The sequence below is a fragment of the Nicotiana tabacum genome, chromosome 19 (genome assembly GCF_000715075.1).
Source record: "Nicotiana tabacum cultivar K326 chromosome 19, ASM71507v2, whole genome shotgun sequence".
Classification (NCBI taxonomy): domain Eukaryota; kingdom Viridiplantae; phylum Streptophyta; class Magnoliopsida; order Solanales; family Solanaceae; genus Nicotiana; species Nicotiana tabacum.
The window spans coordinates 78843370-78914354 of record NC_134098.1 but is presented as its reverse complement, the minus strand read 5'-3'; the positions used below and the strand labels follow the sequence as shown (position 1 = coordinate 78914354).

General features: G+C 37.1%; 6 protein-coding genes and 1 non-coding gene across 8 annotated transcripts; 5 read left to right on the top strand and 2 right to left on the bottom strand.

Annotated features, from left to right (window-relative positions):
• Positions 1-9166: 9166 nt before the first annotated feature.
• Positions 9167-11993, top strand: LOC107765473 (protein DETOXIFICATION 33-like). Of its 2 annotated transcripts, none has more exons than XM_016584128.2 (7): positions 9167-9758; positions 9935-10476; positions 10555-10641; positions 10773-10829; positions 10946-11184; positions 11300-11505; positions 11644-11993. In XM_016584128.2, the coding sequence occupies exons 1-7, from the start codon at positions 9495-9497 to the stop codon at positions 11749-11751; spliced, it is 1503 nt and encodes a 500-aa protein (XP_016439614.1). In that variant the 5' UTR covers positions 9167-9494; the 3' UTR covers positions 11752-11993. The 2 variants fall into 2 exon arrangements, with proteins under 2 accessions (XP_016439614.1, XP_075094156.1); XM_075238055.1 differs by having other exon boundaries at positions 9620-9758; positions 9939-10476.
• A 2029-nt stretch (positions 11994-14022) lies between these two features.
• LOC107765483 (protein DETOXIFICATION 33-like) lies at positions 14023-17456 on the top strand. Its single transcript, XM_075238056.1, has 7 exons — positions 14023-14409; positions 14484-15025; positions 15390-15476; positions 15564-15620; positions 15723-15961; positions 16905-17110; positions 17285-17456. The coding sequence occupies exons 1-7, from the start codon at positions 14110-14112 to the stop codon at positions 17348-17350; spliced, it is 1497 nt and encodes a 498-aa protein (XP_075094157.1). The 5' UTR covers positions 14023-14109; the 3' UTR covers positions 17351-17456.
• A 787-nt stretch (positions 17457-18243) lies between these two features.
• On the bottom strand, positions 18244-24237 carry LOC107765472 (4-hydroxy-3-methylbut-2-enyl diphosphate reductase, chloroplastic). The gene is made up of 10 exons (XM_016584127.2): positions 23705-24237; positions 22582-22778; positions 21653-21832; positions 21437-21568; positions 21270-21344; positions 21079-21184; positions 20897-20991; positions 19592-19777; positions 19426-19512; positions 18244-18560 (listed from the first exon to the last, which is right to left on the bottom strand). The coding sequence occupies exons 1-10, from the start codon at positions 23964-23966 to the stop codon at positions 18495-18497; spliced, it is 1386 nt and encodes a 461-aa protein (XP_016439613.1). The 5' UTR covers positions 23967-24237; the 3' UTR covers positions 18244-18494.
• A 6827-nt stretch (positions 24238-31064) lies between these two features.
• Positions 31065-31171, bottom strand: LOC142173980 (small nucleolar RNA R71). Its single transcript, XR_012703344.1, has one exon. It is a non-coding gene; the product is annotated as a small nucleolar RNA R71 (small nucleolar RNA).
• Positions 31172-31824: 653 nt separating this feature from the next.
• Positions 31825-32877, top strand: LOC107765482 (uncharacterized). The gene is made up of 2 exons (XM_016584138.2): positions 31825-32196; positions 32353-32877. Exons 1-2 carry the CDS (start codon positions 31825-31827, stop codon positions 32875-32877), a joined length of 897 nt encoding a protein of 298 aa, XP_016439624.2.
• An 11972-nt stretch (positions 32878-44849) lies between these two features.
• LOC107765471 (uncharacterized) lies at positions 44850-47565 on the top strand. Its single transcript, XM_016584126.2, has 7 exons — positions 44850-45083; positions 45185-45281; positions 45383-45521; positions 46490-46572; positions 46708-46842; positions 47004-47108; positions 47295-47565. Exons 1-7 carry the CDS (start codon positions 45010-45012, stop codon positions 47415-47417), a joined length of 756 nt encoding a protein of 251 aa, XP_016439612.1. The 5' UTR covers positions 44850-45009; the 3' UTR covers positions 47418-47565.
• Positions 47566-50381: 2816 nt separating this feature from the next.
• On the top strand, positions 50382-58740 carry LOC107765470 (putative E3 ubiquitin-protein ligase ARI2). The gene is made up of 7 exons (XM_016584125.2): positions 50382-50807; positions 53384-53416; positions 53519-53801; positions 54162-54642; positions 56051-56599; positions 56672-56838; positions 58400-58740. Exons 1-7 carry the CDS (start codon positions 50694-50696, stop codon positions 58543-58545), a joined length of 1773 nt encoding a protein of 590 aa, XP_016439611.1. The 5' UTR covers positions 50382-50693; the 3' UTR covers positions 58546-58740.
• The last annotated feature ends 12245 nt before the right edge of the window (positions 58741-70985 follow it).

The following is a 70985-nucleotide window of genomic DNA, read 5'->3' as shown; positions in this document are numbered from 1 at the left end:
AATGGGAAATGGAGGATATGCGTAGACTTTACAGATTTGAACAAAGCATGCCCCAAAGATTCATTTCCATTACCTCATATAAACCAACTCATCGACGTAACGGACGGGCATGAACTACTGACCTTCGTGGACGCCTACTCGGGCTATAGTCAAATCCTCATGGAAGTAGAGGATCAATAGAAAACCACTTTCATCACCCACTAGGGGACGCACTGCTATAGAGTCATGCCCTTCGTATTGAAAAATGCAAGGGCAACTTACCAAAGGTTAGTGACGAGGATGTTCAAAGACCAACTCGGCCAAACGATGGAAGTTTATATAGACGACATGCTGGTCAAGACCAAAAGGAAAGAGGATCACATCGACCACCTAAGAGAAACCTTCAACATACTCAAATGGTACAGAATGAAACTGAATCCCGAAAAGTGTGTATTCGGCGTGGCCTCGGTAAAATTTCTAGGTTTCCTGGTGTCACAACGAGGGATCGAGGTCAACCCTGATCAAATTAGATCCATCGAAGGAATACCAGAACACCTAACCACCAAAAAATAGGTTCAGAGGTTAACTGACCGTATCGCCACCCTTTCAAGATTCATTTCGTGATCATCAGATAGGTGTCATAGATTCTTCGGCGTACTCAAGAAGGATAACGACCTCCAATGGACTTCTGAGTGTGTCAAAGCCCTGAAGGAATTAAAATCATATTTGTCATCACCGCCATTACTTTCAAAAGTAGAGGCGAGGGAACGTCTCCTCGTTTACCTTGCCGTATCCGTAGTAGCTGTGAGCGCAGTCCTGGTCCGAGAAAATAAAGGTATGCAGTCTCCCATCTATTACATTAGCAAAACACTAGTCGATGTCGAGACGAGATACCCTCACCTCAAAAAACTAGCTTTTGCCTTAGTCGTAGCTTCACGAAAGTTTAGACCATATGTCCAATGCCACCCCATCTCGGTCGTCACGACATTCCCCCTAAGAAGCATTTTGCATAAACCCGAGCTATCGGGCAGGTTGGCCAAATGGGCCATCGAACTGAGCGAGCACGATATCACATATCAGCCACGAACAACGATAAAGTCACAAGTCCTTTCAGACTTAGTCGCCGACTTCAGTGCAAAAATAATGCCCAAAGTCGAAAAAGAATACGTCCACGCTTCTTCGCAAACACAAAACCTCTAGGTCCTGAACTCTCGGCACGTCCAACGCGTCAGGGTCTGGACCGGTACTCATACTCGAAGTCCCAACCGACGAAGTGATTCGCCAGTCCATAGGTGCCCGGATATGACTAACAATGAGGCTGAGTATGAGGTTGTAATTGCAGCGTTGAGACTAGCACTCAAATACGGGACGAAATGGCTAAGACTACGCTGTGATTCTCCACTCGTTGTCAACCAAGTCACAGGAACTTTCCAAATCAAGGAACAAAGGTTGCAAAAGTACCAGACCAAAATTTGCAAGCTGTTGCCTGAGTTCGATGAATTCCAACTCGACCAAATCCCCTGAGCACAGAATACTGAGGAGGACGGCCTCGCTAAATTAGCTGCAGCCACCAAAAATATTGCAACCGGAGAAAGAAATGTAGTCCACCTTCTTAACTCATCGATATACCTAATCGAGTTAAGAACTATAAACCTGACATGGGACAGGCGCAACCGTATTGTCACATATTTGCAGGACAGCGTACTCCCAAGTGATAAAAAAGAGGCCAAGAAACTAGGAATGTAAGTAGCCAGGTATAGCACCATCCATAATGACCTATATAAAAGAGCGTACAACGACCCTCCTAAATCAGACGCGACGTGTTCTTGAAGAGATCCACGAAGGTCATTGCAGAGCTCATTCCGACAATCGGGATTGGGTGAGATGCCCCATATGGGCAGGTGATAAGTGGGGATTTTGAGCACTTTTTAGCTTTCGTTTTAGTCCAAATGTATTTAATTGTATTCCCAAAAACTGATGAAATATGCTTAATTGCAGGAGTATTGAAAAATAATCCACTAAGAAGAAACCCAATTCAAAAAGGAGTGATATGAACTCAAGGACACAAAAGCTCAAGTGTGGATCGCAGATTTTCATCTGCAGCCGTAGAAGGTGAAGAAAATTTAACAGAGTCCAAGTGCAATGTGCAGCCGCAGAAGCTATGCAATAGCTAAAGTTCAGAGAGTCTCATCTCAAGCTCAAAAAGAAATGTAGACCGCACAATAATTGTGCGGCCGCACTCAGAAATTTGCGGTCCGCAGAAGAGCCTTGTGCGGCCGCACCAAGAATTGTGCGGACCGCAGAATATGAGAGATGCGGCCGCAATCTAGAATTGTGCGGCCGCAAAGTCAACTCCTGTCAAGACTGAAGAGAAGTGCGGACCGCACATGGAATTGTGCGGCCGCAAAACCTCCGAAAGGGCATTGTTATCCGAAAATTTTAGCTTTATATAAATAGACTAGTTTCACAAAATTAGGTTAAGTTTTGAATATTGAAAGTCCTGTAGCCGTTTTTCCTTGCCTCTTTAAGCAACTTTAGCTTACTTTAGTGATTTAACATTGGATTTTTATCTTTTAATCTTGCAATATGAGTTTTATCATCTTTGCTTCTTTATTTTCTTCTATAACCATTATGAGTAGCTAGATTTCTAGCTAGGGCTGTGACCCAACCCTAGTATGTAAACCTAATGGGTGTTTGATTTATGACTTGTTTATGGTTGGGAGTTTATTATTTAGCCTTGTTCTTGCTTTTGATTAAATAATTAATGGTTGCAAACTTTAGTTCATGCCTATTTGACTTGGTCTCTTCTTGAGAAAGAGAGACTCAGTCTAGAAAAAATTGGCTAACAAGAAGTTGGGATAAAATCAAGAGATTGATAGTCCCAATTAAAGGGTTGAACCTAGAGATAGTAAAATCCGACTTGAGCATTTTATCAACTGTTTTGTTCAATACCCATTTGGACTTGAGAAAGCCAAATTGGGCAAAATCACTCTCTTACCGAGAGGTATTGAGTGGGTACTTGAGTGTTGAGAGCTATAATACACCCCGACCAACGAAACAAGCTTTACAGTTTATAACCCATTAGGCAAACACCTAGGTGAAGGTCATAGCCCTAGGCCTTTTACATTATTTGAAAACAACAACAAAAATAATTTCTTAGTTTTAATTATTTATCTTGCAATCTTAGTTTAAACTAGATCTAGAATCAACCAAATCTTGTGGAAGTGTAATTTAAGATAGTTCAAGCTCATTCACCACAATATATACTTCTAAATCCCATTCATATAGCTCCTTGTGGAATTCGACCCCGACTCTCTATTGGGTATTACTATTGCATCGACCGTTTTATAACCTCAAATAGAGGTGTGACTTGGACGAGACCAGCAGGGTATTACTAGCCCACCATGAAAAAAGAGGTCGTAGACTTCGTAAAAAAATGCGAGCAATGCGAAAAGTATGCCCTAATGATTCACCAACCAGGCGAACACCTCCACTCAGTCACTTTCCCTTGGCCGTTCATCAAATGGGGAATGGACATCGCAGGCCCCCTCCCGGCAGGACGAGGTAACATACGATTCCTTTTGGTTTTGACTACTATTTCTCTAAATGGGTAGAAGTAGGAGCATTCGCCCAAATACGTGAACAAGAAGTGATCACCTTCATATGGAAAAACATCGTATGCCGATTCGGCCTCCCCAAAGAGATCAGCTGCAACAATGAACCCCAATTTACAGGAAAGAAGGTTGCTGGAATTTTTACAAAATGGCATATCAAAAGAATACTCTCAACGCCATATCATCCCGCGGGCAACGGACAAGCGGAGTTCTCCAAAAAATCGACACTAAACATTATGAAGAAACAACTTGAAGACGCCAAAGGGGCCCAGAGTATTTGTGTGGTTATAAAAACTTCTCATTAAGAGTAGAATTGTAAGTTTAAGCAAAATTATTTTCAAATTTAGAAAGGGGTCATTCTTTTGGGAACGAATCAAAAAGGAAATAGATTCACATAAAATGGAACGGAGGTAGTAGAAAGAATTGTATATGTACACGTAAATGGTAGTAATAGTTATTTGTACAGGACACCATTAATGTATTTAATTTTGGCACCTATCTCACTTTGTAAGTTACTAATGACCTTTAATTATTTTTTAAGTGATCTGATACTGAAAAAGTTTGTTTACTCATTAGCGTATAATAATTAAATTCTACATGTATCAATTTATATGGCATAATTTGATTGAGCACGACATTTAAGAGAGAGAAAAACTTCTAGAACTTGTGGTCTTAACCATGATGTGAGATTTTTATGGCTATAAAAGTGCCTTATGGATAAAAAAAAAAAGTTTAACTCTAAATTATTTTCAAAATATAGAAATATATCATTTTAAAAATGGACTAATAAGTTAATAGTGCCACTAAAATGAAATGAATTGAGTATTTAATTATCTATTGATTGTCATATGCATAGAAAAGTAATTTTCCTCTCTTATAATATTCTTTAAAGGTAGTGTTTCCAAGTAACGATATAACTGTATAGGTCGAAATCTACCACGGAACATTTATGACAAGGAAGTATTGAAGGAAGAATCAGTCGAGGTCGATCAGGAAATGGTGAAGCTCTTAGCTCAGGGTCGGGACGCTTACAATGGTCGAGTACGAGATCTGCGGAAAGAGTTGTAACGGTTAATTTTCAGAATAGAATAATAGAGAGAATATTTTTCAGAATATTCTCTGCAAATGTACTATTAAGGTTTACTAGGGATATGTCTCATATAAGGAGGACAAAAGATAAGGAAAAGGGATATGTAATATTGATAAGAACATATTTTGGAAAGAGATTCTCTCTCTAGCAAAGATACAAACATTACATTTTCATCAAGATTCTTATTGGTATTATTCCATATTTTTCCATCAGATCCGAGAATAGTTCGAACATTCTAGGATTTATCTGTCACTCATCATTGTCAGGAGGAACAATCATCTACTTCATTCTTCATTGGGTGAATCGCTCCTCCTATTTATTTAAATGTCATTTATTGATATTTATTGCTAGTTACTCCTCCATTGTTGCTCATACTTTTTGGAATATTAATGCTTGTTATTGTCAATCTCCCACTAAATTTGTCCCACATTATCCACACTTTCAAGATCCGTATTTAGAGATATTATCATTAACTAGATTTAACCATTCATTATATATATACAATAGTTTAATCGGAAGTTATATTTTTGGTCAAATAATAATAATGACCATTGTGTTGGTAGGGTTTGATCTATTATTCGTAACAGAGTTTGGTGTGACTTGTTGTTCACAAGAATTGAAGAAACTGAACACGAATTTGTCTCTTTCTACTTTCGTGGAGCTTTGACAACCAGATTTAACTTGCTATTTAAATACCAAACCTGCATCCTTTTGTCTTGGCTTAGCTTTGACCATTTAATAATAAGCATTTCTTTTTCTTTCTTTTGTACATTTAACAATGGAAGATTACTCCGTCTATATGAATTTTGCATAATTAGAAAGGAGGAAAGAATCAGAGAAATTAAGTTGTCGATCAATCTAAAAAAAACGGTTATGAGCAGGGGATGTGCATAATTTGGTAAATATCGAATTACCGTACCAAAATCGAAAATTTTGGTATTTGATATTCGATATTTTGGTATTCGGTATAGTATTTAGTTTAAGTTTAAAAAATATTTGTATTAGGTATGGTATTTGATATTTTAAAATAAAATATCGAAATACCGATACTGTACCAAAATATATATTATATTACACAATACACATATTATTAGTTATAACATAAAGATAAGAAATCTAAAATTTTACTTTCTTTATTATCTAAGTTCATTAATTAATTCTAAGCAAGTAACAAGACATTTCTAATGATCAAATTTATTCTTTTATGTACAGTTTTCTCTCTATGTTGGTATTTGCTGGTTTTGGACAAAACTTTTATCCACAAACGTTTTTAGTTTTGTACTTTCGAATACTTTAATTAAGAATATTACCATCTATGACTCTATGTACTAGTTAGTATTCAAATCGAATAAATCGAAGTTACCGAACCGAATAAACCGAAACCGAAAGCAGAAAAATCGAACCATACCGAATTTAATTAGGTACGTTATTGGTATAGTATTTTAAGAACCGAATACCAAAACTATCGAACCAAAATATCTAAATACCGTATCGTACCGACCGATGAACACCCCTAGTTATGAGGTAAAGGATGAATAAAAGCTGGATAAATTGGTCATGAGTAACATTATTCAAACCCATAACAAGATCAATACTTGGTACACCAAATAATATCAACTTATCATCGTTAAGTGATTTAATAATATTAAAATATATATTAATTATAATACGTAAAATACGTTTATGGTGAAATACATATCATGTATTTATTATTTTACTGTGAATATCTGGTGCCAATAAAATTTTTACTTCCACCGTGCTCTGAATATTATTGAATTATCCCGAGGGACATTTGAGGGCACAACCGACCTCGCTCCCGTTTGAATATAGATTTTTTTTTGTTTTTCTTCCATTTTTTTATTTTTTTTTGAAAACATTATTTTTGATGAAATTTGATCAGTTTTTGAAAAAAATTGAAGACAAATTTTTTAATTCCAAAACTGGTTTGGGCCATTTTTTGGGTGAAAATTTTTCTTTCACTCATAAAACTTCAACTTTTTTTTTTAAGTAAAATGCATGTTCAAGTATAACTTCAACTTTCAAAAACTATTTTTTATCACAACTTCAAAAAGAAATTCAATCAAATTTATGTTCAGACGCTCTAGCTTCTTCTAATGGTTTCTTTTTGTCCTATTTACTTCATTTCCTGGGAAAAAGAGGAAAGTGAAAAATCGCCGACAATATTTCGTCAAATTATACTTCCTCAAAGTCTGCAAAGTAGTGCGAACCACAAAAGTAGTTGTTACAATTGACTTGTTTTTTGGTGGAAAAATCTACTAATTGCTCACTTAATTAGTTCGGTACTATGACTACACGTATGAAAGCAATAATAATAGTTTTAAGACGAATTTGACCCAGGAATTTTACACAAATAGCCGGCCGTATTAATTATTTACTTTTTCTAGCCATATACATAAATTATATATTGATTATATATAATTATATACATATAATACATAAATTATACATATATTATATATTCACCGGCTATTTTTAATTTAAGTAGTAGGGAGGACGGCTATTTGAGTTAATTGTGTATAATCCATAATAAATGTATAATCTATTTATATATCTAAAATAAAATAAAAAGTAAATAATGAATCTATTAGGTAAATATCTCTAATATTTTCAATAAGGGTTGGTAAGACGAACATGTGTGTAGTTTTGCTGTCAAATTACGAGATGGATATCATATGATGAGTCAAAACATTTTAATTTAGGGTTTGGTAAAAGTTGGGGACTTGTACAAAGATTTACTTCAAGTACAACTTGCATGACGCGAACTATTTGTACTTTTACATCATGCACGAGCTTTTTATTTCTTTATTTTCACTGTTTAGCTGACTTAATTTGAATATAATTAGGAATTTTTTGGGTAAGAAAAGTTGGGAATAGAAATTAGAAATTCTTCGACATATATGATAATTCTACTCTAACTGTTAGGTAAGCTATTCTTGAAAAAGGGGATAACTTCGAATTTATAGCTTAAATTTTGGAGTGAAAATAACATGGGCTAACCAATTTTTGGACTGGTAATCGAAAAATAGATAGCGTTTGTAAAGTCATTGAAAAATTACAATTATTTTTTGGGGAGATAAAATCTAGACAAAAGTACACCTAGTTGAAACACGAAAAGTTCCAGCATAATATGTTGGATTATGGAGCTTCTGCGTATAAAATTTTAGCATATTATGTTGGAACTCCAACATATTATGCTAGAATTTTTCTTCATTTTAAGGTTGTTTTTCTTCAAATTTTATTTTTACATGAAAAAAATGATTAAATTTTGATTACTTTTGAAACGGTGACTATTTCAATTATCAATTATAAATCAGGCTATTTCTGATTATTTTTTTCCCCCTATATTGGACTGTCACATTCTTTTATTCTTTAGTCACTATTTTCTTTAGAAATTCATAATCTAATCCACAAGTTTTCCATCATATATATGGTTTCTTTTAGTCTAACATTTTCTTTATAAATACAAGAGAAGGAAAGTCTCATATTCAATATTCGTTCATTATTTCCAAAAAACTCTTATAATAGTCAAAATACTGATAAATCAATACACCAACCGAACGAATATTACAATATAAACAAGAATATTAGCTGTGCCTTTTAATAATTAGTATATCTAGTTGTATGGTGCGAATTCTATATCCGATTAGTTGAAGATTATATCCTGAAATTCGCGTGCAAAGTACAATTATATCTATATAAATTTAATTGCTTTTACTTATATTTTCTGCTTGATATATATGGAAATAGAACGATAGAGAAATGATAACAGAATACGAACAAAGTGGTTGAGTTGGATTAAAAGTCAACTATGGCTTTCACCAAATATTTACATAAATTTGTAGTCACGTCATGCATGATCTAAAAAATAAAGTCGATTCTTGCTCATATTCTGTCATTTTTCAACCAATCAGTTGTCTAATTCATGAATAACTAACATCCCACCTTATCAATAATAATAACAATAATAATAATTAAAAAAAATTAAAGAAAACCGTGCTTCATTCACACGTATAGTTTGAAAAGGTTGCCACTACAAAAGAAAAGCCAAAAAAAGAAAAAGAAAAATGGCTCATAAAACACTGTACCGATTGAAAATTTGTCGACTTCCCCTACAATTTCGCCCGAGTTTCCTTCTACATAACTCGTTACTCGTGTCCCTAAATACTTAGGTTTAATTTTGTTAATGATGGTCAAATTATCAATTGTTTAAGCATTAATCTCTTCTTTCCTATATAAAGTTTATTAATTTATAATTTAAAGAACATTACTAGCCGAAATAACTGTTAGTTGAGTCCTTTCAAGAAACGTTCATACTACTAGTACTTGTTATCATATTGTGAATCGGTTTTCCACACCACAAAGTGAAAGAAAAGGTCAGTTTGTAATTATTTGCATTCTAGTATGACACCCTCTATAATAAAATCCCTATATAACAACTATTTACTATAAAAATCAAGTTTTTCGGAACCGATTTTAAAATTACGTTATAATATATATTCTCTATAACAACACTTCACTATAGCAACAAAAAAACATCGGAACATACGAGACTGTTATAGAGAGGTTTGATAAATATCGGAACAAACGAGGCTGTTATAGAGAGGTTTGACTGTATTAGTATTAGTATTATTACTGACTTTTTATTTGTATGCATGTAGCTATCGAGCTATATATATATATAGTAGTTGAATTTAACTTACAAATAAGCAAGTAAATGTAACAACAGCCAACAGAAGAAGATCAAGAAAGCCGAGAAAAAACAGGGGATTTTGTACACAGGTTAATTTACAATGGCAGTAGAACCAGTGGGAGCTCTTGAAATGGAAAGAAAATTTCAAGCTGATGATTGTGATGATGCAAAGAAAATGAGCAAAAAGAGCTTTAATGAATCTAAGAAGTTATGGGAAATAGCTGCTCCTGCTATTATCACAGCAGTTTCTCAGTTTTCCATTGGCTTTGTCAGCGTTGCATTCGTCGGACATCTTGGTTCTCTAGAGTTAGCTGCTATCTCTGTTGTTCAGAATGTTATTGAAGGTTTTGTCTATGGAGTTATGGTACGTAAAATTTTATGATTGTCGACCAAAACTATGACTTTAGGACTATGTCGCTTAAGTTGTTAGAGAGAATATACTTATAGTTACTTATTAGTGATGTCTTTGACATGTGTTTGAATATGGACTAAATCTTCTTCTTTTTTTCTCTTGTGTGTCAAAAATTTTTGTTATATTAGCTAGGGATGGGAAGTGCACTTGAGACACTTTGTGGACAAGCTGTTGGAGCAGAACGATTCGATATGCTTGGAATTTATTTGCAAAGATCATGTGTGATTACTCTAGTGACATCCTTATTTTTGACACCATTTTATGTATTCACATCACCAATATTGAAGCTCCTACACCAAGATAAGCGTATCGCAGAAATTGCAGGAAAATATGCAATTTGGGTGATTCCTCAACTCTATGCTTATGCATTGAACTTTCCTGTTCAGAAATTCCTTCAAGCACAAAGCAAAATATGGGTTATGACAATAATCAACGTTGTCGTATTGGTATTTCATATTGTATTGAATTGGGTGCTGGTGACAAAGCTCGGGCATGGACTTCTTGGTGCTGCAATGGCAGGGAATATATCGTGGTGGCTCGTGGTTTTAGCTCAGAACATCTATGTTATTTCTGGCTTTTTTCCTGAATCATGGACTGGATTTTCCATATTAGCTTTTAAATCTCTTTGGAATTTTGTCAAATTGTCACTTGCATCAGCTGTCATGTTATGGTAAGATATATTGATTTTACGTGATGCAAGTATTTTCTTATGCAATTGTTATATATTTGATTTGTTTAACTTTGGCAGCCTGGAGCTATGGTATTTTACTGTGGTAATTCTTATGGTTGGCTGGTTAAAAAATCCGGAAATTAAAGTAGATGCTGTATCAACCAGGTTGGTATCTTAATCAAACCCTCTAGTAGTAAACTTTCAATTCTTTTGAAAAATATAATTTGGTTTTGTTTTTGCTAGGTTCTCAACTTTTGTAATTCTTACTATTTTCTAATGTTTCCTCTGTGTCACAGCTTGGACTTGCAACTTTGGGTACTGATGATCACTCTAGGTTTCAATGCTGCAATCAGGTCTGTAAAATTTCCATTTTTTTGCGATCTATTTTTATGAAGAAGGGATTGCCTTAATATTGAATAGATTTAATTCGAGTATACCTCTAATTAATACTTCAAATTACATGATGCAGTGTACGTGTTTCGAATGAACTGGGAGCTGGTCGTCCAAAAGCTGCAAAATTCTCGGTAGTGATTGCTGTAATTACATCAACTATTGTTGGAGTTGTATTTACAGTTGCAGTAATTGCTACTAAAAATTATTACCCGAGAATGTTTTCTGATAAACCCGAAGTCCTACATGAGACATCCAAATTGTCATATTTCTTGGCTGCTACTATTTTCCTAATGAGTATCCAACCAATACTTCATGGTAATCAATGTCTTCCCAAAAAATTGTAAATTCAAAAAAAAAAAGGTGACACTAAAATTGTCATGCTGCTAAGTTATTTGAACGAACGTTGAGTATTTTTGTTGTGGAAATGCAGGTGTAGCAGTTGGAGCTGGATGGCAATATTCAGTTGCGATTATAAACGTTGTTTGTTACTATATAATTGGCCTTCCTTTGGGTGCTTGCCTTGGTTACATTGCAAACATTGGTGTTAATGGAATATGGACAGGAATGCTCGTCGGTACCTTGCTTCAAACATTAGTTTTGATGTATAAAATGTGGAAAGTTAATTGGCGAAAAGAGGTTAGTGTGATTTCTTGTTCTTGAAAAGTTTGATATTGTGACTTTACAATTGTGAACATGTAAAGTAACTTGCTTAGAGTTTAACTTCTATATACTGACACAGTTCACCTAAAAATGTATAAACTTTACGTGGCACAGGCAATATATGCTGAAGAGCGCATCAGAACATATGGTGACCAGCCTTCTCAAGATGGTATTGAACAAACTGGATCGCGTGGTACCTCACCTCTGCCAGTAGTAACATGAGAGAAGAGGAAATGAGATAAAACACAGACCATCAAAATAGAGTATACAAGAATTGTATAGGTATAGTATAGTAAAACTGGTTCACCTCGCGGAAAAATTGTGTTAGATTTGGTCAGGAGTCAGGACTGCAATAAAAGGTCAAAATGGACCTGATTGCAAGCCTTATATGTTCATATCCATTACTGGTGTTTAGTGGCGAAGTCAGAAAATTCTATAAGGGTGTTCAAATTTTAAATATCTTTTGCAAGGGTGTTCAAAGTCTATTTTTTTAATCAATAGCAAGTAATATTTTATCCTATATACAGTATAACTTTTCGGCGAAGGGTGTTAAGTTGATCATTCTTGGTCATACGTAGCTTTGTCCCAGCTAGTGTTTACCAACGCGACGAATGCTGCATTGTCTGGAGATTCTAACCATGAAAAAAAATGCAAAGAAATGTTTTGTTGCTGTTGCCACTCGAGAGAAAATGTTCAAACTGTAGATTTAGACAGTCAAATTGTATTGCTCTTTCTAAATAAACTGTGCTACTGCTGCCAATTTTACACATTTTGTTTGTACACTGAGCTTACTAAGAAGCATTTAGTAAACTTCTTTATAAGTATGGTTACCAAATGGTGATCTGATGCATTTTGTTTTCATCTGAATCTTAGTATAGGTCTCCTCTCTCCCTTGACCTTAGTTTTTAGTCTCTTCAACATAATTTAAGCACTAAATTTTCTAGTTTTCAAATATTTCTTATGGACGCAATCATATGATAGTCAGAGGAGGATGTAGCATGTTTTCTTCGGGTTCATCTGAATGCAGCATTTTAGACACAAAGTATATTTCGGTATGTTGGACACAGAGTGTGTGTGTGTGTGTGTATTTCAGCATAAGTTCAAAGGTAAGATTTTAAAGGTAGAAACCGTTGAGTTTAAATCTTTGATCGACCTCCTATGGTAGTTTTCGATCGACTATGAAACTCGAACTGAAAGCTGATCAACTTTTTTTTTTCTCATTTCATTCCTCGAACTAAAGTTTTGCAATGGATTAGTTTGAGAAAAAACTGCATTTAAATGTAGTCAGCACGCTGGCCTTAGAAAAGAATCTTGAATTATTAAAAGTGATTTTGTAATTATTTAGCATATATCAAATGCCATGTTTTTTTCGTAACGGGAATTAATACAGATTAGATTGTAATCCAGCCAAGATTATATCAATTATTGTCTATTAATTCTTTACCGTTTATGTTTGTGTGTTGGAATTCTATATAACAGCACATAAGAAATAAAATGCCAGTAATGCAAATTTTATCATGAACAGAGTTAGTGGTCCTCTCAACAGATTATAAGGTCAGAAACCTGTTATTTAAAAGCTTTTTTTGGCTCTTTGTTGAGAATTTAATGTTTTAAACTGTCTTTTGTTTGTTCAAATATCCTTTTGATAGTTTAACTTTTGTTTTCTGACTTGAGATCTACTAATGTTAATAATGTTTTCCCCAGTAACATGGCTGAATTGTCCTCTCTGCAGCCCTTCTTTTTTTTTTTTATTATTTTCTGAAACTTTTTAATAGGATTCTTGTTACCCCTCAATTCTTTTTTACCAGAAGGGTATAAGTCGAATTTCTGAATATTTACATCTAATCTTGAGAAATTTTTCTGTTTAATGCACAGAAAATTATATGCCAGCTTAGTTTCTCACTGGAAAATAGTTTGACAGATAAGTTATTAGTCATTGCCTAGATAGAAAATTTTCATCTATTAGGTAAGCCATTAAACAAAATCTGATAAATGCTGTCTTTTTAGGAAAACCATTCAAGAAAAACTGCATCATAACATTGAAGATTTATTTATGTTATTATTTGAGGGTCTTTTTTGAAAAAAGTTAATAAGAGAATAAGATGAAGTCAACATAGGCGTCCACTAGACCAAAATTCTTACCTTACTTAATAATTCAATGAAAAAAAAGACTAGTAAAGCTGCTGTAGGAAAGAGATAGATCTGCTTAGATAGAACAATGGAAATTTCAAATATTTGACAGCTAAATTTGCAGTACGAATCATGTAGTTAATTTGGTTGTTGTGGAGACAGAGTTCAATACAGATGTGACAAAATACATACATTTCACTGCAATAGACTAATAGTCAAAAACTAACAAACTCTGCATTTAAAACTTCATGTCAAAGAACCAGAGAAAATATTATCCCACTCTTCTTATTTATTATTTTAAATTGATAAATGGAGGGATCAATCAAGAACATAGACGAATCCAAAATCTAGAGTCAATGGATTCAGAACGAATATGATCTAATCATATGTGCACATTTTAAAATAATTTTTGCATATATACATAGTTCGAGCCGTAAGACATCTGACACAATGTGTTGCTACAACAGAAGTGACATTGAACTGTCAAGGGAGTCTCTAAAAATGGAAGAAAAGCCTTCAGAAATATGGAAGAAAGTAATATACTTTCCAAAAAAGAAAAATTTAACAAAGAAATGGTGGGCTGAATTCAAGAAAGTGTGGCACATAGCAGGACCAGCTATTATAACTTCAGTGTCTGTATTTTCAATGGACTTAGTCACTGCTTCTTTTGTTGGACAACTTGGAGATATTGAACTTGCTGCAGTCTCTGAAGTTCAAAATGTTCTAATTGGCTTTGTACACGGAATTATGGTACGTTATCAAAATTAATAACATTCTCGTGGCACTTATATATAAACGATTAAAAGTTTTTCTATGGATATTAGTTAGGATTAGGAAGTGCACTCGAAACGCTATGTGGTCAAGCAGTTGGGGCTGGAGAATTCAACATGCTTGGAATTTACTTGCAAAGATCATGGATTATAAGTATAGTTACAGCATTGCTCTTGACACCGGTTTATGTTTTCTCGTCTCAAATACTGAACCTCTTACATCAAGATCCAAACATATCTGATCTTGCTGGTAAATATGCAGTTTGGATAATTCCTGAAATATTTGCAAGTGCATTGAATTATCCTACAGAGAAGTTTCTTCAAGCTCAGAGCAAAGTTTGGTTCATGGCTTTTAGTTCAATGTTGACATTGGCTTTTCATGTGCTGTTGAATTGGATTTTTGTGACAAAGTTTGGTATGGGACTTGTTGGTGCTGCTATAGCTGGGAATATATCTTACTGGATTTTGGTTGTGGCTAAGATTATTTACATTGTTTGTGGTTGGTTTCCTGAGGCATGGACTGGTTTTTCATTTTTGGCTTTCAAATCATTAACCAAATTCTTGAAGCTCTCAATTGCCTCAGCAGTTATGTTATGGTAAGTGGTGAATGACTGCTAATTTAGCTCTAGTACATCTGAGGGTGTGTTTGGTAATGACGGATGTCATTTTTCACGAAAATATTTTCCATCGCTAAGTTATTTTCTAGTGTTTGGTTACCAGAAAATATTTTTGTCATTTTTCTTAAAATTATCTTGACGTTTAACTTCATATTATTTGCTCCAACTAACACGTAATACGCACAAGTTTCATCACAACCACTCTTCCATGTGCTAATATTATTTTAATATATATTTTTCTCCGAAAGTATTTTCCATTTTTCATGGGAAATGACTTCCGTCATACCAAACATACTCTGAATCATATCGTTTTTTTTCTGATGAATGGATCTAATGATGGCAGTTTAGAGGTATGGTACTATACAGCAGTGATCTTAATTGTAGGAGGCTTGAAAAATGCTGCAATTGCTGTTGACTCAATATCAATATGGTAAATATATTCCCTAAATCCACTCAATATCAACCTCGTTGTTTTTTAGCATATTCTGAATCCTTAGTACTTTTCTGGAAATGGCAGCATGAATTTGCAAGTATGGACACTAATGGTTGCCCTTGGTTTCAGTGTATCAGCCAGGTTAGCAGTTTTAAACATGTCTTTTTGGTTATATTTGTAATTGATACTATAGTGGGATTAGTTTGGCTTAATTTTGCAAAATATTATGTTCTAAAATTTCAGTGTGAGAGTTTCAAATGAACTAGGAGCTGGAAATCCAAAAGCTGCAAAATTCACAGTTGCAGTCAATGTCTTGACATCAGCAATACTTGGAGTTGTTTTTTCAGTTATGATATTGGCCACAAAAAATCAGTTCCCAAGAATGTTCTCAAAACAGCAAAATGTTATAAGTGAGACATCTAAGTTGGGTGTTATTCTTGCATTAACCATCTTCATTAGCAGCATCCAACCTGTTCTTCATGGTATGTATTTTTGCACCTCTCTTTTAATTAGTAGAAGACTTGACACCCGATCAAATTTGGTCCAAGCCCAAATGATCCGTCCAACCCACCCAAGGTTGGTCTGGCTATTGACCGCCCATTTATTGAACTCAACTCATCTTGACTCAACTTATTTTAATTCATTTAATGTTGGGCTGATTTTTAGCCCAAATTGATCCACAAGTAACTTTGCCAAAATATCTTAAAATTTATTTTGGTTTATATGTTATATATGACCATAACAAAAGAAAAAAGTTTTATTTAGTAATTATACAATTCATAAAAAAATAATATATATTAAGTAAAGCTTGATAAGATTTGAGCAGATTGGGTTATGACCCACCAAATAACTTTTGGGCGATCAATTATTGATGTAAAATTAGTACGGGCTAGCCAGTTTTCGGACTGGTAATTCAAAAATAGCTACCGTTTGCAAAGTCATTGAAAAATAGCCACTATTTTGTTGCAACATGGACCGGTCCAGCATAATATACTGGAGATTGGTGCATTTGTGTATGAACTTCCAGCATATTATGCTGGAACTCCAACACGCGGAAGTTCCAACATAATATATTGGAGATTGGAACACCTGTGTATGAACTTCCAGCATATTATACCGGACCGGTATATTATACTGGAACTCCAGTATATTATGCTGGAATATTTTCCGGATTTTGAACAGTGTTTTCGTTCAGATTTATCTTTATATGAAAAATGACTAAATTTCGATTACGTTTGAAACTGTGGCTATTTTTCAAATAAAATCCGGCTATTTTTTAATTTCTGCCATTATTGACTCAATCCATTTGGACCCGTCCAAAATCGGCTCAACCCCGTCCATTTGACACCTCTACTTAACCCGTTTGCCTATGATTGGAATCCATAAATCTAAAATCTTGAATCCGTGGAATGAAAATATTTGCAGGGGTTGCTATTGGAGCAGGATGGCAGTTTCTAGTGGCCATAGTAAATTTTGTATGTTATTATGGTTTGGGACTGCCAATAGGAGCAATTCTTGGCTACAAATTTAATCTTGGCGTTCAGGGAGTCTGGTCTGCAATGCTTGGTGGCAGCTTGCTTCAAACCATCATCCTCTTTGCTATTATTGGTCGCACGAATTGGCACAGAGAGGTAAAGTTAAGATTTTTTAAGTATAATCAATAGGTAAAAAGACAGGTGCTTTTTTTGGGATTAAACTTATATACACCGAGTCGTAAAGATTTTACATTAATAGTATAAACATGTTTTAGCAGGGAGTCTAGTTAATTATCCGTAATTAGATCTGATAGTGTAAAAAATTTACAGGCGCATCAAGCTGAGGAAAGGGTGAGGACATTTGGTGGCCAAATGGAGATTCAGCAAGGCTCGTGAGTAGCGGATATTTAATCATATACTCAATTTTTATACTCAATTTTGGGAGAAGTCAGCAGACTTTTCGAGTAAACTAATTAATCATAAACTAGCTTCAATTCTTTCCCCTTCAGTTTTAACTCTCGTTTTCTCTATTTTTTGGGTAAACATAAACATATAGTTTGGATTAGACTTGGTTTCGTTTTATAATTACTCTTTTTCTACTTCAATTTCAAATACTATCTTTTCTCGAATTTAACCCTGTGCACAAAACACCCCACATTCACGCAGAGTTCGGGAAAAGGCCAACCCCTAAGGGTGTGATGTAGTCAACCTATCCTAATGGCTAATGCAAGTATAACCAAATATTGTGCAAACGCCTACTAAATTTTTGTGTCTAGCTAGATCTTTCTTTTTTGCTATACAAAAAGAGAAAACCGAAAACCGGGCAACCTAGTCAGGATTTAAATTTTAAATTAGTCCTTGACAATGTAGGACAATGTACTATGTGAAATCCAGTCAAGATCATAAGTCTGCTGCAAATCAAAGGCTGCCTGTCCATTTAAGAACTGCTGCTATGGATACACCTTCGTACGTTCCATGAATTACTAGGGCAACAACATCCATAACGAACCAAAAGTTATTTAAACTATCTAGGGAAGAAAAAGAACAGTTTTAACTAGGGGTAATTTTAAAAAAACTGAAAATTTTTAGTCCATAGAAAACATGCTGTTATTTTATTTGTTTGTTTTGCTCCTTTTATTTTGTTAAATTTATAATTTATGCTTTCTAACATCAACAAATTATGAAAATGTTACTCTTCTTGCTTTTTAGTACATTTAGCTTTGAGACTAATTTTATCATGTAGAAGATTCTGCTTAGTTTGTTGCTGTTGTTGTTGAAGAAGATTCTGCTTAGTAGTGTATTTTAATCTTCTCATTCCAAGAACTGACTACTACTGTATTTCTAAACGGCCTTACATTACTCCCCGCCAAATTACATGATTCTGCAGGGTTTACATTACTACAGAAAGCTGGGCAGTGGACAGATAGTGTTAAATGGCTTGAGTTATACACATCCAAGAATGCATATAGTTTAGTTTTTTTGAGGGGGTGAGTTTGAACCAAATCCCCGCACCCCTATCGTCTTGGAGTTCCAATCTGGTTTACGCCAATTGTAAGGCTTGTTCGCGCTTGATATCAAACACCTTTATAAGGACATCTTCAACAACCTGCAAAGTCCATTTCTCATGATAAATGTGGTCATGCTAAAGCCAATTATGCTAGCATAAACATCGATATGTCAATGTGTTTACCAACAGCTTCATAAGTTGGAAGTTCATCACTCGGATGCAGCACAAAAATAGAAGGAAAAGGATTAAAAAAAAATAAAAAAAATAAATAAATCGATGATGCAGTAAGAATAAGCTTATGAGCTTATTGTCCTAAATCGTAACAAGCCGTTAGGACCTTTTTTATGGGATGAAAAGCTGAAGTACGAATAAGCTCACGACCTTATTATACTAGGTCGGAACAAGTTGACATGACTCATTTTATTTGTCTCCATGTTTTTCCCCGTGTGGCAACATGGGGATGAAAAAGGAAAAGCGAGGGATGGGGTTCTTCTTCTTATTGTTTAATATTTTCTGAAATTGATTGAAAAATAAAGAAAATTAGAGTTAATTATAACAACAACAACAACAACAACAACAACAACCCAGTATAATCCCACTAGTGGGGTCTGGGGAGGGTAGTGTGTACGCAGACCTTACCCCTACCCTGGGGTAGAGAGATTGTTTCCAAATAGACCCTCGGTATCCTTCCCTCCAAGAACTACCCACCTTTGCTCTGGGGTGACTCGAACTCACAACCTCTTGGTTGGAAGTGGAGGGTGCTTGCCATCAGAGCAACCCACCTTGTCAATAGAGTTAATTATAAATTATTACTAATGAACTAGCTTTCTTTTTGGTTATTGGAGTGGAAGAATATAAAGGTTAATTAAGATCGGGCATATGCAAAACCAAACATTATCGACTCTCCTGATTAGCTTGAAAAGAGAAGGAAGCTCAACCATATTGGCAGCTTCAGTATAATTACCTTATCGGGGGTGGATGCACCAGATGTCACCCCAACTGTAATAGGACCCTCGGGTAAGAAGTTCTCTTTCTCGACCAACTCACCATGCTGTTAAAATAAGCTGTTGTGAGAACCAGAATACTGTATTCAAATTTTTAGTTGCAAATCTGTGTATATGTCAGCTCACCAGCAACTTGTAACTTATTCTGTTTCCAGGACCTATTCTCTGCTCACTGTCAATCCAGTATGAGGGAATTCCACGCTCCTCCGCAATCTCCTGAAGATGTGAAGTGTTGCTTGAGTTCCAACCGCCAACCACTAACATAAGATCAAGCTTTTGATCAACCAGCTTATACATTGCATCTTGCCGCTCCTGATATACGTAAGGATAAGTTAGGTCCACATCATTGAGAAGACTTCGAGAAATAGTGATACTATACAGAAAAATACAGAAGGCCCTGGAGTGGTTTAGTAAGAAAGAATCCATCTAGCACTCGGGCCTTCATGCAACAAACTCTGTTTCTTCTTCCAAAGACAAATAACAATAGACGACTTTTAATGAAATTAATAAATAACAACAGGACTTGTAGAAGGCCTTGCAAAATATTCACCCTTCCAGTGCCAGCAGCAAGAGAAACTTTGACATGTATTATTAATGTCTAATTAATGCTGTCTTGCACGAGCATGTTACGGCATGCGTACCTTGCCACATCCACGTATAGACAAAGCAATCTTAAGTATCAGAGGTACAAACGAGAGGGAAAACATAGATCATGGGAAGAAGAAAAAGAAACCAAAGCAAGTTTTTCTTTCACAACCATAATTTACATTAATTACTCCCATCTAAATGGAAAAGAGCAAACTCCGACTTCTATAGCCACCGTTAGGAAAATGCATTTTCCACCAAAACATTGTGGTCATTTGTTGGCATGAGGTGATAATACCAATTGATAACCACTTTCTAATATCTTAGAAAGAGAAACAACTCCTAAGCAGGAATCGACTCCAGCACTCGCCTCCATTCTCCCAAGGGCCCCCAGTCAAACAAATATGCCTCCTGATGTATCTTTCGTAGACAAAAGACATTGGAGTTTCGGCTAGGAATAGACAAATTACACTAGATAGTAGAGACTGAATTACCCTTCTTCAACATTTTACATCACCTTTAATTATAGTTGGGCAATTTACAGACCTGAAAATGATATCTGAACAGCCATATACTGCTGAAAAAATTAAGGTTGACGCTACGTGAGGAATATACTCCAACATGGATGTGCGCGACACAGAATGATAGATGTAGAAAATCGGTTTGTAACAGACTGTTACAAGATTTTTTTTTAGAGCCAGACTGAAAATAGGCTGTCTAAGGCAAAGAGGAAGAAAGGAACAGATCATTCAATTAAAAAACATATAATAAGATGTCTCTGAATACTTATCGTCTAATATATATTGCACTGGAATTTAGGGGCCACGAGGATGTAAGAAAACTTACTTGAGTTGCATCACATATAGTGTTGAAACTTATGAAGTGGTTGTTAATATTTTCCACCCCATATCTTTGCATCATTGTCCTCTCAACCAACTTCCCTGTACATCAAAAGAAGTTAAATCACTACATGATTGCAGCCCGGAGGCAATTTATATTAGGGAGTGATACGCTGAATAGAATCTAACCAATTTCTTCTGTTTCTCCCTTCAACATTGTAGTTTGGTTTGCAATACCAGTTTTTACAAGATCAACATCCGGATCGAACCCTTTAGAAACTGCGTTTTTGAATTTCTATACAGAAAAATTCACAGAAAATATCAGTACTGATGCAAAGTACTGCAATTGTACCAGGTCAAATAAACAACTCAGACAGCACCTGCATAAATGCCTCTTTGGTTGAGCTAGAACCGTCAAGTTTACCTCCAAGAATATAATCACAGACATAAGTTGCCTGGATCAAGGAAAAATTGCCACAGAATAATCAAGATCAGATCCCAGCTCACTATTTCGAGAGAATTAACACATAATGTGAGATTGAAATACCTCTGCCATGTTCTTCACAATGATGTATTTCCCAGCAAAGGATGCAGTCGCTACAGTCTCCTCATGAGAATATTTACCATGGATAATGGAGGTATAGTCTCCCTTCTTGTGCTTTTCAACGGTGTTCCAGACCTTTACAAAGAATTATGAGGAAATCTAATATAGTCCTAATGAAAAAAAAGGCCATAGATTCATTTGAGCAACTGTATCACAAACCTTTGTTACCCAGGGGCAGGTTGTATCAACGATTTGTACGTTTTTATCACTCAAAACAAGCATTTCATCAACAGCGGCCCCAAAAGCAGGCAAAACCACAACATCATCCTTGTCAACAACATCAAAAATTTTCTTGCCTTCCTCAATAGGGATGTTTTTAACTTCCATCTCCTCTAGTCTCTGATCCACACAAAGAAATCTATCAAAATTTACATGAGATAGATGAAAATACAAACAGACAAACAGCATAAACCAGAACGTAGCCTGAGTAGAAAACTAATAATAGCACAAAACGCAGAGGGTGGTATAAGTGGTTATCAGAAATGTAATTCAAACAAAGAATGTTCACCAACTATACATCAGAATTTGAAATTTCTGCAGATTAATTTTACTATTTTCGATCTTCAGCATCATGAATAACTTACTCCTTTCTTCTCACATATCCCATTCCAATTTTTCATTTCTTTCATGCCGAGAAGAAGGGAAACAGACAAACAAACCTGTCGAAGAGGAATGGAGCACCAGAGAAAATCTACACATGAAATGAGGTAATAATTACATGTGAGAAGGACCTTTTCAAAATCATTTATAGGATCCCAGCATCTGAAAAAGTAGTAGAAGCTGGTACTCGTCTGTGTGTAACCAGTATCTCATGAGAGTGAAAGGCAATGTCTTAAAGCATTGGCTCAAATAATTCTATCCTTAGGTTGCAATCATTTGAGGCAAGCAACTATTATAGATGCAACACCTCTAGAAGCCTAAAAGTCAGGCATATTGAGGTAGTTCCTAAAACTGCCAAGATATAAGCAGAGTAGGGAAGAAGGAGCAAAACGAGATACAATTTCACAGTCTTCCTCCTACAATAAATAAAAACTGAAAATCAGGAACAATGGCATGCACATCTAAGGATTAGCAGAAGAAGCAGAGACCTTATTCACAGTGGGGTTGTGAATAATTTCATTGGTTATCCAAAGCCTCTCTGTTGGAAACTGTTTCCTCGCTTCATAAGCAATCTGAACTGCACGCTCAACCCCCCAACAGAAACCATAGGCCTCTGCAAGTTTTACGGTAACATTTCCCCAGGTGTACTCATATCCATTCTCCTTCAATTTCTTTATGATATCACCTGAAATTCATGAGAATAAATGGGAAAAAAGAACACTGTTATTCGTCATCCAATCTAATATAAGAACTTAACATAGTCTTCTTGAAAATCTTTTGGAAGAATTGTACCCAAACAAGTTTTCTGAGTTTTTTTAATAACGGTGGTGTCCAAGCCAACAACGCACACCTCCACGATTTCCTCGGCTACGTGCTACCTCCCACCGGGCTTAGGCAGAAGAAATCACCAAAAGTGTGTTTTGCTTCCGCTGGGATTTAAACCAAAGACCTCCTGATTCTCCTCCCACTTCATTTACTACTAAGCCACAACGTTCAGAGTAGTCTTCTGAAATTATTTTTTTAGTTATATTTTTTATCTCACGCCCAAACCTTCTAATATCTTTGGTTCACAAATGATTGATGATCGCTAATAGATCCTAAAGTAAGAATTCCCCGCAACTTTGTCCAAATGACTTGTGATAAAGATATTTTTTCATATAGGGTGTTAACCAAGATGAGTTTGAATATGTCTATCATAGAAGTTGCATAATTGTGTATCTCGTGAACCAAAGGCTCTGCGACCAAAACAGAAAAACAAAAAATATACTTTTGTTCCAAATCATTTTACACTATTTGAGGAGTCAACCCATAATTTTTTCAGACGAAACATTATAAGCTACATCGTGATATATAAGTTTCTATATGTAAATTTTACTTCAAAACTCACGAAATTCACATAATTCACGCCGAGAATTACATTCTTCTGAAAGGAATAAGTATATGCATATATCATAAAAAAGAAAAACAAATTACAAATAAAGACAAAATCTCAAGGAACAGAAAGAAAACTGAACTCGGTCCGATTCTAATTTTTGCTAATTTTAAGTTCAGTTCTTAACTTGAGCTCCAAACTGAAGGAATTGAGCTATGAATATGGAGTTAAGAACTTACTAGATTGATACTCCTGATTCAATAGCTCAAGAGTAGCTTCTTTATGTCCAAATCCTTTACGATTGTAATTAGCACTTCTGGTCAAGTTCTTCCGAAAAACCTTAGCATCGAACTCTGAATCCGCAGTAGACGAGGAGGAAGGAGCAGCTTCGCCGGCGGAGCATCTAACGACGGAGAACTTCGGCAATCGGAAAGTTCTAGTCTCCGGCAAGGAGAGTTCTGTACGAATGGAGATACTAGAGAACTGGAGAGGAATAGCCATGGGAGATAGAGAGTGCGCACGTTAGCGAACTGTGTTTGGTGGAGCAAAGTGGGTGATGTTCACCTATGGTGAAGGCCAATTTATCCCTGCCAAGTTCGTGATCTGGTACATTTCATGTCCACATGCTTTTCTCGTTTATATATTTCGATTTCTGTTTTTTTAGTGGAGTACCTAATTTTTATACTTTATATTTTTAGTTTGGCTTTACGCTTTTAAGAGGATCCGTAACCAGACCTGCATTTGATACTGTCGAGCCTAATTCTTACAGCCCGTTTAGACATAATAATTTTTTTCCTTTTTAAAAAAAACAAAAAATTACTTTTTTCGAAATCAACTTTTGTTCATAAAATTTTTAATTTTCACTTGAATATTTATTTTAAAAAATTTCAAAATTTTAAAAAACTCAAAAAATTATTTTTTAAAATTTTTACTCAAATCACTCACAAAACTTCAAAAATAACCCAAAATTATATCCATGTCCAAACACAACTCTAAATTTCAAATATCATTTTCAATTAAAAAAAATTTCCTATTTTAGAATATTACAATTCTTATGTCCAAACGCCGACTTAGTCGCGTTTGGAATTAGGAATAGAATATTAAGATAGCTCATCTTTGTGGAATAGCTCGACATTGATCATTTAATATTTTGGCAGTCTTGTTTCTATGAACTGTTGTCATTCAAGGTGTTTTAAATGTGGTGAATAAAATATCTTCAATAATCAAAACCACAGATGTGTTTCTTTTTTCTTTTTTCTTTTTTGAAATTTTCTATTATATTGAAGGATTAAGGAAAGAAGAAGCCCCTCCATATTGGGAAAATTAACTCTCACAGAAATAATATTCACGGTATACGATTGTAATAAATACGGATTACTAAAATATAGTAACCAACGATAATAATAAGAGAAACGAGGACACCGAGTATTTACGTTGAAAACTCTTCTGAATAAAGGGAAAACCACGGCCCGAGAGGAGCAACTGATTTCACTATAGCAAGGATTTTACAATTTATGGTACCGAGTAAAATATTCCAATACCACTACACACTCGAAAGAAATAACCCTCTTTTGATTTCTCCACCTCACTACAAATACCGCTCAAACTCTCAATATTTTTCCTTACAGAATATTTCCCTTCTTACTCTGTAAATCACTCTCTTTCTCTCCCTTTTTGGTGTATCTTCAACTGAATCAGGAGCTATCAATTTATAGACGTCCAATACTCCCTGCTTGCATTATGGATGACATCATCATAATGTAAATGTAAAAGATTCACCTTGTGAAAGCAATGAAAAATCCGACAACCCAAATCACATTTCCTATAGATTTGGAGCATGTTACTTTATGCCAAATAAAGTTTGTCTTCCTTTCACATTCATGGGATGGACCCCACAATCTCCCCCTCCAGCTCCATGCACCTGAATGAGGTATCTCCAGTTTTTCATATAAAGTTCATGCCGATAAGTTTTTTGCATAGCTTGAACTTGTCTCTTGGTATTACCTTGGTCAACATATCCGCAAGATTTTCACTCGTGTGAATCTTCTTGACCTGCAAAGATTTATTCTCCACTTGCTCACGAATCCAATGATATCTCACATCAATATGCTTTGTTCTTGCATGGTACATGGAGTTATTGCTCAAGTCTATTGTACTTTGATTATTACAATAGACGACATACTCCTTTTGATGCAATTCCATCTCTTGAAGAAACCGCTTGAGCCATACCATCTCCTTGCCAGCTTCTGTAGCGGCAATGTACTCTGCTTCAGTTGTTAAAAGTGCAACGCACTTCTGTAATTTAGACTGCCATGATATAGCTCCCCTGAAAAAGTAAATAGATATCCACTAGTGAATTTTCTATTATCAGTATCACCGGCCATATCAGCATCGGTATAGCCCTTCAAGACTGGATCTGATCTCCCAAAACACAAGCATTCATTTGAGGTTCCTTTTAGATACCTAAGTATCCAATTCACAGCTTCCCAATGTTCTTTTCCGGGATTATCAAGAAACCTGCTAACAATACCGACAGCATTAGCAATATCAGGTCTGGTACATACCATTGCATACATCAGGCTCTCGATGGCAGAAGAATATGGAAATTTATTTATGCTTTCTTTATCTTTCTTCGTTGTAGGATACATTTTCTAGCTCAACTTCATATGACCAGCAAGAGGCGTGCTAACTAGTTTAGTACTCATCATGTTGAAGCGTTTAAGTACACGTTCAATGTACTTCATTGGTCACATCAACAACTTTCGATTTGTCCTATCTCGGACAATCTCCATTCCTATAATTTGTCGTGCTCGACCCAAGTCTTTCATGTCAAATGACTTGGACAAATCTTCCTTCAACTTGGCAATCAACTTTTTGTCTTGTCCTACAATCAGCATATCATCCACATATAACAACAAGATGATAAAGTTATTGTTATAGAATTTCTTATAGTATACACATGGATTTGAAAACGTCTTTGTGTACGTTTGACTTCTCATAAATGAGTTAAACTTCTTGTACCACTGTCTCAGTGCTTGTTTCAGCCCATAAAGACTCTTTTTCAACTTGCACACCATGTGTTTCTTCACCTTTACTTCAAAACCTTATGGATGCTCCATATAGATCTCTTCTTCCAAATCTCCATGCAGAAACACAGTTTTTATGTCCAACTGCTCCACTTCAAGATCTAGGTTAGCTGCCAAGCTCAAGATTGTTCGAATAGAAGTCATTTTGACATCATGTGAGAAAATTTCATCAAAATCAATACCTTTTTTCTGTTCGAAACCTTTTACCACCAATCGAGTTTCGTGTCTGACCAGCTTGCCATTTTCATTTTTCTTGAGCTAAAAGACCCACTTGCACTTAAGCGGTCTTTTGCCTTTTGGAAGGTCAACCTGTTCTTATGTGTCATTCTTCTGTAGAGAATTCATCCCTTCTTACATGACCTCCATCCACTGGATTTTTTCCGGATGAGATAGCACCTCCTTAAAATTCTTTGGCTCCCCCTCATTAGTGATGATGATATACTCTGAAGACGGATACCTCGTGGACTCTACCTTCTCTCTTTCAAATCTTCTCAAAAGTTATTATTTTTCTTGTTGTTGTTGTTGCTCTTCTTCTTCCTCTTGTGGAATAGGATGCTCCCCCTACTCATCAACCTCTTCATCTACACCTTCCATGTGCCATTATTCACTTGTGTAAGGATTACATGCAGGTACAATAGGAGTAGTAACAAAGTTAGTAGTTGTACCATTATCATTTTTGCTCTTTGTTGATTGATCACTATCAATCCCGACCACATCTTCTCTGAAGATCACATATTTGTTTCTCATGATATTTTTCCTTTATGGGTCCCACACTATGTAGTCGAACTCTTCATCTTCATAAGCGATGAAGATACAAGGAATAGCTTTGTCATCCAGCTTCGTTCTCTGCTCCTTCGGCACATGTGCAAAAGTTTTACATCCAAACACTTTCAGATGAGAGTATGACACTTCTTTGTTGGTCCAAACTTTCTTTGGAATGTCAAACTCCAATGGAATTGATGGACTTTTGTTAATCAAGTAACAGGTCGTGCGAGCTGCTTCACCCCAAAATGACTTAGGTAGTTTTGCTATTTTGAGCATACTTCTCACTTTTTCGACAATGGTATGATTCATCCTTTCAGCTACACCATTGTGTTGTGGGATTCCAGGAACTGTCTTCGCATGTCTATCCTGAGACGCTTTAATTTTTGACATGTCTCCTTTTTCACTAGAGCATGGAATTTCTGAAAAACTTAAAATACTTGGTCTTTTGTTGTCAAGAAATAAACCCACAATTTCTGTGAAGCATCATCAATAAATGTGAGAAATACTTGTTACCTCCCATTGATTCTACATCCATTGGACCATAAATATTAAAATATATTAAATCAAGTATATTCGATTTTCTTCCACGAGTTGCTTGAAACAATACCTTGTGTTGTTTTCCAAATAAACAATAATCATAAGAATTCATAGTTGTACTTTTTGTAAATGAGATGAGTGACTTCTTGGATAGGATATGTAGTTCCTTCTCAATCAAATGACCCAATCTCCGGTGCCATAAATCTGTAGGCATATCATCTATAGCCGCATGTAATGCACCTTCATATATCTCAGTGCTTGTCTTGTACAATGTGTAGGGAGCAACTCTTTTAGCAATCACCAATGATCATTTGGCGAATCTCCATTTCCTATTGGTAAAATGATTCTCGTACCCGTCTCGATCTAGAGTGATCCATGAAATCAAATTCATTTGTAGATCTGGTACATACTGCACATCTTTTAAGACTAATGTGCATCCGACATTTGTCTTGATACAAATATCACCAATTCCCACAATCTTTGAGTGACTGTTATTTCCCATCTTGACCATCCCAAAGTCTCCTACTTTGTACCTATAGAAGAATTCTCTTACCGGTGTGGCATGGTAGGATGTTGTTGTGTCAACAACCCATTCTGACTCTTGGCTTGCTAAGTGCATGCATTTCTCCAACCACTAAATTATCGTTATGCACTGCTGCAGTTGTGTTGTCATCATTTTTCTGGCCATTGCTCTCGCCTCGACCTTTCTTTAGGCACTCTCTTTTGAAGTGATCGGGTTGACCGCAACCGTAGCAATTCCTACCCTTTGATCGGTTCCTGGACTTTACACGAGCTTTGGATTTATCACGGCTACTCGATGCTCTATAAAAACTTCTTTCTCTGTTTTCCATGATAAAAGCATGGCCCTGCTTTTCGGGCTTTTTCCTCATCTTATCAATGATTAGGATGGTTGATATGGCCTCTTTTAAATCGATGGTATCTCTACCATGAAGGATGGTTGTTGCCAAATTATCATAGAAAGATGGCAACGAGTTTAGAAGCATGATAGCCTTATATACTTTAGTGATTGTTTCTCCTAGGTTTTCCAGTTGCGTGATTAATCCATTGAACATATTTAAATGGGACAAGAAATTTGTACCTTCACTCATATGGATGGCTGATTTGTGGCTATAATTCAATATTTTAGTACATTAATTACTTTGTATTTTATGTGCTTTAATGTTAAACTACACTTTATTTGTGCGTAATGGAGTCTATTTTATGTGTAGGTGAATTGGAGATGAAATTAGAGCAAAAGGAAGATTTAAAGAATAAAGTGTGCTCGAAAACTGTGAAAAGAAGAAAGAATGCATTAAGCAGTGAAAAGATGAAGAAGCTCGCGAGGCGACCCTTTGATCTCGCGTGGAAGCTGGCGACACAATCCTCTAAGATCGCGTAGGAGCAGGCGTCACGAGGGGTGAGGCGAACTCAAGCTCGCGTGGGAGCTGGCGCCGCACAGTGTTAGGCGAGGTGCATCTCGCGTGGAGCCTCGCGAGGCATGGTCTGAGGCGCGCTAACTCCAGATTTTGAAGGCTTATTTCGTCTCCTGGTTTGACTAGGACTTGACCTATGTCATTTCGGTCTTTTCCTACACATATAAATAGACATAAAACACCATCTTTGAAGGAGTTTTGCGACCGGAGGCAAGAATAGCTCGTGGAACACCAATTGGGAGATAGAATCATCGATTTCTACATTCTTTCATCTTTACTTTGTAATTTATTTATGCAAAATACATGGGATATTGTTACTATGAGTATGAGTAACTAAACTCCTAATCTAGAGTTTTGATAGAACCTATTGGAGGATGATTTTCCTGTTACGTTAATATAGATTTGCCGTAGTATTTTCTCTATTTGTTCAACTATGTTATTATTGTGGTTGGTTGAAGAACTCTTAATCGACTATGCCTATTTAGTGTGTATTACTCGGAAGAGAGCGCATATTTAGGTAGTTGTTGAACAACATCACTCCTAACGTATATGAGGGATCAATACGGAGGTTTTAAAAGTGAGATTAAGAATAACGAAACCTTGGTGCGATCCGAGTGAGTCGTACTTAGTGCCAGCTAGCATAATTCGGAAGAATATGTCTAGTAAATTGTGGTAGTTACTTGAGAGAGAATTACGACACTCAGAGCGCTCACGATCGGTAGAGAAAACTTAGGCAAATTTATAGGAAATATAGAGTAAAGGATTCCGACAATAGGGGAAATCTTAACCTTAGATCATTCTAATTCTTGTCTACAACATGTTCGTAGTTAGTTATTACTTACTGCATTTTCCTTATGTGATATTTAGTTAGTAAACATCCAACTTGTTATTTAAATATTTCTGAATATTGATTGCATAAATTTGTGCGAGTCTAGTAGCTGTGTTTAATAGGTTAATTCTCTGTGGGATTCGACTCCGGACTTATAACCCGGATTATATTTGCAACGACCGCTTAGTCTTTTCTATAAGGCATAGTTGGGCTTGATCAAATTTTGGAGTCGTTATCGGGGAGTTAACGGTGTTATTAATTACAACCAAAAGAAGTGCTAGAATTCTTAGTGTAGTCAATTTTCTTCATTTTAAACTGAATACATTAAAATTCTAACGTTTGTAGTCTTGGGTATTACAGGTGCATGCCTAGAAATTCCTGAAGAACTGGTGAATTGTTCGAAGTATTATCAGATCCTGAGAAAGTTTTCAAGGCACTGAATCGTGCAAACAAGAAGGGCAAACAACAACAGAACTCAATCGAACAAATCGAACCATACATGGATGATGGAATAGAAAATCCAATCAATAGAGTCAATGCGAATGACCCGAACAATCAGGGTGTGATGCCTCTTGTGCCTGAAGCAGCATTGTATGATTGGGCACAACCCACCGCCGAAAATATGGCAACCGCAATTGCAGTCCCTCAGATACAAGCGGAATCTTTTCAAATCACAAACAACATGCTACATTTGTTGTAAAACAAGGGATTGTTCTCAGGGTCTTACGTTGAAGATCCTCAACAGCATCTGAAAAACTTCCTGTTGATATGTGTCATGCAAAGGCAACCTAATGTGACACCGGAAGTAATAAAGCTGTTACTGTTCCCATTCTCGGTGACGGAAGAAGTTCAGACTTGGCTTAATTCAATCCCCATAAACTCCATCACTACTTGGGAGGAATTAGTTAAGTAATTTGTGAACAAGTTCTACCCACCCAATAAAACTGCCAAACGAATTGATGAGATATTGAGCTACAGGCAGAGACCAACAGAAACACTACAAGAAGCGTGGGAGAGGTTCAAGGGTATGCTGGTTAAGTGTTCACATCATGGCATTCCAGATCAGATGTTGGGGCAGAGATTCTACATGGGATTGGCAAACAACTTAAAGGCCAATGTTGATGCTTCAGCGGGGGGAGCATTTTTGAGCAAATCATTCAGAGAATATAAGATCCTACTTGATAAAATAGCTCAAAACTCAAGATGATGACAAGAGACTCCACGATCACTCCTGTAGTTTACTCTGTGGCTTTGTACCCAAACAACTCCAGAGCCGAAAATATAGCCATTCTGATGACACAAATGAGTATCCTCACCAAAAAGATCGATGAATCAGGCCAGAAGCAGCATGTACACATAGTTGACGCGACTAATGGGGCTTATGTACACCACGCATTAACCAATAATATGCATGCTCCTAGAGTGCGGAAAGTGACAACCAGCACTATTAGGAAGATATGAACTATGTGGCCAACTATGGAGGACAGAGGCAAGGTGGTGAGAATTTGGGGCAACAGAATCAGCAATATAGACCAGCATAACAGCAGTACAATAATAGCAGCAATCCTGGAACTATGCGACCACAGGGTCAAGTTGTGCCTTACCAAAGGTAACAAGGATACAACTAGTAAAATCAGCAGCTAGCTTATCAACAATCTCAACAACAGCAAATAGTGAGACAAGAAGATGGGTAGTCTGAAATTAAAGGAATGCTGCAACAACTGATTGGGTCCAATGGAAAAATGCAAGAGAGAGTGGACTCATATGAATCAACAATAAAAGGCATTGAGATTCAATTAGGACAGATTTCGATGGCTCTAAATAATCATCCCCAAGGGACGTTATCGGCCGATACGCAAGTTAATCCAATAGAGCAGGGCCCGAAACAGCTTATGGCAGTAAGTCTAAGAAATGGTAGAGACCTAGATCTTGAGCAAGAAATTGCTCGCGAAAGCCGACCAACTAAAACACTTGTGCCAGTACCCATTGAGGTAGATGATTCAACAAGGTTAACTGTGGTGACGGTACAACATGCACAAGAGGGCACAAGCAAAGAAAAAGAGGTTGCAAAGGAGACTGAGGTAGCACAAGAAACGACAGTAGAAGCAGTGCCTGAGCAAGATAAAACTCAAATCACAGGAAGGAAGCGACCTCCAGCACCATTCCCAAATAGATTGGCCAAATATCAGAAGGATGAGCAGTATAAGAAATTCATGGAGATGTTAAAATAAATCCAGGTGAACATTCCACTGATTGACGCTTTGAGGGAGATGCCTGGGTATGCCAAAATGATGAAGGATTTAATGTCTCGCAAATTCAAATTCCAAGACCTGACCACTGTTATACTAACCCATACCTGTAGTGCAGTAGTGACGAGACCCGTAGCTGAGAAGTTGTCAGACCCAAGAAGTTTCATAATCCGATGCACAATAAGCAGCTATGCTTTTGCTAAAGCATTGTGTGATTTGGGGTCAAACATAAACTTAATGCCATTGGCTATCTACAAAAGGTTATGCATTGGAAAAGCAAGACCCACATCCATGTTACTACAGCTAGCCGACCGGACAGTGAAGAGGCCATCAGATATCCTTGATGATGTACTAGTGCAGGTTGGAAAATTTGTGTTTCCAGCAGATATTGTCATTCTGGACTGCCGGGTTGACGAGGAGATTCCCATAATTTTGGGAAGACCATTCTTTGCCACTGGGAGAGCACTGATTGATTGTGAAACTAGAGAGCTAAAAATGAGATTGAATGATTAAGAGATCACATTCAATGTGCGGAAGTCTATGTGGCGACCAAGTGAATTTGCTAATTGCTCTATCATAGAAGCCGTGGATGTAATTTTGGAGGAGGAAGATGAGACTCTGAACTCTAAAGACTCTCTAGCAGTCTGTCTCACGAACTTAGAAGAAGTAAATGGAGAGGACTTAGCAGAGTGGGTGCTGGCTCTTGAAGGCCAAGGGTTCTGGAAAAGAGAGCTCGAAATTGAATCTTTTCACTTAGAAGAAAGAAAGACCCCTCTAGCTAAGCCATCGATCGAAGAGCCACCACAGTTGGAACTGAAGCCACTACCACCTCATCTCAGGTATGCTTTCTTGGGACCTAACTCAACTTTACTTGTTATTATCTAATCTGGTTTGTTAGATGTGCAGGAAGAACAACTTTTGCAGGTATTGATAGAGTGCAAAACTGCAAGTGGTTGGACCATTGCAGACATTAAGGGTATCAGCCCGGCCTTTTGTATGCATAAGATTTTACTGGAAGATGGCCACAAACCTTCCCGAGAACATCAAAGAAGGCTAAACCCCAGCATGAAAGAAGTTGTGAAAAAAGAGGTGATAAAGTGGTTAGATGCGGGGATCATCTTCCCCATCTCCGACAGCAACTGGATTAGCCCAGTCCAATGTGTGCCAAAGAAAGGTTGAATAATTGTAGTGCAAAATGAGATCAACGAGTTGATATCAATAAGAACAGTCACGGGATGGCGAATTTGTATGTACTACAGAAGATTGAAGAAGGCCACCCGAAAAGACCATTTTCTCTTGTCGTTCATTGATCAAATGCTAGATAGATTGGCTGGGAGGTCCCACTCCTGCTTTCTGGATGGATACTCGGGGTATAATCAGATCTCTATTTCCCCGGAAGATAGAGAGAAAATGTCATTCACTTGTTCATATGGCGTCTACGCTTTCCGGAGAATGTCGTTCGGCCTATGCACCCGCCACATTTCAAAGGTGCATGATAGCCATTTTCACAGATATAGTAGAAGACATAATGGAGGTCTTCATGGATGATTTCTCAGTGGTGGGAGACTCATTCGATGATTGTCTAAAGAATCTGAAAATAGTACTCAAAAGATGTGTGGAGACTAATCTGGTGCTCAATTGGGAAAGTGCCACTTCATGGTACAAGAAGGTATAGTCTTTAGTGTCAAGTAAGGGCATTGAGGTGGATCGTGCAAAGGTTGATGTGATATAAAATATACCACCACCCACTTCCGTCAAAGTAATAAGAAGTTTCCTTGGCCACGTCGGTTTCTACAGACGGTTTATAAAAGATTTCTCCAAAATTGCCAACCCTTTGTGTAAACTGCTTGAAAAAGATCACCCTTTTGTGTTTTCTGATGACTGCAGGGTAGCATTTGAGGATTTGAAGAATAAACTGGTGACTGCACCAATCATAGTGGCCCCCGACTGGGGGCAACCTTTTGAGCTGATGTGCGATGCAAGCGACCATGCTGTGGGAGCAGTTCTTGGGTGGTGAAAAGATAAAGTCATGCATTCGATCTACTATGCAAGTAGAACCTTTAGAGGCGCCCAATTGAACTACACAATGACAGAGAAATAGATGCTAGTTGTGTTGTTCGCATTTGATAAATTCAGGTCATACCTGATAGGCCTAAAGGTAATTGTTTACACTGACCATGCTGTCCTCAGGTACCTAATTGAGAAAAAGGAGTCAAAGTCGCACCTAATTCGATGGGTGCTACTGCTACAAGAGTTCGACTTGGAAATCCGGGACCGAAAGGGAACAGAAAACCAAGTTGTTGATCATTTGTCAAGCTGATCATTTGTCCAGGCTTGAAGAAGCGGAAAAGAAGGTTAAGGTAGAGGAGATCATGGAGACTTTCCCAGATGAATAACTCTTAGCAACGAGCCTAGAGGCTACACCATGATATGCAGATATTACAAATTACCTAGCAAGCGGTATTGTTCCTTATGACTTGTCCTCTATGCAAAAGAATTTTTTTTTCGTGATTGTCGCATGTATTTCTGGGATGAACCATATTTGTTCAGGATTTGTCTTAATAACATGATCCGGAGATGCATTCCCGAGATAAATCAATCTTCTGTTTTGTAGGCATGTCATGCTTCACCGTATGGAGGACATTTTGGAGGTGTAACGACTAAAGTGTTGGAATCAGGTTTTTATTGGCCGACGTTGTTTATAGATGCACATATATGGGTGAAAAGTTGTGATGAGTGCCAACGGACGGGAAATATTTTCCGTCGACATGAGATGCCCATTAACCCAATTCAAGAGGTAGAAATATTCGATGTATGGGGAATCGACTTTATGAGACCATTTGTTAGCTCATATAATTACAAGTACATACAGCGGTGGACTATGTCTCGAAATGGGCAGAAGCCGTGGCACTTCCAACAAATGATGCAAAGGCAGTTATTGGTTTCCTGAGAAAGAACATCTTCATCCGATTTGGCACTCCAAGAGCTATTATCAGTGATGGAGGCACCTAATTCTGCAACCGAGCCTTTACAAAGCTGTTGGAGAAATATGGCGTTCGCCATAAAGTTGCTACTCCGTATCACCCACAAACAAGTGGGCAAGTCGAGGTGTCAAACAGAGAAATCAAGAGTGTTTTGACCAAAACTGTAAATGCTACTCGGACTGATTGGGCGAGAAAATTGGATGATGCGCTATGGGCTTACCGCACTGCATTCAAAACACCGATTGGTATGTCGCCGTATAAATTGGTGTTTGGAAAGGCATGTCACTTGCCGGTGGAGTTAGAGCATAAAGCCTTCTAGGCATTACGACAATTAAATCTGGACGTGGAGGCCGCTGGAACAAAGAGAGTCACAGAGCTGCATGAACTTGACGAGTTTCGTTACCATGCTTTTGAGAGTACAAGGCTATATAAGGAAAGAATGAAACTAGTGCATGACAAAAATATTCTTGAGTAAAATTTTTAGCCGGGAGACGTGGCACTATTATTCAATTCGAGATTGAGGTTGTTTCCGGGCAAATTGAAGCCAAGATGGTCAGGACCATTTCGTGTGCTAGAGATTCATCCCACCGGATCCGTAGAGATTTCTTCAGAATACGGCTCTCGCAAGTTCAGAGTCAATGGGCACAGGTTGAAACATTATTTGCGCATGGATGACACGAAAGTAGTGTCGGTGAATCATTTGCTAGAGCCACCAATGTTGAGCGAGCCTTATGTCGATTGCATGCGTCGTGCCGCGACGTTAAATCAGGCGTTTCATGGGTGGCAACCCGTTGTAATGTTGTAATTGTAGTTGATTTTTAGTGTAGTTAGAATTTTTCTTTTAGGTACTAACATGTTTGCAGGTAATTTCAGCAAGTCGTACAGTGCACTGCGCGTCGCCTGGTCCCCAGCGAGCTGGGCCAGGCGTTATGTCTCGCCTCGCGAGGTGTAAGGCGAGGGAGCTCGCCTTGCGAGAGATAGAGCGGGGGGCATCTGGCGTTAGGTCTCGCGCCGCAAGCCCAAGAGCTCGCGTTGGAGCTCGCCTCGCAAGGGGTAAGGCGAGGCAACAAACACGCGTCGCCAGGTAAGTATTATTTTCGGCTTATTTTAATTTTTTCCCTTATTTCTTTTAACCCCTCCCTTATAAACTTAACTTAAACGCCCAAACCCCACTGCTTACAAAACACACTCACGCAAGAACACTGCCAAACGCTCTTCCTCACAACCCCATTGAAGACAAGCAATCTTCTACTATTTCCTTCACTTGCAACAACAATTCAAAGGCAAATCCATCCTCTTAAACATCTAAGGTATGATTTCTATCTCCTTTTTTTGGCAATTTTGGGTTGGGTGAATGCATGCCATTGGACCCAATTTTTGGGGTTGTTCTTCATTGTTACAATGTGTTTGTGTGTCCCAACCCCATGAACCCCATAGGAATGGTGTTGCTATTGTGTGAACCAGTGGTAGTACGGAACTCCCAAGACGAGTTGGGAGGGTGAGGCAATCCCTCACCCCTACAAGCACTCCCATGGTACTAGTGCATGCTAAGTGTTTGGCATAATGCCTCAAAGGCATTCTTCGTCCTCATTGGAGCCCGAGTCTCCAGGACTATAAGACCAGTGCTATGTAGTCGTGCACCACTTTAAAATTTTAAGTGTGGGGTGGCTCACTTGTAGCCCGATGCTTCCAAATTGGAGGAAGCACCCATGTGTCATTGCTTGATTCTCATACTAAGAAACGATGAGGTAAATTCTAAGTAACCTCAGAAATTATTGATAATCATGTGTTAAACTCTTAAGTGTGGGGTGGCAAGACCATGTTTTGACATGTTGCAATGCAGCTTAAACTGATTCATGCTCACTTGTGTAGGTACGAATATGCCTCCAAGAAAAGACACTGGTAAAGGCAAAGCCACATCCACTGCTCCGTCTAAAGCTAAGGCTACCTCCGTACCTTTCCCGAAGAAGAGAAAAGGGGGGGGGGAAGCTACTTCCAGTCAAGGTGAAGGACTACAAGCCATGTCAGCTATAGCAGCCACTCATCCACAACCTCAAGTACATCGGGAGTTTGGACTCAACAACATACCCCCACACACTAAGGATTGGTACATGCGCTGTAGGCCAAAACATGTACATCCAGAAGCTGCTATTCATGAGCGTTGCCTGCAAGCCAAGTACTAAGCGATTTGGAGAGGCATCAAGGAGTTGGGGTTGAGTTATGTGTTAAAAAATATAGGGGATATAAATCTCAATCTGGTTTGGGAATTTTATGCCGGGTTTGATCCAAAAGATCCTGAACAGCTGGTGCCGATTCGTGGACGGTTGATAGATTTTTCAGTCACGACAATATGTAATTTCTTAGGTGCTCCGGATGTTCCTCAGGAGCCATTGGACTACTTCATCGCTCGTCCCACATATCGAGAGCTTAGACACACTCTTTGTGGTGTCAATTCTGTGGAAGCTTGGGTTTGGGACAAGAAAACAAATCGGCACAGGAAATTCCCCAAGAAGAAGATGAGGGCAGAGGCTGAAGTATGGCTGAAACTGATAAATACACAGCTCCTACCTTGCAATCATGACACGCTTATTAGCCGTGAGAGGACGTGTGTGCTATATTTCCTCATGACAGGTCAGAGGGTGAATGTGGGTCATTTGATCCGCTACCATATGTCTCTAGTAAGTAAGAACTAGTAAGAGGATCGATCGAATACCATTTGAAAATCTGTTAACTCAGTTCTTGATACACGAAGAGGTTGAGGAGGAGCCAGCGTTCGATCACATCATTGATCAGCCCCTAAGACTAATGGACATTACAAGTTTCCGGGTTAAGGAGGAGACTACTATGATTTCATTGACAAGTGCCGAGCGCAATGCTCGTGATGATAACTTTATGGCCCATTTATATGGGATGATGGATTTGCAGCTTCGGATCGGGGGACGGTCGGCCTATACAGAGGAAAGGGGCATATTGGGTGAGCGGTTCCCGCTCAATGCTCATGCTCAGCAGCTGGTTGGGATTGGTGATGCATACAGACTCCCAGATGATGAGGATGTCAACACCCATGAGCAGTCCGAGGCCGAGCCGGAGCAGTCAAATGATGATGAGGAGGAGGATGAGAAGGAGGAGGAAGCACAAGATGAGGAGTGGGCAACCTCAGTAGAGGAAGGCGATGACGTAGCTTAATCAGGGAGTTTTCCTACACTCTACTCATTTGTTTTCTTGTTTTGTCTATTTGTATATGCATTAAGGACATTGCATGAAATAAGTGTGGGGTAGTGGCTTGTAAATATTAGTCTTGTTTTAGTTATATCTTTTTAGTTAAATTTTTTTTTTAGTTAGGTTGTCTTAGCCTTTTTAAAAAAAAAAAATTGGACTCTTCCCGACGATGGATCTCTTAGACAGCTTTCTTGAGGGAATTAAGTCTAAAGAAAAAAAAACCAAAAAGATTTTATTGTAGGTAGTGTAGTAATTACCCATTGGTTTTTCTTTGGGCCGCGGTTCTTTTCCAAGGGTTTTTAGTTGAACCGAGTGTAGTTAGTTTTAATTGTTAGGAGTAGAAATCACTGGGCTAGGAATTGAATTACAGCGATATCTTTTAACTTTGTTATGCCTTGAGAATAGTGAGTACTCTAGTTGTGACGCTTAGGCTCAGTTTTTGACTCTAGTATAAGTACCTTAAATCGTAGATGCTTAAATTTTCTTAACTGCTTTAACTAGAGTGTTGCGATAAAACCAATCATGAGTGAGTTATGTGCCATGTGTGTGTGAGGTTTGTATGAATTCTGTGCATTGTAGTTGATGTCTAAAACTTGCCCCGTGTGTCTGCAAAGCGAAAAAGTAGTCTTGTTCAGTCTGGAAAGTGATATAAGTGTTTCTTTGTTGAGCCAGATATATATATAGTTTACCCACCTAAATGTTATGTAACGTAGTTAAAACCACCTTGAGCCTATAATCCTGTTTATTTGGTAACCACATTACAAGCCTTACCCCTTTGTTTGAATCGACCATATATTTGAACCTTGTCACCTCTCATGAGCACTTGAATTGTGATGAATATGTAAAAGTTAAAGTGTGGGTGGTGGTTTGGCTTTTGAGTAGAACAAATGAAGTAAGGAGAAAGGTGCACCGTTTGAAAAAAAAATGTCAATAAAAGCCACTTGGATTATTAAGAATATATATATATATATATATATATATATATATATATATATATATATATATAATAAAAAATTCTTGATGGTGGTGGCTAGTGATATACTTGTGCTTAAAGAAGTATGGGGTACTATACTTGGATGTGAAGGTGGAATTTTGGTTTGACATAAGTATGGGCTTGAGTGTTAAAGTATATGTATTAAAGTACTTAAGGGAGGTGTAGTCACTCATATCCAAATGTATCCTACCCGACCCGCAACCTACATTACAACCAATTAAAGTCCTACTTGATCCTAGACTGAATGAGCTCGGTTAGTAGGGTATTACACTACGGGCAAGCCTATAGTGCATCATTTGTGGCATATGAATATTATTTCTGAGAGCGAGTGAATTTTTCCTAACTTGAGTTCCTACGTTCTTAAAATTCACTGTGTGTGGAACTAAGCTCTTTGTTGGGTGAGGGCACGTGATTCATAAAGGAAAGGTAATGTCATTGACCTCCATGTTAGAGTAAGTAAGTGAATTGTGAATAAGGCATAGTATTTGTGAGTCAAATCTAGAGGTGAGGATATTACACCTTTGTGCTTAGTCTATTTGAAAGATTCATGGTGTGATGAGTTAAGGGAATTGCTTAAAAAGGTCGTGTCTATAAGAATAGTTTGATTGCTCGAGGACGAGCAATGTTTAAGTGTGGGGTATTGATGTGTGGCTATAATTCAATATTTTAGTACATTAGTTACGCTGCATTTTATGTGCTTTAATGTTAAACTACACTTTATTTGCTTGTAATGGAGTCTATTTTATGTGTAGGTGAATTGGAGATGAAATTAGAGCAAAAGAAAGATTTAAATAATAAAGTGTACTCGAAAACTATGGAAAGAAGAAAGAATGCATTAAGCAGTGAAAAGATGAAGAAGCTCGCGAGGCGACCCTTTGATCTCGCGTGGAAGCTGGCGACGCGAGCCTCTGAGCTCGCATAGGAGCAGGCGTCGCGAAGGGTGAGGCGAGCTCGAGTTCGCGTGGGAGTTGGCGTCGCACAGTGTTAGGCGAGGTGCATCTCGCGTGGAGCCTCGCGAGGCATGGTCTGAGGCGCGCTTACTCCGGATTTTGAAGGCTTATTTCGTCTCCTGATTTGACTGGGACTTGACCTATGTCGTTTAGGTCTTTTCCTACACATATAAATAGACATAAAACACCACCTTTGAAGGAGTTTTGCGACCGGAGGCAAGAATAGCTCGTGAAATACGAGCTGGGAGATAGAATCATCAATTTCACATTCTTTCATCTTTACTTTGTAATTTATTTATGCAATATACGTGGGATATTGTTACTATGAGTATGAGTAGCTAAACTCCTAATCTAGGATTTTGATGGAACTTATTGAAAGATGATTTTCCTGTTACGTTGATATAGATTTGCCGTAGTATTTTCTCTATTTGTTCAACTACATTATTATCGTGGTTAGTTGAAAAGCTCTCAATCGACTATACCTATTTAATGTGTATTACTCGAAAGAGAGTGCATATTTAGGTAGTTGTTGAACAACATCACTCCTAACGTATATGAGGGATCAATACGGAGGGTTTAAAGATGGGATTAGGAATAATAAAAACTTGGTGCGATCCGAGTGAGCCGTACTTAGTGTCAGCTAGCGTAATTCGGAAGAATATGTCTAGTAAATTGTGGTAGTTACTCGGGAGAGAATTATGATACTTAGAGTGCTCATGATCGGTAGAGAAAACTTAGGCAAATTTATAGGAAAACATAGAGGAAAGGATTCCGACAATAGGGAAAATCATAATTCATAACCTTAGATCATTCCAATTCTTGTCTACAACATGTTCGTAGTTAGTTATTACTTAATGCATTTTCCTTACGTGATATTTAGTTAGTAAACATCCAACTTGTTATTTAAATATTTCTGAATTTTGATTGTGTGAATTTGTACGAGTCTAGTAGCTGTGTTTAATAGGTTAATTTTCTGTGGGATTCGATTCCGGACTTGTAAACCAGATTATATTTGCAACGACCGCTTAGTCTTTTTTATAAGGCATAGTTGGGTGTGATCAATGGCATAAAGTTGCTTTCTCACAAACAACTTGTTTGTTAAGGATTTGGACATGTATAGACTTTCTAGTCTTTTTCAAATACCACATGCACTATTTTCATCCCTGACATTATTGAGTACTTCATCGGACAAGTGTAGCCTGATTGCACTAGCCGCCTTCTTATCCATGTCTGCCCAATCCTCGGCTTTCATGGTTTTCGGTTTTTTTTTTTTCATCTAGTGCAATGTCTAACCCTTATTGGATGAGTAGGTCCTTCATCCTTCTTTGACATATGGAGAAATTGTCATTACCGTTGAATCTGTTACTTCGTACTTTATTTCTGATATTTTTTTCATCACAGAGCAAAATTGACTGTAAATAATATTTTTGTGAATGAGCAGAACATGTGTTCTGATACCAGTTGTTGAAAAATTTACCCCCCACATAAATAATATTCACGGTATATGATTGTAATAAATGCGGATTACTAAATACAATAGCCAACAGTAATAATAAGAGAAACAAGGACACCGAGTTTTTACATGAAAAACCTTTCTGAATAAGGCAAAAATCACGCATGAGAGGAGCAACTGATTTCACTATAGCAAGGATTTTACAATTTGTGGTACCGAGTAAAATACTCCAATACCACTATACACTCAAAGAAAATAACCCTTTTTTGATTTTCCACCTCACTACAAATCCCGCTCAAACTCTCAATATTTTTCCTTAAAGAGTATTTCGTTTCTTACTTTGTAAATCACTCTCTTTCTCTCCATTTTTTGTGTATCTTCAACTGAATTAGGAGCTATCTATTTACAGACGTCCAATACTCCTTGCTTGCATCATAGATGATATCATCATAATATAAATGTCAAAGTTTCACCTTGTGAAAGCAATGAAAATCCGACAACACAAATCACATTTTATGTAGATTTGGCAGCATGGTACCTTATGTCAAAGGAAGTTCGTCTTCTTTTCACATTCATGGGATGAACCCCACACTTCCCCCTCCCCTTTCTGAGCCGAGGGTCTACCGAAAACAAACTCTCTGTCTTTTTAATGGCAGGATAAGGTATGTGTACACTTTAACCTTCCTATACTCCACATGTAGGACTATACTGGATATATTATTTTTGTTATTAAGGAAAGAGGAAAAGAAAATGAGAATGGTGAGAATTGAACTCATATCAATACTGAGAGATTAATATCACTAGATAAGCCTTGATACGAATATTATTTTGATGTGTTTTATTAGTAGTTTCTTTTTTTCGTTTTATATTTTTTTTTTCTTATCTCATTTAGGATTTATACTGTTTAAGTAATCATCATGCATTTATTAATATCTTTGCCAATAAATTCATAGGGTTGTGACAACAACTTTAAATAATTAGTATCTTTATAGTTCCTTCGTTACCCCCAATAGAAATCTTTACGTTGATAACAAAATTTTGGAGATTATCAATGTTTATTTTAGTATTTTAAGGAGATGGAATCATAATTTTAGAAGGGGGACATAGTACGATATCACATATAGTAAAGAACACTGTGCTAAGAAATAAGGGAAATACAGCGATCTGGAACTTTCTTATTTCTATTTTCTATTACAAAATATTAAAACCAGTAATAAATTTGTTCAGGCAAACAAACTCTTTTTGACAAAAGAATTGGGAATATAGACATGGAAAGTTGACTGAAATTCAGGGATTATTTAAAACAAAATTGATGGCTGTGGAATTCTTATTGTGGACCCAAGTGAGGACAAATCAAATGTGGTGACATCCAAACTTGTGGGAGAGATCTAAGCCTTCAATTTTCAATAAGATTATCTATCAAACCACTGAGTGCAACGTGTTTAAGTACTTTTTGTCCAAAATATTTTCTACGGCTGTATTAATTATTTTTTCCCGTGAGAAGAAGTACTATCACTCATGAAAAAATAAAGGTACAATTATAGTTTGTTTGGTAGGCGTGTTCCTCGTTAGATTTTGGTCGGTTTTCCAAACCAAACCAATCAAGTCGGTTTTTTAAATATTGAAATCAAATCAATCAATTAAGTTGATTTTTTTATCGATTCGATTTTTTCCGATTTTTTAATTTTTTCTGTTGTTTATCGATTTTTTTTCTTTAATATGAGACATATACTACCAAACGCATATTTTGGTGACTACATTTTTAACGTAACACTATCAAACCAATTGCTCTTTGAGAAATCTATCATTTACCAAGATATATCGATAAAAATTGAATCAAATAGTGATAAATAATTTAAGTACTCAATTAAAAATTAATTATTTTTAACATGAAATAAATTCTTGTACTTCGCAAAAGAAAACTACCAATCAAACTAGAATGTAAAGACAAAGAATTAGATTATTATAATAGCAAAGAACTAGACTAAAAATACAAACGACTAATAAAAACATACATACATATACATACATATATATATATATATATATATATATATATATATATATATATATATATATATATGTATATGTATGTATAAATATAAATAGCTACTTTTATAGTCGGGTTGGTTCGTATTTTTTGTTTATTTTTTGATTAAAACCAAAACCAAATCAAATTTGATCGGTTTTTAAAATTCAAAATCAAAACCAAACCAAACCTAAAAAGTATCGTTTTTTTTTTTCCGATTTGGTTCGATTTTTTGGGTTTTTATGAACAACCCTATTTGGCCAAGCTTTTAGCCGGGCCAAGAGTATTATTTTTAAAACAAGGTCATTGGCCAAGTTTTTTAAAGTTAAAAATAATAATTTTGAGTAGAAGCAAAAACAAAAAAAAGTAGCTTCTCCGTATAAGTACTTTCTGAAATAAATACACTTAAAAATAGTTTTTAAAATCTTGGTCAAGCACTAATTGTCGTTCAAAAGTGCTTTTTAAGTTGATTAGCCAAACACAAATTGCTTCTCATCAAAAATACTTTTGAAAAAAAAGACATTCTCAAAATAAGCAGATTTTAGAAACTTGACCAAACAGAAAATTTAACGACCTCTAATGCATCCATTTCAATCTGCTAAGGCCAAAGGGGCAAATGTAAAGGTCGATAACAACAAAAGTATACTGTAAACATTAATTTCTATGAATCTTCATAATTTCATATAATTATTGCCTAATTCTTATTTCGGAAAAACAAGAATTTTTTAAATTTAATTTTGCACTTAATTTTAGTCAGCCAAATATAGACATTGGTGAATCACTGACTTCTCAAATTGAACCAAAAGTCCAAAACTTGAACGGATTTAAATCAATCAAATAAAGTTAATTAAGAAGTGAAGAAGAAAGAAAGAAGTGTAGAGAAATAACGGGAGGGAAGCGGAATATAATTTAGAATTTAATTAAATTTAGTAATAAATGTCCTAAAATAATCGGTGAATCGAAGGTTATTAGGGTTTTCATCGACGAGCCGGCAATCGCCGCAAGGATTCATCGTCATGGACCGGAGAGAGCCGGAGAAAACAGATGTCCTTCCTTCTACAGCTTTGGCATATCTTGATCGGAACTACTGGTGAGACCTTTCGCTTTCTCCTTTTATTACTCCTTTTAATCTTTGTTGCTCACTTTTTTATAGTCATTTTACAAAAAAAAAAACACCATTTTAACTCTCAGGGACAAGAGGTTCGCTCAAGAGGAACACTACGAATGGTTAAAAGATTATTCTCATTTCCGTCACCTTCTTCAACAACACATTACACCCCATTCTTCTGTACATCTCTCTATCTCTCTATATATACCATTTATTACTTTTTTTTTTTTTTTTTTGTTGTTGTTGTAAAAGTGGAACTTAGTTTTTAGGTGAGGTGACAGGTGTTGGAGCTAGGATGTGGAAATTCTCAGTTGAGTGAAGAGTTATATAGAGATGGGATTACTGAATTGACCTGCATTGATTTGTCCCCCATTGCAGTCGACAAGATGAAACAAAGATTGGTTAACAAGGGCTACAAAGGTATAAATACACTTTCTAGTTGTTCAAATTTTGTGCTATTGTTTGGTTTCCTTGATTTGACTTTCCTTTTGTTTTGATTCATTTTGCTCAATTGAAGTAAAAAAAATTTGTTAGCTAAAGTGGTTTGCAATGGATGATTCTTCCTATTAAGATTGAGGTCCCAGTTGGAGACCTAGGATCTCATTGCTTGCCCACTCTAGATAAATGTTTTATCAACGCAAAAGACAAATTTTACCAATAATAGCATATAGAAGCATGAGTTCCAACCCTTAGGTGCCTTGTTTGATAGAGTTACCATGTACCTGTTGTGGGAGGTAGCAAGTATCCCGTGAAATTAATGGAGGTGCGCGCAAGTTGGCCGGGATACCACCGTTATCAATAAAAAAAATAGCATATAGAAGCTGGGATGGGGTTCTGCCGTTCTGAAGTAAATAGAATACTCTTCTTCTAGGAGAGAAAGAAGGAGCAAGAAGATGCTAAGAATCAGGTAGCTTTCAAAGTTGATGATAACTAATCTGTCACTGCTGCATTAGAGATGAGCTCGTCCAACCCTCTCCCCTTTCGGATCTTGACTCTAAGCAGCCCCCACATTCTGTCTAAAAAATCTTTTGCATCAAAGAACCTTTTGTTGGTTGAGATAGTGTCTGCACAATCGTTACGCTTATGAAATGCTCTATGTGAAGTCAAAGACAGATTTTGGTATGGAACTTCAATGGCAGGCTTAGCCAATATTTTTCTAAGAGATTTGTGTTTTATCAGAATGTGTCTTTTTTATCATTCCGTCCTGAGTTTAAGGGCACTTTTGCCTATGAAAACTTAAATAAGACTATTCGCATTTGGTAATTGTATTGGGTGAAAGAATGCTAACACATAACAAGAGAAAGATGTCAGTATTAGGAATATGTTCCGACTAATTAAGGGTGTTGAGATGCTCCATTGTTGATGTTTTATGTTATCAATGCCAACAGAAATAAAAGTGCTGGAAGCTGATATGCTAGACCTGCCTTTTGAAGATGGATGTTTTGATGTGGTTATAGAGAAAGGAACAATGGTATTATTAGAAGTTTTATTTTGGATGTACTACCTAGTGCAGCAATGGCTGTCAATCATTTTCCTTTTCAGACGATCGGCTATTCATTTGTATGTTGAACTTCGTTATCAAAAATGTATGTTGTTGAACTTGAAGGATGTGTTGTTCGTGGACAGTGGTGACCCCTGGAATCCACACCATGCAACAGTGGAGAAGGTGATGAAGATGCTTCACGAAATTCACAGAGTTCTAAAACCTGAGGGAATATTTATATCTATCACATTCGGTCAGGTAGTAAGAACAGCTTTTGGTTTATCTTTTCATTTTTAAGTTGTAAATAGTAAGAGCAGCAACCAACACCTTATCTCTTTTTCTTCGCTCTTCTTAAATGGTTTGTCCTAATTCTATTGCTAAATGCTTCTAAATTGTTTCATTTTGCTTTTATTGGCCAGCCGCACTTCAGGCGCCGGTTCTTTAATCATCCTGAGTTCACCTGGTCTGTTGAGTGGAATACTTTTGGCGAAACATTCCACTATTTTCTCTACATCTTGAAAAAGGTAAGTCGCGAATCCAGAAAAATTGTCTTCACCCTACATGCTGTTGGCCAGTGTTCTATTCATTTTTCCTCAGAATATATCTTCCCGAGCACAACATGACCTGTAAAACCCTAGAGAAAATGCGGATTTTATAATGGTTTGATGCACCAAGTTAGAATGCTGAACATGAGAATTGAATTAATGCAGGGACAAAGATCATCAGAGAGCGAGGAGTGCGGGGAAAAGACTCGTATCCCATCAATATCTCTATACCATGATGAATTAGAGGGTGAAGACTATTTATTCAGAACCAACATTGATGAGATGTAAAGCCAGAAGTAAAACGTATACAGCGGCTCCTTTTTGCAACTTATGTTATTGTTTATTACTTTTGTTATAGTACTGAAATGTTACAAAAATTGTCTAGTCTTTCGACCAGTATGATCTTTAATTGATTATCATTTTTTGTTTTTTTTTGGAATTTGGGGTGTTACTACATTTCGAAAATTCATCTGGGCAAATTAGTTATTCGCAGTTCACAACACCAGAAATAAAACCCTGTAAGTCCTCTCATGGAATTTCTGTTACCGTTGTCAAAATTGGGGTTAACTTGGTCCTTGCTTTATTATTGAGATATCTTTCTTGCGAAATTATTATCAAATTGTTCTTTTTCGTGGTCCACTCCGTTGCTATGTGATAGATAATTCTAATATATTTTCTTTCCCCATATATACATAATTATTACTACTATTTTTGAGTTTCTTTTGAGAAAAAAGAAAACCATTTCATTGAATTTTGTCGAATGAAATGTGCAACAACGCAACTAAATAAGATAAAAGGAACCAACATTTCTTCTCTAGGGACTAATATAAATGGAAAAAACCCGCAGCAGTAACAAGTTGTTACATCTATTTACTAAAAGTAGGGGTGTACATGGATCGGGTTGATTCGATTTTTATCAAAATCAAACCAAACCCATTATATCGGTTTGAATTGGTTCGGTTTTGTCGGATTTTTCGAGTTTTCGGGTTTTTTGTTACTTAAATATTATTTCAATCTTACTTTGTTAAATATTTGATAAGTAATTATATATTTAGTAAAAATATAAAAAATTAACAAACATACTATCGATTAAAATATTCTTATGGGAGAATTCTATTAGTAACATATAATAATTATTTTTTTAGTCTTCTGACAATAGTTTTTTGTTGATGTACACTTTCAGGTTACCAATTTTTTCGTTGATGTACACTTTCAGGTTAACTGAATCTAGTAATTAAATATAAAAATCAATATGATACCTAAATATTAATAATCACTTCACATTCGAAAAAGATATAAGACTTTAATAAATCTTAACATATGTTATGAATATGGAAGAACAAAGAGATAAAAGGCATTTTCTGTAACACTTAATAAGAAAGTGATCATATAACCCATTATTTAAGGTCAATAAATATGGAACACTTCATATTCTATTAAAATTTATATCCCGCAAGAGAATCCCAAATATTTTAAGATATTTTTTAAAGAAAATTCTATATAAAATCTTAAAGTATACATAAAAATTCTATATTTATATGTCGGGTTGGTTCAGATTTTTTACTCAATACCAAATCAAATCAAACCAAATCAAGTCGGGTTTTTAATCGGTTTGGTTTGTTATCTAGTAGATTCTGAACAATCAATATTACAGTTCCATAAGGTAAGCAGTCTTACATTTTAATGGTGAACGTTCTTCAGCTTAATCACTCTTTTTTTTTTTCTTTTAAAAAATCATCTAAATAACTTTAGCAATGTGATTTCAGAATAAATCTATATTCATATCACGAGTAAATTTTATGGGTGGTCACTCAACTTTGTGTTTATTACCCAAAAATCACTTTTTTTTCTTTTGTTACACAAAAATTATTTATCTATTCTCTAGTTACCACAATAATCACTTTGACCAGATTTTACAAATCTTTGACCTGAAAAGTCTATTATGCCATTGATATAATAAATCATCCGATTTATGTAATACCTTCTATATTATATGCTATATAATATACTTTTACCCAGGTATTTTACTTATAATTAAAATAACTTGATATTATTTTACTTATTTTTTTATAATATATTCGAACATTTAGTTTTTTCTTAACGATAATTTTTAAGTTATATAAGTAGCATTATTAAATTTGTTAGTAAATATTACAGTGAACAAATCTCAAGTCCACGTTCTTAACCATGCTTAATGAAATATTTGTAATGATCAGCCACGCCATATTCATTAATCCAATAAATAAAATACCCATATTTAGCACAATGACACATCAAATTAACACTTTTAAATAAATAATATTAACAGATAAAGCTTTAAATATCTTAATATTAAATACAAATATCTTCGAAACTTTTTTTAAAATTTGTATTGACTAAAAAAAAACTATCATTTGTTAAACAAATCTGTTTGTTATTATTTCAAATAAATATTAAAAATAAATATTTTTTTATGGTTTTTATATTTAAAATATGTTCATGTTTAAATATGATTAAACAAATTAAGTGCCGTGAAAAAATTAAATGTATGAATATATTATAAAATAATTTAAAGTTATTTTAATTATAAGTAAAATACTTAGTTAAAAATATATTATATAGTATATAATATAGAAGGTATTACATAAATGAGAGGATATATAATGTCAATGGCATAATAAACTTTTCAAGTAAAAGTATTATAAAATTTGGTAAAGATGACTTTTGTGATAAACATAGCAAAGTAAAATAATTTTTGTGTAACAAAAGAAAGAAAAGTGACTTTTAGGTAATGAACACAAAGTTGAATAATTTTTACGTAACAAAAAGAAGAAAAGTGACATTTGCGTAATGAACACAAAGTTGAATAAACATCTATAAAATTTACTCTTCATATCACATGGCCTGTTTATTTATTTAAAAAAAACTTACAGAGAATTTTGTTCATAACATTTAGCATAAGGTACATGTCATATTCGTTGCATTAATTAAGGTGAGATTTAAGCTCTCTCACCTATTATGTTGAGAGACTCTTAGGGGTGCTACTACTAAATTGTAAGTAAGGTTTTGTGGAATTTTTATCGTAAAGCTAATTAATGAACCTACTATTTGCAGACACATAATGGATAAGGAATACAATTAATTAGTTAGTTACTATTTGACTAATTGATCCAGATAGGGAAATTGACAAACCTTTCAACATCAAAACACGTCGTTCCGACAAAATCTTCCCGTTGAAGCCTCCTTAACGGCGTCGTATAGCTTTCATGAATTCCCCACCCCAACTCGGATTCCCAGCCTCAGCTCCCCAGAAGCTAAAAATAAGTAAAGCACAAAGTCTCACCTTCAGTGTAGAAAAATTAAACTATTTCTATGCAAAAACACACACACACACACACATAATATTTCTATTTATCTCCTCTCGACGAAAAGAGGAAACGATTTCCTAATTAACCTCCGATGTTAATCTGATCGGAGCGCTAGAATTCTCACTTCGATCCACCGATTTCTTGATTCATACATTCTTCAAATTTCCTTTTTTTGTTTTGTTTTTTGGTATTTAATCTGCGCAGAGGCGAAAAGTGAATGGAGGATTACCTGAGCGGCGATGAAGATATATATTCTTCTGATCAAGAAGAAGGACTCGAGAATGAGGAGTCTGATTCCCGGTGGGCCTCTTCTACAGGAAATTCCTGCAAGGTGCTTTAAAATCCCTGGAATTTTTGCTTATGTCTAAAATTCTAGTTTACCCGTTTCGCTCCTCGTGTTATAAAACCTTCAATTTTGATGATCATCTATGTGATAGGAGTAATAATTAATAATTTCATACATTTTGATTTTAGGCTATTAAGTAGTACTACTTAGTTTTAGTTCTTTAATTTATTTTAGATTGAGAAGTAGTTGATTGATCCATTGATTGAAGTCTTAGTGTGTTTACAAACATTTTCTTTATAGGTTTTCGCGATTTTGTAAATTTCTTTATCTAAAATGGGATTAAAAAAGGTTTTTTTTGAAGGGTTAATAGCTAAAATATAGTCTAAGTACAACACAAGATAATATTAATATAACGTATTTCCTACATAAAGAGACCAAATACATACATTTTAAATAATTGAATGTTAGATGTGTCGGTGTCAAATATCACAACATCAACAACAACAACATACCATTGAGAATTAAAAAAAAAAGCTTATTCATTTATTGTTTCACTACTAACTACAACAACATACCCGGGTAGACCCTCAGCTCAGGAAGTGAAAGGGGAGGGGCAATAACAAGCAAATCGATCTGACAACCAAAGCAAAAAATACAAAACTAGCAAAAGGTAATGCAATCAGAAAACCAAAACACAAGACAACATCAAGTATTCTTGTAACAGAAGACTAGGGTACGAAAAAAAACACGGAAGACACCAAGTGGTGTATCAAAGCTACTGCTACAAACAAGGACAACACTCGACCACCTAACCCTTTACCTTAATTCTCAACCTCAACACCTTCTTATCGATGGTCATGTCCTCAGTGAGCTCGAGCAATGCCATATTTTGCCTAATCATCGCTCCCCAATACTTTTTCGGCCTGCCTCTACCTCTCCGTTGGCCCTCCCATGTTAGCCTCTCACACCTCCTCCTCACCGGAGTATCAGTGCCTCTTCTTATGCCCGAACCATCTAAGTCTCGCCTCCCGCATCTTGTCCTCCACAAGGGCTACACCCACCTTGTCGCGAATAACTTTATTTCTAATTTTATCTAACCTGGTATGCTCGCACATCCACCTCAACATCCTCATCTCCGCCACCTTCATCTTCTGGACATGGGATGGCTTGACCGGTCACACAAAACACCGGAAGCGAGCCTCCATTTTATCCATCCCGCCCCAATACGGTGTGTGACATCCTCGTCAATCTCCTCATTCCCTCGTATAATAGACCCAAGGTACTTGAAACTTTCTCTCTTAGGAATGACTTGTGAATCAAGCCTCACGTCTTCGACCTCTTCTTGAGTCGCGCCACTGAACTTGCACTCCAAGTATTCTGTTTTGGTCCTGCTCTACTTGAAACCTTTAGACTCCAAAGTCTGTCTCCAAACCTCTAACATCTCGTTGACACCACAACGCGTCTCATCAATCAGTACAATGTCATCTGCAAACAGCATGTACCACGATACCTCCCCTTGAATGTGACACGTCAGCGCATCGATCGCCGGGGCAAACAGAAATGGGCTGAGGATTGACCCCTAATGCAGCCCCATCACAACCGGGAAGTGATCCGAGTCCCCCTCTCACTGTTCTCACCCGAATCTTAGCACCCTCACACATTCCTGAATAGTCTTAATGTATGCAACATGAACGCCTCTAGCCTCCAAACATCTCCACAACACCTCACTCGACACTTTATCGTAAGCCTTCTCTAAGTCGATGAACACCGTATGTAAATCCCTCTTCCCCTTTCTATACTGCTCCATCAACCTCCTAACAAGGTGAATAACTTCTGTAGTCGAACGCCCCGGCATAAATCTGAATTGGTTCTCTGAAATAGACACAATCTTCCTCACCCTCAGCTCCACCACCCTCTCCCAAACTTTCATAGTATGGCTCAGTAGCTTGATACCCCGATAGTTGTTGCAATTTTGGATATCCCCCTAGTTCTTATACAATGGGATCATCGTACCCCGTCTCCATTCCTCGGGCATGTTCTTCGTCCTAAAAATAACATTGAATAGCCCAGTTAGCCATTCCAAACCCGCCTTACCCATGCTCTTTCAGAATTCCACCGGAATTTCGTCCGGCCCGGTCGCTCTCCCCCTGCTCATCTTACACATAGCCCCCTCTACCTCCGCAACTTTAATCCGCCTGCAATACCCAAAGTCCCGACGACTCTCGGAGTTTTCTAAGTCCCCCAACACAATGTTCCTATCCCCCTGATCATCATTCAGGAGTTTATGGAGGTATACCTGCCATCTCTATCTAATCAGAACCTCGTCCAACAACACTCTACCTTCCTCATCCTTGATGCACTTCAATTGGTCCAGGTCACGGGCCTTCCTCTCTCGCACCTTGGCTAACCTGTACAGAAACGGTGTCAAATATCACAATGACCAAAATCAGAATTTATTAATCACCTAGGGACCAAAAGTGCTATTCCTTCTTTGAAATTACTGCTTCAAGTTAGGTTCTTTTCTATGGATTTCAATTGGATGATGTGCCATTGTTTGTTGCCCCCCTTTTTTCTCTCTCTCTTTATTGGTTTTATCTGATAATATGCTGTTTGTTTTACAGGTAATCACAAGGGAGTCTCTCTTGGTGGCACAGGTAGGAAGACTTGAAAAGTTCTTTTTTTGGCACTTGACGTGTGTTTGCTTTGCGTTAGATGTTTAAACACGGATATCTGAGGTGTTTTTACATATTTGCTAGAGGGAGGAGTTGCGGAGAGTGATGGACTTGCTCTCACTAAGAGAACACCATGCGAGATCCTTGCTTATTCACTACCGTTGGGATCTCGAGAGGTTGTTTGCGGTTCTTGTAGAAAAGGGAAAAGCTTGCTTATTTGCTGAAGCAGGGGTAACTGTGCTTGAAGAAGTTGATTTTGGATCATCTGTGTCTTCTTCTTCGACTGTGATGTGCAATATATGCATAGAAGAGGTAGCGGGGAGTGATGTCACAAAAATGGACTGTGGTCACTGCTTCTGCAATGAATGTGAGAACTAATTCTTTGAGTAGAGCCAGTGCTTCGTTATTGATTCCATCAGAATTCTTTCTACCTTTTATGATCATCTTGTTAATCTTGAATGTTTGGCCTTCCAGTTCTGTAATTAGCATACAATTGTACAATTTGTTTCGAATGTTTTTAAGATTTTGCATGTTCTTGTTTCTATGTCAAAGGGTGTGCTTTTTTATTTTCAAATGGTCTCTACATTTGTATTTTTTGAAACCTGTCAAATTAAAGTGGTTCCAGGCTTCTCTTTTTTGTTTCACATGCTAGTCAAATTGTGAATTTTGCTGCTACTTATTTTCATTTTTATGCTGGAAATAAGCTAATTCTTGTTTGTTTGTTTAGGTTGGACAGAGCATTTCATTGTGAAAATAAAGGAGGGGCAGAGTAAGAGAATAAGGTGCCTGGCTCATAAATGCTTTGCAATTTGTGATGAAGCCGTTATCAGAAAGCTCGTTAGTAAAAGGCATCCGGATTTGGCAGAGAAATTTGATCGGTTTCTCCTTGAATCATACATTGAGGACAATAAAATGGTGAAATGGTGTCCAAGTATCCCTCACTGTGGGAATGCTATACGGCTAGAGACTGATGATCTTTGTGAAGTAGAATGTTCATGTGGTTTACAGTTCTGTTTCAGTTGCTTATCAGAAGCACATTCACCTTGTTCTTGCTTGATGTGGGAACTTTGGACCAAGAAGTGCCGAGATGAATCAGAGACAGTTAATTGGATTACAGTTCACACTAAGCCTTGTCCAAAGTGTCACAAACCCGTTGAGAAGAATGGAGGTTGCAACCTAGTTAGCTGCATTTGTGGGCAAGCATTTTGGTGAGTTTACTCTTGATGTCTGTTTGTGCCTAGATTTCTCGCAACTTAAAGCTGATTCTGATGTTATTGATGAACGAACACTCTGGATACATATCAGCACTGTCGGCCCATTTGCAGAGAACATGACTTCATGGTGCACCTATTGTTTTACCTTATTCTGTTAGCAGCCTCTAGTAATTTGAAAAGTCCTGAAAGATTGAGGCTCCTTTTGTAATTTTAGGATCAGGACCGGACTTGATCCAATACTTTTTTTATTACTGAGAAATCCTCGAAGCGAGTGGTGCACAATGGTCCCACCAGCCTCTCGTCCACTTAAATGTCTGGATTTTTGCGTTCTTACCACTAGACCAAAGTCCTCGGGCCATCCTATACTATTTTGATCTAGTTTGGAGTTAACATAGATCTAGTTTAATTTAAGCGGTTTTGATCTTTGTTTGGAAAAACTTGGATTCCTAAGACTTGCTAACTTGTCTTTTTAAGGTTCTTTTTTCTATATAGTAAATAATTTTATTGATCATAGTGTCAGTGCTATGAATCTGTCTATTTGGGTGTCTATGTAAGACATGACTAAACCATCTCAAGCGACCTTATCTCATTCCTCCGCATGTTTCTACTTGCATTTTCTGTCATATGTGTTCATTTTTAATCTTGTCTAATCTTGAATGGGCTGCACATATATGTTAGTGTTCGCATTGCTACGGCATTTATCTTATTGATATGGTTTGATTTACATGCCAATATTGGCTCTTATTTGCATTTTTGGTCTTATAAGTATTACTTAGGACTTGCTTTACACGTTGGTAGGTATTCTACTATCGCATAATACTTCCTTAGCACCTTTCAGTTCAAACATCTTATTTTAATTGCACACATTACATCTTCATCTATCATGATATTCTTCTAAAAGTCTGAGTTTAAATATCTTATTGTCTGCATTTTAGGCATTAAAACCTTGTCTAATCTCACTTCAATTTTATTTTTGTTATACTCTAAACTTACAGTGCATATATTTTGTCTTACTTTTAGTGTGTTCAGTTATATAGTTGTCTTTACATGGACTGTGTAACGGCTTCCAAAGGGGTTATGAATGTTTTACCCTACTCCACTTCACCTTAAGGTTTTGAGTTGGATGCTCAAATTCTCTTACCTGGTACCAGAGTTAACCTTTAGGAAGCCTATTCTCACTCTCATAAGTTTGCATTGAAGTCTTTATGAATCTCAAATTGGACATTCCATTTGTTCTATAAGTTGAAATAGTAGCTACAACATTTAACTCGAGCCATATGATATAATTCTTGCTGCTTCGTTCTCTTTAGTGTTGTTTGACATTACTTACACTAGCACTGAAGGAAATTGCCTTCCCAGTTTAGTTGGTTGATCTTGTATTATGTTTTCTCGTTTTCTTTAGTTGGCTATGTGGTGGAGCTACTGGCCGAGATCATACTTGGTCGCATATCACTGGTCACAGTTGTGGTCGTTATAAGGAAGATCAGGAGAAGAAAGCTGAACGTGCTAAGCGTGATCTTTATCGCTACATGCATTATCACAATCGTTATAAAGCTCATACAGATTCTTCTACACAGGAGTCTCGTCTGAGGGATACTATAAAAGAAAAGGTGGCAATTTTGGAAGCAAAGGAGTCAATAGTGAAAGATTTTAGTTGGATTACAAATGGACTTTACAGGCTTTCCAGATCAAGACGGGCTCTCTCGTTTTCATACCCATTTGCGTATTATATGTTTGGTGATGACTTATTTAAGGATGAAATGACAAAAGAAGAAAAGGAAATAAAGCAGCATTTATTTGAGGACCAGCAGCAGCAGCTTGAGGCAAATATTGAAAAGCTATCAAAAGCTTTTGAGGATCCATTTGATGATTTCAAAGCGGAAGAGATTACGGAAATGAGGATGCAAGTTATAAATCTCTCTGTGGTAACTGATACATTATGTAAGAAGATGTAAGTAGGCATCTTGGTATCATAATTTATTGTTAGTTTTAGTGAGAAACTGATGGTAGTGCTGATATGCAGGTATGAATGCATCGAGACTGATTTATTGGGACCTCTAAAGTTCAGTTGTGCAAATATAGCTCCATACAAGTCAAAGGGCATTGAGAGAGCAACAGAGCTTAATGGAGGACAGAGCACCAAAGCAAACAACAATATTACATGTCAAAAAGCTCATGACCAGACAAATGGTGAATTTTCCATCCTCTCTCATGCCTGAGTACCTATGTAGATCAGTCATCTCTGCCTACTGGGGAGTGGTAGTTTATTGTGTCCACCTCTTCTTCAAATTTCTGATTGCTTTTGCAAGTGATACAAGTAGTTTACATTGTCTCATAGTTACCTCATCAGATTTAGTCCCAAAAAAAAGTGTTACCACATCATAGGACAGTAGTGTGTTTTAACTTGCTTGGGAAGACGTACTTGAAGTGTTTTAGACATGCTGTTGGTTGTTTGGGAAGGTGGTACTTTAAGTATTTTAGGCATGCAGCATGCTATTATTCAATAATACTTTGCATCAACATCATCTTCATCGTCACTCAGTTGAGCAAAGTGTTTATGGAGAGTGGTCCTCGGTGAACTAGTTAATCCCAAGATAAGCAGTGAATAACGGATAGCAGAAAAATGGGTAAGGAGATCGTCAAAGGGAAAGCAGGTTACCTTTCTTTAGTTGTCATCTTAGAGAGGGTGACATTCTATGCTGTTGCTGTTTAAGGCAGTGGGTGCTAGTTGGAGTGGTGAGAAAATTGGAGAAATGGAAAAGTGGCCTTAATCTCAAGCCAATGTCGCTGAAGCAACTAATGAGAAATTAGCATGTCTAATTAAAAGAAATGTCGTGATTGGAAGTTGCCCAAACTTTTATATTTCTCTTGAAGAGGGAGAAAGGTAATGGTTGAAGATCCTATCACCAGGAACTAAACTTATGAGAACTGTCACTAGTGATAATGTCTTGTTCATTTTATGTGATGAATTTGTTAAGTACTTATTAGGCAAGAGCTAAATCATAATATGCAGTTTTGCAAAATGATTCACTGTTCTAGTAACTTAATTGGTTAGTGGTAATTATAGTGGTTTATCCAATTTCTAAACAAGTTTAGTGGTTCTATTGCAATTTCATCCCACCAGTTTAGGCATCTGAGTTCAATAATATAATTCTGAACTGTTAGTGTCGAAAACTCTCTTGTTAGTTCATCCTTATAGTCGCCCACATTGAAATTAGCTCATGCACTAATTAGTCTAACTTTTGTTAATCTCATAAACAAATTTGTCTTTTACCTTCAAGAACTATTTACTTTCTTATCCGTGTACAGAAAGTATCTTCATCAGTTGTTTGTTACAAAAAAAAACACTTAAACTGGTTTAAAGTTTTTGCCATACAACTCTATCTCCACACAATAACAGTCACTGTCACCATGCAAGCAGTTTTGACCTTTCATTAAAGAGCTTTGTGATGGTTATTGATGGCTGTTTTATTCAATTAAATCTTACTCATAATTCAATCTTATGCTGCTATTATGTCGATCATCAATGCAATACAAATTTTCCTAAGACATGCTTGTCTAGGTTCCCATTTTCCCACTTATTCTCTTTTGCAGTATATGTCTCCCCTCTTAACCTCTTTTTCTTTTTCTTTTTTGGGGGGGGGGGGGGGAGGGTTGGGATGTACAGTTTATTTCTTGTGTTGTAATGTAGGTTGTGAATTATAACCAGAAAAAGAGTTATTTGAAGTTGTAGTGCTTGTACATCTTGCAGGAGGTTCCATAGAATTGGTTCAGCCATCAGGTTCTGGGACTTCAGATGACAGTGGATGCTCTTCAAGGAAGCGTCGAAGAATAGAGAATTCAGGTGGTGGTTTTTTCGATCTAAACTTGCCTGCCGAGCTCATTGATAGGAACTAACCCTATTGAGTTGCTGATTATTTTAAAATAAGTGTACAGCTCTTTTAAAAAAAAAGAAGAAAGCTACTCTCAGAGATTTGAAATGATAGTTCAGTGGATGATGCATTTCACTGCGTCATCCTATTTTGTTCTTGAAATTTTTTGAGCCCTGTAAGAGGATAAGAATTACCTTATAAAGTCCTTAGTTTTGGCTAAGATTTCAAGTGTATAGCCTTTATTTGGCTTGTTTTGGGTAGATAGTTTGATTATTGTTTTGGGTAGAAATTTCCATCCCCTCCTGTCAGTTCCTCTCGTTGTGCACTTTCCAGAATGGGCAGTGCTCCCGTGGGACTTTTGGCTTCATATCCATAATGGGAAATTTTTTTGGTGAAATTTCTACATCGTGATCGTGTTGTTTACTGTTTAGTTTTATCTCGTCATTGGACATTTTCTTATTTATACTACAACTGTACCAGTTTCTTATTGGGTTAGCTTACCAAAAAAACAAGGTCTGAGTTGTACATATGTACTTTCATCTAAATCATTTTGACGTCTCCTTATGCCTCTTACATATCTGATGAGATTCGATGTATATAACATAAACAGAGTCAGAGATCCATACCAAGACCTCAAGCATGAAAAAAGATCAAAGTTGTGAAGTATTCTAAGTATTGAAATTTCTCTGGAGATATAAGTTTCTGGGATGTTAGCATCACGAGTCGAAATTCGATCTTGCATGCTGAGTTAGAACTAGTCTTAACAATGCTAATGACAACTCAACTCCAAACAAGTTAGAGTTGGGGTGTATGAATCATCACTTGTAATATGGTCAAATTTTCATGACATTTGCCATGACATAATATGCATTATAATAAAAATTGTGGATCATGACATTTGCCATGACATAATATCCACTATTAAGCTAAGAATTTCTTGCTATAAATAGAGGAGCTTCTCCTCATTTGCAAACACACCGATTCAAGAGCTTTTCACTCTTGTCTTTCTTTCTCCTCCTTTATTTCATTATAGAGTATTTTGTAAGAGAGTGAGTGTTGGGAAACACTTGTGTGAACCCTTTCCTTGGAGTGATCTTGTGAGGTTATTCTCTTGGAGTATTTGGGACTAATTAGAGTATTTACTCTAATTTTGTACTCTCTTTTGTACTCTTGTTGGTATAGTGAAATTCCTCCTCTCCGCTTGTAGACGTAGGTCACCTTGGCCGCACCACGTTAAATTTGTGTCTTATTTATCTTCTTTAATTTGTTTTATTATCAACTTGCATTGTCTTTGTTATTATCATTATAACGTTGTTTGGCTAAATTCCGCACTATTTGATTTCCCGATCATAACAAATTGGTATCAGAGCCAGATCTAACTGGGTTAGTTTAAATAGCCAAAATGACTCTAACAAAATCTTATGTTGAGAAATTTGACCGAAGTGCAAACTTCGGAATGTAGCAATTAAAGATGGAAGCTATCATAATTCAGGATGGCTTAGATTTGGCACTGCAAGGAAATGAGAAGATGCCGGATAAAATGACGGACGAGGAGTTTGCCATCATAGACAAAAAAGGCAAAAACATGTATTATTTTAAATCTTTCAAATGAGGTTTTGCGTGAAGTTGCGGCAGAAAGCTCAGCCAAAGGCATATGGGAAAAACTTAAAACCATATATATGAAAAGAACAGTAGAAAACAGACTTTACCTAAAGTAAAAACTTTACACTTTTCGTATGGCTGAAGGTACCTCTATACTTACACATCTTGATACTTTTGATTCTCTTCTTATGAATTTAAGTAATATAGATGCTGAAATCAAAGACGAGGATCAAGCTGTGTTATTGCTTGTTTCCTTACCCTAGTCGTTTAAACATATAAGAGATACTATGCTTTATGGAAAGGGTAATATCTCTTATAAGGATATCAAGTCTATTTTGAAATCAAAAGAACAAATAGATAGAGATATTACCGGGGAATCTAGTGGGAACCAAGATGAAGGCTTATTCATAAGAAGTAGATCGAATAAGAAAGATTCAAATAGTGAGAAACCTAAATCAAGGTCAAAATCCAGATACATAAATGTCATGTGCAAATATTGTCATAAGAAATGTCACATTATTTCTGAATGCTTTAAATTGAAAAACAAAGAAAAACATACAGAAAAAGAAAAATGAGCACAAAAATACTGACACTGCTGAAGCAAGTGTAGCTGCTGATGAGACTGAGGGAACTATTTTTTTAGCAACTAATAATAGTTTCAAATCTAAGATTCGGGTTGTTCTTATCATATGTGTCCCAGTCGGGATTTATTTACCACATATGAATCTATTGGAGGTGGAGTTATCTTGATGGGCAACAATGCTGCTTGCAAAGTTATTGGAAAAGCTACAGTCCGAATCAAAATGCACGATGGTGTGGTGAGAACTCCCATCGATGTTAGATATGTTCCTGACTTGGAAGAAAAATCTCATCTCTTTGGGCACTCTAGAATCTCTTGGGTGCAAGTACACATGTGAAGGTGGAGTTCTGAAAATTTATCATGGTGCTCTTGTAATCATGAAAGCACGCAGATCTGGTACGTTGTATACTCTTTTGGGATCTACTGTTACAGGTGCTGCTGCAGTTTCAATATCAGATAAATCAGATTCTGACATCACCAAATCGTGGCATATGCGATTGAGGCATATGAGTGAAAAGGGTCTTTCCATCCTCAGCAAAAGAGATCTCTTACGTGGCCAAAGTACTGGAAATATGGAATTCTGTGAACATTGTGTGTTCGGGAAGCAGAAAAGAGTCAGCTTCAAATCTCCAGCGATTCATAGAACAAAAGGTACTTTGGATTATATTCATTCAAATCTTTGGGGTCCTTCACGTACCCCATCAAAAGGTGGTGCCAGGTATATGTTAACTTTCATTGATGATTATTTAAGGAAAGTTTGGGTTTATTTCCTGAAAAATAAAAGTGATGTTTTCTTAAATTTCAAACAATGAAAAGTTTTGATTGAGAAGCAAACAGGAAAACAGGTTAAGCGGCTTAGAAGAGATAATGACTTGGAATTTTGTAATGATGAATTCAACGAATTTTGCAAGAATGAAGGAATTGCTTGACATCGTACTGTGAGAATGACACCTCAGCAAAATGGTATGGCAAAAAGGATGAATAGAACTCTTTTGGAAATGGCTCGTTGCATGATTTCATATGCTGGGTTGACAAACGCCTTTTGGGCAGAAGCTATCTGTACAACTTGTTATATTGTCAACCGAGCTCCTTCTGCACCTTTGAACTTTAAGACTCCAAAGGAAATGTGGTCAGGTACTTCTGCTAATTATTCTGATTTAAAGATATTTGGTTGCCCTGCATACATGCATGTAAATGATGGAAAATTAGATCCAAGGGCTAAAAAATGCATTTTCCTTGGGTATGCATCTGGGGTGAAAGGATACCGACTATGGTATCCTGATCCCACGATACCAAAATTTATAATTAGCAGAGATGTAACCTTTGATGAATCCTCTATGTTACATTCTAGAAAAGAGTCTTCTAGTTCTTGTAATACAGATAAAGGAAAGAGTACACAGAACCAGGTGGAGATTGAGATTGGCATTCCTTCTGAGCCAACCTCATCAACTTTGGAGCAAAATACAGTTGAAACTCCTGAAGTTGAGACAAAAGCTGAAATTCCTGAAGTTGAGACTCCTAAAATTGAACCAGAAGAAGAGGAGTATTCTATAGCCAAACATAGACCAAGAAGAGAAGGTAAAAAACCATTAAGGTTCGGAGATTATGTTGCATTTGCTTTTTCAGTTGCACAAGAAACTGAAGAAATTGGAGAACCATCAAAATATTCAGAAGCAGTTTTTGGTGCTGACTCAGCCAAGTGGGTGATTGCAATGAATGAAGAAATTGAGTCTCTCCACAAGAATGGTACTTGGTCTCTTGTGAAGCCGCCATCAGAAAAAATAATTGTTGGTTACAAATGGGTCTTCAAGAAAAAGGATGGTATTCCAGGGGTTGAAGAAGCGAGGTATAAGGCACGATTAGTTGCAAAGGGCTATAGTCAAGTACAAAGAGTTGATTTTAATAATATTTTCTCACCTGTTGTTAAACATAGCTCTATTCGTGTCTTGCTTGCCTTCATTGCCATGTATGATTTGGAATTAGAATAACTTGATGTTAAGACAACTTTCTTATGTGGCGAACTTGAGGAACAAATATACATGCATTAACCCGAAGGATTTGAAATTGAAGGAAAAGAAGATCATATTTTCTTGTTGAAGAAGTACTTGTACGGATTAAAACAGTCTCCAAGACAATGGTATAAAAAGGTTTGATTCCTTTATGTTAGGTCATGATTATTCGAGGAGCATGTATGATAGTTGTGTTTAATTCCGGAAGTTAAAATGATGGTTCATTTGTGTACCTATTATTATATGTTGATGACATGCTCATTGTTGCTAAGGATTTAACAAAAATTCATAACTTGAAAAGTCAGCTGAAAAGTGAATTTGAGATGAAAGATTTGGGAGCAGCTAAGAAAATCCTTGGCATGGAGATCAAAAGAGATCGAAAATCCAACAAGCTATTCCTGACTCAGAAGAAGTACTTGGAGAAAGTCTTGGAGAGGTTTGGCATGAAAGATGCTAAACCAGTTAGTACCCCTCTTGCTGCTCATTTAAGTTATCAGCTGCTCAGTCCCCGCAGTCAGAGGAAGAAGAGAGGTACATGGAACAAGTTCCTTATTCCAGTGCAGTCGGCAGTATTATGTATGCAATGGTTTGTACACGTCCAGATATTTCACAAGCAGTGAGCGTGGTAAGTCGGTATGTGGCTTGCCCTGGTAAAGCACATTGGCAGGTTGTGAAATGGATTCTCAGATACTTGCGAGGTACTTCAAACACACGTTTGGAGTTTGGGAGAAATACTAACACTTTGGTTGGTTTTGTGGACTCAGATTATGCAGGCGATCTTGACAAAAGAAGATCACTGACATGCTATGTATTTTGCATCGGTGGTTGCGTTATTAGTTGGAAAGCTACATTACAATATGTAGTAGCTTTATCTACTACCTAAGCAGAATATATGGCAGTGACCGAGGCGATCAAAGAAGCTTTACGGTTGAAGGGTCTATTTGCGAAACTCAGTTTACACCAAGGTGGTATTACCATTTTTTGTGATAGTCAAAGTGCCATTCACTTGACTAAAGATCAAATGTATCATGAGAGGACGAAGCACATTGATATAAAGTATCATTTCGTCTGAGAAATCATTGCCGAAGGAAAAGTCTCTGTTCAGAAGATCAACACTAGAGACAATCCTGCTGACCTGTTCACAAAACCTCTTCCAATGTTCAAGTTCAAGCTTTGCGTGAACTTGATTGGCATTTATGAAGAATGATTTTGCCCATTGGGATTTTTGCGGAGAAGGTGGAGCAAATTTACTATATATAAGACGAAATTAGGCCAAGGTGGAGATTTATAATATGGCCAAATTTTCATGATACTTGCCATGACATAATATCCATTATAACAAAAATTGTGGATCATGACATTTGCCATGACATAATATCCACTATTAGGCCAAAGATTTCTTGCTATAAATAGAGGAGCTTCTTCTCATTTGCAAACACACCAATTCAAGAGCTTTTCACTCTTGTCTTTTTTTCTCCTCCTTTATTTCATTATAGAGTATTTTGTAAGAGAGTGAGTGTTGGAAAACACTTGTGTGAACCCTTTCTTTGGAGTGATCTTGTGAGGTTATTCTCTTGGGGTATTTGGGACTAATTAGAGTATTTACTCTAATTTTGTACTCTCTTTTGTACTCTTGCTGGTATAGTGAAATTGCTTCTCATCGCTTGTGGACGTAGGTCACCTTGACCGAACCACGTTAAATTTGTGTCTTCTTTATCTTCTTTAATTGGCGTTATTATCAACTTGTATTGTCTTTGTTATTATCAGTATAACGTTGTTTGGCTAAATTCCGCACTATCTGGTTTCCCGATCCTAACATCACTAACCATGTTGTATTACGAGGATGCATATGAATTGACTAGTTTTATGCCGCAACCCTGCTTCATCCGGCTTGGGACCGGTAATATGAGCAAGTTTACAAAGACAGAGATTCAGATTGATATAACGATGTTACAAATTTTTCAAAAATACAAGAAAACTCTCGATCATCTTTCACTTCCCTTGTAATTAATTTTCCCATAAATAATATTTGCATAAGTAATGAGAGTATTTATATATTATTTTATCTGAAATAGATTAGAAATACATGAACTGAAAATATTAAAATGACAAAACTAGCCTCATTAAAGTGAAAACATATTTTAAAACATACATTGTATACTAATTGTTATATTTCAAACTAAACATCCCAACAAAAAATAACCCCATGATTAATTATTTTGCGAACACTTCTACAACCTTATGTTACATAATTTAGTCACGTCTGTCCTAATATTCCGGGGGTTCCCCGACAGATTTTTTGTTCTACCTAATGATTTGATATAAAAGATATTTGCACGTCATTTATGAGATAATTATAGCTTAAATCCTTATATAAGCATTAACCGATACATGGTTAAAATAGTATTATCTCCGTTCCAGTTTATGTGAACCTATTTTTTTTTTGGTCCGTTCCAAAAAGAATGACCCCTTTTTAAATTTGGAAACAATTTTGCTAAAACTTACAATTATACCCTTAATGGGAAGCTTTTATAATCATACAAATACTCTAGGCCCCTTTTTGAATTGTTTAGGACCACAAATTCCAAAAGTATTCATTTTTTTTTAAACTCCGTGCTCAGTCAAACAGATTCACATAAATTGGAAGAGAGAGAGAGGGAGTAACTAATTAGCATGTTATCACATGTTAAATTTATTGATAGAATATAAGTTCTTTATACAACCAGTGTACGTGCTACTTCAAATCCCATTATTACGACATATGACTTAATTATATTGGACTTGCCTGCACTTCATTCTTACAATTTTAGCAGCACATGCAACATGTTTTCATAAAATTTGCTATGTGTATACGGTTAAAACCGATCCTCGGTCATGAAGATCGATCGAGGATGGTATTTCAATCAAGGGGTATCTTCACGGAGACCCCAAACGAATTCCAAGATGGGGGCGTCGAGCTCGGGGCGTTCGAACCGACCGAGGTAGCATCGACCGATACAGGTCCCGAACATCGATGCCCGAAAGTGATCACTTAGCTCGAAACCAAGGCCGAGGTTCCGATCCGATACCGAGCTCGAGTCGGTATCGAGTTCGCAGACAAAAAGCTGTTACAACTGCACCAAATGAGAGAATCTCTGCGGGAATTAAGGAGGAGACACACCATCATGGGTCCTCCACTAGTAGTATTATTCTATCATGTTGTTATAGATAAAGTAGTGATCCTTGGCTATAAAAGGCAAGATAGATTGTAATAGAAGGCACCTTCGCTGGGATTAAGAATTCATTGTGTTTATCTTTCTAAAGCTCACTAAATATCTTTGTTCATCATCTTCTATTTTTGCACCATAAATACGTGTATTATTATTTTCAGATCAAAGGAATCTACTTGCCCTTAGAACCATACATAAATTCAACGTTATCCGATTTTTCGGGTAAACAGTTTGGCGCCCACCGTGGGGCTAAGGATAACAAGTGATTATTTGATACAAATATACAGTGCACTCCAGCTTACAGCTTCATACCAGCTATGGCTCCGCCAATCGACCTCGAAGCCGGCCTTCAGGATGAAACCAACAACTTGGTGCCCGTGGCCGAAAGGCTACCCAACAACGGCAACGAGGCTCGAATCGAGGAACCCGAAATTCGACCCGAAGTAACAGTAGATATCAATTCACGAATAGCTCTAGAAGCGAATCAATGTTCTGAGCAGGAAAAAAACGTTCAGGGTGGCGCTCGACCCATAGCCCGAGACACCCACAGCACGGGAGAAATCGGGGTCAGCTTGCGTATGATTTTCGAAATGCTACAAGCCCAACAAGTAGCGATAGCTCAGTTGCAGAGCCAAACTCATATGCGAAGTAATCCAAACTCCAATCCACTTCTTCGAGAAGTAACCCCCAGAACAGAGCCCGACACAGTGAAACCGAACGAGCGAAAATTAGGAACCGCTCCTGAAATTGCTAAACTGCTCGAGGAACTCACAAAACGGGTCGAAGCCAACTACAAAAAAATCGAAATATATGATGCTAGGATCGATCAGATCCCGGGGGCTCCGCCCATGATGAAAGGGCTGGATTCGAAGAAATTCTTACAAAAGCCTTTTCCATCGAGCGCGGCCCCGAAATCGATCCCAAAAAAGTTCCGTATGCCCGTAATTCCCAAATATAACGGTACTACCAATCCTAACGAACATCTCACCTCCTATACATATGCTATCAAAGGCAACGATTTGGAAGACGATGAGATCGAGTCCGTATTATTGAAAAAGTTCGGAGAGACCCTCGCAAAAGGAGCAATGATCTGGTATCACAACTTGCCACCGAATTCTATCGATTCTTTTGCCATGTTAGCAGATTCGTTCGTAAAAGCACATGCTGGTGCCATAAAGGTCGCAACGAGGAAATCGGATCTATTCAAAGTAAAACAAAGGGGTGACGAAATACTGAGGGAATTCGTATCCCGGTTTCAAATGGAACGCATGGATTTGCCACCAGTCACGGACGACTGGGCCTTACAAGCTTTCACCCAAGGGTTGAACGGACTGAGTTCGACAGCATCACGTCGGCTGAAACAAAGCTTGATCGAATACCCTGCAATAACTTGGGCGGATATACACAATCGGTATCAATCGAAAATCAGGGTCGAAGATGATCAATTGGAATTTTCATATGAACCCACGCGTCAGAACCGCGCAACCACTAAAATTCTGAAGGAAACCAATAGAGAACAAAGGTCAAACAGAGACCGACACCAGCCGTACGTCGCAGATCGGGTGAACCACGGTTCGGCACATGAGACAGTTAGGAATAACCGCAGGTATGATCGGGGAAAAAATTCTCGGGGACTTATGAGCAAGAGAGGTTTTGATAAATATGCCGATCCTATAGAAGTTCCTTGATTATCGGAATATAACTTCAACATCGATGCATCCGCCATCGTATCGGCTATCGGACGCATCAAAGATACCAGATGGCCTCGACCCATGCAGACCGATCCGGCCCAAAGGAATCCCAATCAAATATACGAGTATCATGGCACCCATGGTCACAAAATGGAAGAATGCAGACAATTAAGAGAGGAAGTAGCCCGCTTATTTAACAAAGGGCACCTTAGGGAATTTTTGAGTGATAGGGCAAAGAACCATTTTAAAAATAAGGACTTCGGCAAGCAAAACGAAGAAGAAGAACCACAGCACATCATTCACATGATCATCGGCGGCGTCGATACCCCTTAGGGACCTATGCTCAAACGCGCTAAAACGTCGATTGTGAGGGAAAAGCGATCTCGAATTCAAGATTACACTCCCTCAGGGACTTTATCGTTCAATGATGAAGATGCAGAGGGAATCATCCAAACCCATAACGATGCACTGGTAATATCTGTTCTCATGAATAAAATTAAAATTAAGCGTGTGTTAATTGATCCAGGTAGCTCGGCCAATATCATCAGATCGAAGGTCGTAAAACAGCTTGGCCTACAAAACCGGGTCGTATCCGTTGGTTTTAAACGGATTCAATATGGCATGCGAAACCACCAAAGGCGAGATAACCCTACCGATAAACGTCACCGAAACAATTCAGGAAACAAAGTTTCACGTGATCGAAGGCGATATGAGATATAACGCCCTTTTCGGAAGGCCGTGGATCCACAACATGAGAGCTGTACCTTCGACCCTACACCAGGTCCTCAAATTCCCAACACCGACATGTGTCAAAATAGTGTACGGAGAACAACCAGCCACAAAGGAAATGTTCTCCATCGAAGAAGCAAAACCAACATCTTCGTCTTCGCCAATGAATGGATCGGGTTCAAAAGGAGGCACAATCGAAGACCGGAACGCCAAATAGCAACCAAAGACATCGGCCCCGACCCAACCGGATAAACAGAGCATCGAAGAAGATAATGATCAGTGGATCCCTCGATCTTTCGTGACCCCCGATGACTCCGATGCCACCGAATCAACTATTGAGGAATTGGAGCAACTCATTTTGATCGATCACTGGCCCGGACGAAAGGTATACCTGGGAAGGGGTTTGAAACCCGAACTCAGGAAGAAAATCATTCAATTTCTTATCGATAACATCGATTGCTTTGCTTGGTCCCATTTAGATATAACAGGAATCCCGTCGGACATAACGACACATCGACTAAGTGTGTCCCCTAGATTTAGACCGGTGAAGCAAAAGAGAAGACCCCAATCGGAGGTGAAGCAAGCATTCATAAAAGATGAGGTAACTAAACTGCTCAAAATAGGATCCATTAGAGAGGTAAAATACCCCGAATGGTTATCCAATGTGGTCGTAGTGCCTAAAAAGGAAAACAAACTTAGAATGTGTATAGACTACAAAGACTTGAACAAAGCATGCCCCAAAGATTCTTATCCACTGCCCAACATCGATCACTTGATTGATGCCACGGCCGGCCACGAGATCCTTACCTTTCTCGATGCCTATTCCGGGTATAATCAAATCCAGATGAACCCGGAAGACCAGGAAAAGACTTCGTTTGTAACCAGATATGGAACATATTGTTATAACGTAATGCCCTTCGGGCTAAAAAATGCAGGAGCTACTTATCAACGCCTAGTATATAGAATGTTCGAAGAACAAATAGGTAAATCAATGGAAGTCTATATTGATGACATGCTAGTCAAGTCCCTTCGCGCAGAGGACCATTTGACCCATTTGCAGGAAACATTCGATATCTTGAGGAAATACAACATGAGGCTCAACCCCGAAAAATGTGCTTTCGGAGTCGGCTCGGGTAAGTTCCTCGGCTTCATGGTGTCAAATCGGGGAATCGAGATTAACCCAGACAAAATCAAGGCCATTGAAGACATCACCATCGTGAACAGCGTGAAAGCTGTACAAAGGTTAACAGGAAGAATAACAACCTTAGGCCGATTCATTTTGAGATCATCAGATCGAAGCCACAAATTTTTCTCTCTACTCAAAAAGAAGAACGACTTCGCTTGGACACCGGAATGCCAACTAGCGTTACAAGAACTGAAACGATATCTATCGAACCTACCACTGCTGCACACTCCAAAAACCGACAAAAAACTTTACCTGTATTTGGCAGTATCAGAAGTCGCCATAAGCAGTGTCCTGGTTCGAGAAGAGGAAGGTACGCAATTTCCTGTTTACTACGTAAGTCGGACCTTAGGGGAAGCGGAAACTAGATATCCGCACTTGGAAAAATTGGCGCTTTCACTGGTTAGCGCCTCTAGGAAGTTACGACCGTACTTCCAATGCCACCCCATAAGCGTATTAACCACCTGCCCACTTCGTAATATTTTACATAGGCCTGAACTATCGGGTCGATTGGCCAAATGGGCCATCGAACTCAGCGGGTATGATATCGAATATCGACCTCGAATGGCCATCAAGTCTCAAATTTTAGCAGACTTCGTGGCCGATTTCACGCCGACCCTCGTACCCGAAGTCGAAAAAGTACTACTGTTAAAATCAAATTTATCGACGATGGCATGGATCCTCTTTACGGACGGAGCTTCGAATGTAAAGGGGTCCGGGCTAGGCATAGTTTTGAAATCTCCCACGGGTAACATTATTAGGCAAGCTATTAAAACTATCAGGTTAACTAACAACGAGGCCGAGTATGAAGCCATAATTGCAGGTCTCGAGCTAGCTAGAAATTTAAGAGCGGAGGTCGTTGAGGCCAACTGCGACTCTTTGCTAGTGGTGAGTCAAGTAAAAAAAACCTTCGAAGTCCGAGAAGGCAGAATGCAAAGGTATTTGGACAAACTGCTTATCACTATGAACCATTTCAAACAATGGAGTCTACGACATGTTCCACGAGAACAGAATAACGAGGTCGATGCGCTTGCTAATTTGGGATCATCGGTCGAGGTGAATGATTTGAACTCGGAAACTGTCGTTCAACTTTCAAGGTCTGTAATCGAAGAAGGGCACGCCGAAATAAATTCTACTAGCTTAACCTGGGATTGGAAAAACAAGTATATTGAATACTTAAAAAACGGAAAGCTCCCTTCAGACCACAAAGAGTCCAGGACCCTTCGAACTAAAGCTGCTCGATTTACTTTGGCTGCGGACGAAACGTTATATCGAAGAACATTCGATGGACCGATGGCGGTATGCATAGGTCCGGGAGATACCAATTACATCCTCCGGGAAGTACACAAGGGCACTTGTGGCAATCACTCCGGTGCCGACATGTTAGTTCGAAAAGTGATCAGAGCAGGGTATTATTGGATCGATATGGGCAAAGACGCAAAAGAATTTGTTCGTAAATACG

Bases quoted from the DNA above. Each gene is read 5' to 3' on its own strand.
- LOC107765470 (XM_016584125.2), top strand. From the start codon at position 50,694: ATGGAGGATTACCTGAGCGGCGATGAAGATATATATTCTTCTGATCAA. The intron at 56,600-56,671 runs GTAAGTAGGCAT...GCTGATATGCAG, and splicing joins GATACATTATGTAAGAAGAT to GTATGAATGCATCGAGACTG. The intron at 56,839-58,399 runs GTGAATTTTCCA...TACATCTTGCAG, and splicing joins AGCTCATGACCAGACAAATG to GAGGTTCCATAGAATTGGTT.
- LOC107765472 (XM_016584127.2), bottom strand. From the start codon at position 23,966: ATGGCTATTCCTCTCCAGTTCTCTAGTATCTCCATTCGTACAGAACTC. The intron at 19,513-19,591 runs GTGAGCTGACAT...TTATTTTAACAG, and splicing joins GAATAAGTTACAAGTTGCTG to CATGGTGAGTTGGTCGAGAA. The intron at 18,561-19,425 runs GTAATTATACTG...TGGACTTTGCAG, and splicing joins GTGCATCCACCCCCGATAAG to GTTGTTGAAGATGTCCTTAT.
- LOC107765483 (XM_075238056.1), top strand. From the start codon at position 14,110: ATGTGTTGCTACAACAGAAGTGACATTGAACTGTCAAGGGAGTCTCTA. The intron at 15,026-15,389 runs GTAAGTGGTGAA...TAATGATGGCAG, and splicing joins GCCTCAGCAGTTATGTTATG to TTTAGAGGTATGGTACTATA. The intron at 15,477-15,563 runs GTAAATATATTC...TGGAAATGGCAG, and splicing joins GTTGACTCAATATCAATATG to CATGAATTTGCAAGTATGGA.
- LOC107765471 (XM_016584126.2), top strand. From the start codon at position 45,010: ATGGACCGGAGAGAGCCGGAGAAAACAGATGTCCTTCCTTCTACAGCT. The intron at 45,282-45,382 runs GTACATCTCTCT...GTGAGGTGACAG, and splicing joins ACATTACACCCCATTCTTCT to GTGTTGGAGCTAGGATGTGG. The intron at 46,573-46,707 runs GTATTATTAGAA...TTGAACTTGAAG, and splicing joins TTATAGAGAAAGGAACAATG to GATGTGTTGTTCGTGGACAG.
- LOC107765482 (XM_016584138.2), top strand. From the start codon at position 31,825: ATGCTGCAACAACTGATTGGGTCCAATGGAAAAATGCAAGAGAGAGTG. The intron at 32,197-32,352 runs GTAGCACAAGAA...AAATAAATCCAG, and splicing joins AGGTTGCAAAGGAGACTGAG to GTGAACATTCCACTGATTGA.
- LOC107765473 (XM_016584128.2), top strand. From the start codon at position 9,495: ATGGCAGTAGAACCAGTGGGAGCTCTTGAAATGGAAAGAAAATTTCAA. The intron at 10,477-10,554 runs GTAAGATATATT...TAACTTTGGCAG, and splicing joins GCATCAGCTGTCATGTTATG to CCTGGAGCTATGGTATTTTA. The intron at 10,830-10,945 runs GTCTGTAAAATT...TACATGATGCAG, and splicing joins GGTTTCAATGCTGCAATCAG to TGTACGTGTTTCGAATGAAC.